Below are 72,089 nucleotides of genomic sequence, written 5' to 3'. Positions count from 1 at the left end.
TAAAGGGCATTAATCCTCAATAAGTAGGTGTGAAGGGCGTGAAGGCTTTTAACAGCCTCCTCAGAATGTCACAGCTTCCCCAGCCTCCAGCTTGCCTCAGGAGTTTTTAGTTCTTGTCCAACCACTCAACGTCATTTTTTCTTCTCATTGACACAAATTGGAATTCTCATCTCCCTCATAGCTGCTCTCCCACAATCCTCAGATCCCAGTTTTTCGATGCTCATGGACTTTAAGGGTTTTCTTCTGCCCTTTGCATGGAAGTGCTCTGAGGCTTAATACCCGCAGAACTGGCCAATCTCTTACCACAAATTCTCTTTTCACATAATTACTTTGCTGTGATTTCATATCAATTTCATTCCCCACTCATTCTTTATCTTTCCAAACTAGAGTTTTTTTTAATCCATTTCCATATGAAGCCTTGTTACTGTCATTCTCACTTTAGTTTTAACTCTTTGATCTTTAGCCAGTTTTTTTTTTAAGCTCAGTATCTAGAACTGCTTGCACATTCCAGGGAAAGGGACAGTAATCCCTTGCTATTTATATTTATATTTATTGGGGGAAACATATATATAATATATGTAAAATCATATTTCATCGTTACAATTGTCCATAGTCACAGGAAGGCATTATTCCCATTTTGTAACATCTTGTAGCATGTTTGACTTTGGCTCACTCTTTCATGCCCAGGCAATATTCTACTTTTTTCCTAGAATAATATCTTTTCCCTGCTTAGCTCTGTATTATATGAACAATTCACTAAAGATCCAAAATTTCTCTTGTCAGAGGGCATCTCCTACTAGGCAATTGGCACCTGGACCCAGGAGCTCCTGGCTTCTTGAATTACTAAGGTTGCTACCTCAGGATCACTGGTGGTCACACATGGTTAAAGAAACACAAAGTAGAAGATGTCTGTGGTCATATTCACCTAGATGAGCAGAAGCTCTTACATGCCCAAGCAGCCCCCATAGCTGCTAGCAGAGGTGGGGGTAGGAAACTTCTCTCCTTTTCTGCACAGAAGAATGAGAGAGGTGTCCCAATAACATTTTTAGAAAAGAAAAATTGGAAGTTGTTTCTTCTTTTAAACCAACTGAATGGGTCACTCTTTGTGGTAAGTGGCCAATCATCTCTGGCAGCCCTCACCTACTGACACCAAAGGGATACAGCAAACAGCCAGGATTTCTGCATCATCCCAAAGTGCAGGTGTGAATTGATGGGACTAGTTAAGGCTCGTTGGATCATCACTTCAGCACTAAGCCAGAATCTGTGAGATGGCTCCCCTGGGTCTATCCCCATTTACAAGTGTAGGATGCACTCCAATACAACCCTCATACTGATGGGAAAGATTACAAACTGAAATGGCTTACTTAATCTCATACAAAAATTAGTGGTACAAGGATCAGGGCACCTGCTCTCATCAAAAAACTCAAGGGAAGAAGGAAGGGAGAAAATAGGAAAGGAGAGCAGGAGAAAGGGAGGGAGGGAAGAAAGAAAAAGAAAGAAAGAAAGAAAGAAAGAAAGAAAGAAAGAAAGAAAGAAAGAAAGAAAGAAAGAAAGAAAGAAAGAAAGAAAAAGAAAGAAAGAAAGAAAGAAAGAAAAGAAAGAAAGAAAAGAAAGAAAGAAGGAAGGAAGGAAGAAGGAAGGAAGGAAGGAAGGAAGGAAGGAAGGAAGGAAGGAAGGAAGGAAGGAAGGAAGGAAGGAAGGAAGGAAAGAAGGAAGGAAGGAAGGAAGGAAGGAAGGAAGGAAGGAAGGAAGAAGGAAGGAAGGAAGGAAAGAAGGAAGGAAGGAAAGAAGGAAGGAAGGAAAAAGGCCTTTTTTTTTAGTAATCTTATGATATTATACTGGTCCTGCTAAACTGATGAATAATTGTAAGAATAAAAAAAGATAGTCCTAGCCAGTACTCTACAATAATCTGTTTAACAAAACTAAGACTATTTCTTAAATTTCTCTTATAGCAAACATTTCTTCCATAAATGTTAGCCACTGAATAATTATGAGAAACTACATGTAGTTTTTTTCTTTTAATATTTTATTATATATATATTTTTACCACAAGTTATCATGCTGCACAAGAAAAATCAGGTCAAAGAGGAAAAAATGAGAAAGAAAGCAAATGACAACAACAACAAAAAAAAAAAAGTGAGAATACACTATTAAAATGGACACTTTTTAAAAATGTAAAGTGCATGGATGTAGTAAAGGAGATTTTATGAGTATTTACAGAGTATGAAGAAGACAGACTCCTTATTTGGGGTATATTTGAAATGAAAAAGGAAAGAAAAGACACTTTAATATGGATACCACACATAGCCACACCTTGAGTGGAGATGGAAGGACAGTTGAAGGGCTGGCAGGAGGGAAGTCTGGAGTTAGGGGGAGGCAGCATAGAACTTGGGGGAAGTCCCTCCTTGCCCACACTCATCTAAAGATGAGCCAAAGGAATTACCTTAGTTTTTGGTTTTTCTCAAATTCGAAAAATCTAACATTTTAACTCTACCCAATCCCAAGGGGAAGAGGTCTGCTTATAGGAAGGTAGAGGTGACCTCAGAAGCCATCCAGTCCAATTCTATCATCATACAAAAGAGGGAAAGGAGGTTTGGGTAAATAACCTGCCCAAAGTCACACGAAGAAGAACCGGAGGCAGGTTTTGAGCTAGTTCCTTGCACTTCAGAGCTTTCCACTGGACCACATGCTCCTATATTTTGATATAAATAAACTGTCCCTATACAAACCCAAATGCCACCATTTTGTGCCCATCAAAATGGGGAGGGTGATTTAGTGGAAAATATTTTCATGTTTCAAAATGACTTTTCCCTCTGATGTTGTCCTTTGTTTTGCAAACTTAACAATGTAATATTAAAGATTAAATATATGATGATATTATGTTTAATATAATATCCTATATTATAGGTTTTTGTTTAGGGTCATCCCTTTACATGACTTTAAATTTCTTGAAGATGGGGACTGTGTCATCAAATCCCTATGTATCTTCCAAACCTTTTCTATTTTTCTGCACATGGTTATTCAGTAGCATCCGGCTCTTTGTGACTTTGGGGACCATACTATCTATGGGTTTTCTGGGCAAAGATACCAAAATAGTTTGTCATTTCCTTCTCTGGTGGATTAAAATAAACAGAGGTTAATTGACTTGCCCAGTGAGTGAATGAGAGAGTCTTCCTGACTCTGAGTTCAGTGCTCTATCCATGAGCCACATAATAAATGCTTTAAAAATGTTTGTTGAATGAATGAATGACTAGAACATTTGGAATAGTTTGATATCTAAAATGTAGCTTCTTTTAGCAAATCATCCTTAAGAAATAAGCAAGAGTAGAAAATGAAACTCTCCAAAGCAGCTGGAACCGTATTGTATACATAGATTTTGAAAGCTATTTCATCTATCAATGACTGAAATATGATACATCATCAATAAAAAGTAGAAGTCAGACTGTCTCACCTCTTAATCTTAAAGCCTTAGCATTCTCACTTTTTGTTGTTTGTTTGCATTTTATTTTGCTTCACTTTTTCTTTTCTTTACTGGTTTCATTTGATTTTTCTTGTGCAGCACAGTAATTATATAAATATGTATGCATATTTTGGATTTTACATATATTTCTACCATGTTTAACATGTATTGGACTACTTGCCATCTAGGGGAGGGAGTGGGAAAGGGGGGGGGATTGGAACATAAGGTTTTGCAAGGGCTAATATTGAAGAATTGTCCATGTGTATGTTTTGAAAAATAAAAAGCTTTAATTAAAAAAAAGAAATTAAAAAAAAAACCTTAAAGCCTTAAGGCTAGCTGGGACTGGATCTTGGACCTGGGTCCATCTACAAAGCAGTATTATGACATGATCCTTTAGATGGACTTAAATGAGAAAAGATTTGCTGAATTAATCCAGTCCATAGTTAAATAGAATTTGGAATGTTGCTTCTGATGGTATGGGGGCTTTAGTGGGGTTTCTTAACATTCTCCTCAAATTGGTGTGTTTTGCATTGGATTGAAGGGGGAAGGCACCCAGATTTTGGGTGGGAGAATACTGGCCACCCCAGGGCGGGGAGATGGAGCAGATGGACATCTCTCTGGGGATTCCTGCATGACCCTCCTTTTCTTCTTGATGAAGTGCAGTTTTCTACTTCAGATTAGGAAAGGAACAACAATATAAATGCTCTACAAAGTAAATTCTCTCTCCAGTTAGCAAATGTAATGGGAAAAAAGATTTCTTCATCTCATTTTTCAGTAGCAGATTCATTTTTCAAAGCATCCAATTGACCTTCTCATTATTTGAAAGGTGATTTGATAAAATTAAATGCCAGAAATGTCTGGTGACAGCTCCCTGATCTGACAAATATTAGAAATAAACAAGAGCATCTAGGTGCCCAGTGGATAGAGCACCTGAGTCAGGAGCTGAGTTCAAATATGGTCTCATATATTTCTGAGTTATGTGAGCCTGGGCAAGTCATTTAACCCAAAAAAAGAAAAAGAAAGAAAGAAAGAAAAGAACAATTGTATATCATTAGGAAGTTGAATGATATAATAAAAGAAAAAGGAGGAAAAATTAACCTTTCTAGGTCATCATAAAATTAAAAACTGCATATATCATGTTTTCTCCAAAGAAGGAAGTTAAGCATTTGGAGACTGTATAAGCCCCAGCTTCTTAAATTGTGGTTCGTGACCCTATATGGAATTGAATTATAATTGAATGTGGGAATCAAGAAATTATGTTTTATTACCAGTAAATATTGTTTTGTATACCTATTTATATGCCTAAATACCCAAGATCACGTAAAAATTTCTTGGCCAAAAAAAAGTTACAAATGAAAAAAGTTTAAGAAGCTCTGGTTTAATCTTTATCAGGCTTTAATTAAGCCAGAAAATAGTTCAGGCTTTGGGAATAACAATACTGAGAAGATCAGAGGATTTAAAGCTAGAAGAGACCTAGAAATCTTCTTGTCTAATTGTCTGATTGTTGCCCCCAGACCACCCCAAATCCGAGCCCTATAGTAATCAATATTCATGGGTCCCACTAGAACAGCAAGCAGGCCAGGATATTCTGTACCACATTACCAGGTAATCACATAGCGATTACCACAAAACACAACACAGAAATCAGCCAATAAGAAAGTAACCCCAATGGGATGCAGAGCAGGACACTGGACTGCAGCCCTCAAGAAAGCTTTCTCCCAAGATGGCTCCTGCCCAGTTCCCCTTCTTTGCCGTTCTTGGGTGAACCTATGCTGGTTAAAATATTGTGACCATAAATTAAGATTCCTCCAAGTGGGCTTTTCTGTATGCACAGTTCCCCCAAAATTTTAGGACCTCCTCCTGTTAGCAAACTCCTCCTTGAACCTCAGAAGTTACATATTTTGTGATATAATCCTATAATATCATGATATCTTGTGATATAATCTATCAAAATCCTTGTCTTGCTTTGCTGGACTGCTGACTCCTTCGGAGAGCTTGGTCGGTCCCCTGAGTACATAAATCTCATTAAAACACCTTTGCTTGGGTTGGAGACTGAGCCTACCTGATCATACCTGAACACACCTGATACCTCAATATTTCTGGAACCAATGTGGGGCAAAACCTGTGACTCATCTTCTCTCCAACCCAAAATAAGCATGTGACAAGGACTTTATTTAGGTTTCTAAGACCTTAAAAGGAGATGCCCTTCCCATCCCCCTTCCCTGATTACATCAGGATGGATAAATAAGAGAGAAAATACACTTTGTGCAATGAAGGTTATTTGAGCTATCATGGTAAAGGCATATTGCCTTGAAAGTTTTAAGAAACTTATTAAAAGAAAGTTACATTGAAAGATTTAAAGTGCAGTCACCCAGAAAAACTTGTAAGGGCTGTAGTTCGAGATTACACTCACTGGGAAAGATGTATTAATTTTACTAATTCCCATCTTAATGGCACTCATGAAAGATTATAAAAAAAGGAGAAAATTAAGATACATTTCTCAACACTGGCCAAGTTGGAGCTACAGAAATAAAGTTAGATAATTAAAGTTGTAGAACTGCTAAAAAACATTTTAACAGATGATGGAGGTTTTGAGATTAATCATTAAGGAATTTGGCAATTAATGATTATAAGATTGCAGAAGAAAGCTTCTGAGACATTGGAATGATTCTAGGAACTCATCCATTTCTAAAACATCTTTTTAAATTTTGAGTAACACTCTGCAGAATTTAAAGAAAAATCGGGATGAAATCATATAAACATTTTTTATGTTTCAAAAGTAATTAACAAGATTAACAACTTTATTATCTAGAGCAATGAAGAAAAAGTAGTTGGCAGACAACCCGGAAATGAAAAAAGTGAAGAAAAATTAGGTAAATACACTTTCTTGATTGCCCGTTTTGTCCATTTCTGCATCTTTAGGAGAGGAAACTACCATCCCCTTCAAATAAAGGTTAAGGTAGATGCTAAAAAAAAAAAAAAAAAAGGAAAGCACTCCAGAAAGTATTAAGAGACTGATGTCCCTTGCAATGCCCAGTATGATAATATGAGGTGGGGCAGCCAAATAATCTCTGTCCTTGGTAAATGCACTATTTTATGTTCCAGCTGCTTAAATGTATAGCTATGTAGCTTATGGCAAGTTATTTTATCTCTATTTTTTTTTCCATTTTCCTGATTTGTAAAGAAAAAAATAATAAGGGTGGTGGTTGTTGTGAGATCAAAATGATATAATGATTATAAAGTGCTTAATACAGTGAATAGCATATTATAAGTACTGCTTTATATTATTTCTCTAATTGAATGTATTTGTTCCATATTTAATAACTTTAAAGTGGCTTTAAAATGCCAAAGTTAATTTTACATGTGATAATTTGGAAATGCAATTGATGTCATCTGCAGTTTATTATATTATTATAAATTGTATTGTATTTCCAAAATTAATGTAAAATGTGAACAGAAATGCTATTAAAGCAATTTTTAATCTGAATGTTGTCACACAGTAATTGGCTTTTAAACAGATATGATTATTTGAAAATCTGACTATTATGAAAGTGTATTACGTGGTTTAAAGAGGTAGCTTCAACATAGTAATGATAAGTGAAACATCAGGTATTTGTTGTATGTCTGAAGTGCAGAACACGGGTAGTTTTAATTTATAAGTAAAGGACTAGTGCCATTTTAACTGTTAGGGAAGATCAGGAAGATATTCAAGCTTGAAGTTGTGGTGAGTGCAATTTTGCTACTTGAGGTAAAAATTTCTGGGATTGTAAATTTATTGCTCTTTGAGCTTTGATTATGAAGACAGTTATAAAGCCAATAGCAGAAAATGGCATGTCTGGAAGTCTGAGGACTGCTAAAGTAGATATTTGTGATTGGGAAATATTGTGAGGATGTCTAAGGACACAATCTCAGTAGGATCCTTTTGACTTTATTTCCTCATTGTGCTATTTCCTTGCTGAAAAGGAAAATTCCCATCTAGGTAATCTTAAGCTTTGCCTTTAACAATCTGTGACCATATGATTGGCTATCAGATGTGACTCATGCTTGGAATCAATATATTCCAATATATGCTTAAGCCCTGAATTTCTATCATTGATAAGTTTGGAAACCAATCGCATACATCTGAATATAGTTTTAGAGAAAATAGTCCAATCCTGTTGCCGTTTTTTAAATTTACTATTCCACTTAATTATGCCCCTCTTTTTCCTTTTATAGAAAAATTCTATAATCAAGAATTTGTATGTATAATCCTGAATCTATTAAATATTATTTTAATACTGGAACATCTCTGAGTTAATTATAATAGGATGCAAGTATGAATATCTTACAATTTTTAACCTATATTTCAAAGTATAATATAGGGATGATATCCTCCAAAGGAGGAAATGATTGAACAAGATAATAAGACAAAAATGTAATATAAAAGTTTTTAATTAAGTGGAATAGTAAATTTAGAAAATGGCAACAGAATTAGACTATTTTCTCTAAAAACTATAATCAGATGCGTGTGATTGGCTTCCATATTTATCAGTGATAGAAATTCAGGGCTTAAGTATATATTGGAATAAGTTCTAAGATTTTATTAATTAAGGATTACTTGGATTTTACACATAAATTGTATTGATAATGGTACATAAAACAAAATTATTTTCTCATTTTTAAATATCTGTCTGACAAATTGAAAAGGCAGAAGATCAGGCCATAAATGAACTTCTCTAGAAAAAGCATTAGACAGACAGATTTACAAGTGAATTCTATCAAATATGAAATCAGGTATAGGATTTATGTAAGGATAGAGACAGCAAATGATGTCTAAACTGAAATTCTCTGAAGTTTGAAATTGGGGAACCAAACTTAAGTGATTGTCTTAGATTAGGTCAGAACCTCTAGATTTTGAACTAGATAAACAGTGTAGAATAAAGCATATTGTCCAAGGAAAGAAATCCAGGACCCAAACAAATATATGAAACATCTAAGAATGTTTTAATTTTCTTGGTTACTTTGGTGATATGCAAATCTCTCTTCTCAGAAATTAGTCCAATGTGAATCCTCTGCATAATTTAATATGAACCCAACTTTATAGAATTATGCAATTATGGGAATTATGGAAAGAATTATTGCATTGTTTAAACCTGATCCTCTGAAGCAAGCCCCTGTTCCTGAATGGACAGACCCAGAAGAAGCCGACAAGAGGATGAGACAGAATGTCCCAAGATTCCAGATGAAGGCTGAGTCCACTGGCATAATTTATTTTTTCTCTCTCCCCTTTATTATGTAACCAACCACCAACGCCCTAATTCAGGTGTGTGCTGGCATTTTTCTCTCTCTCTACAGATGGGAAAACTGAGGCCAGAGGTGGGAAATTACTTGCCTAAGGTCACAAATAAAAAAAGCTTGGGCTTTAAAGATGTCAAGCCTTCCAGCTCTTAAGTCTAGTGCTCTTTCTTTTGGCTTTTCTTTTTTCCCCCTTTCTTTTTTTTCCCTTTTCCCTTTTCTCATCCTTCCTTTTCTTTATTTTTCCTTTTATTTCATTTTTTTCTTTGCATCTCTAGTGCTCTTTTTGACCTGGGTTGTTAGTTGTCTCTGTCCATAGTAGTCAGAGCAAGTCGAAATTGCCCAAGCTGCCAAAAAAAGGAAGAATGGAAGCTTGGTGGCTATTTAAAAGGGTCTGACTCCACCCTCAGCGCTCTCTTCCCTTCATGTTTCACATCCTGTCCGAATCCGCTTTCCATGAGGGACAGCGGAGGGGCAGCTTAAGTTACCTCCAGCTAGAAACCATAACTTAGTGCTCACATGCAGATAAAGCACATGTCCTGTCTAATCAAGCCTAAGTTTGGGTTTGCTTGAGCAAATGTGTGTTCTCCCCGGATCCTCAGTAAACAAATATTTATCCTGAGCCACATGCATTCAGGCTTGGATGATTTTTGAAGGTTCGGAGCTCCTGGATTGTTTCAGTTGTAGCTGACTGGAAGCGAGAGGAGGTGTCCCCAGGACGACGCTAGCACTCAGAGAAAATGGTAACCTTATTTTGCCAGATGAGGAAGGATTATTTGTACAGAATAGAACCAAGAGGAAATGTAAACCACCTAATTCATAGTCCCACAAACCCCTCCCCTCCATGTTTAGATGAGGTTTCCTCCTGGAAAAATGTAACAATGATTCTGAGTAAAATTACGGAGTCCTGTTTTAAGCCACTCTGTCGATGTGAGCCTTACAGTATTTCTTTTGAGAATAGGAAATAAATACCCATTGCATAGGAAATAGGGACTAAATTTGTGGCTACATTAATATGGGAAACTCCCCAATGAAGGAATCGTTTCTCGCAATGCAAGTCCACACACTGTCTGCAGCATAAAACCTTAAATAATAACCTGTTTTTACCCAAGGCTTATCCAGGATTTTTACCCAGGGTTCCCCAGTCAGGATGTGTCAAGTACTAGACTTAAACTCAGGTCTTTTTGGCATCAAATCTGACTCTCTGGTCACTATCCCACGCTGCCTTTCATCTGCTTCATACCTCAGTTATGTTGTGAATTGAGTACCTTTCTATTCTTCCCTTTGGGAAGACTCTAGACATGAATTACAACTTAAAGAATAAGTAAATTTGTCCCTAGTAGAGGACAAATTTCCTCCAAATTGGACATGTGGCAAATCACACATCTGGTCAATGTGTATGAGAGAGAGAAATCAGGGTAGTGCCCAGCCCTGGGTCCAGAATGGTGTCTAATATCACACACATTCTCTCTCTCTTTCTTTCTCTCTCTCTCTCTCTCTCTCTCTCTCTCCCTCTCTCTCTGTCTCCCCCTCTCTCTCGCTTACTCTCTCTCTCTCTGTCTCCTTCTTTCTCTCTCTATCTCTCTTTGTCTCCTTCTTTCTCTCTCTTTCTCTGTCTCCTTCTTTCTCTCTCTCTGTCTCCTCTCTCTCTCTCTTCTCTCTCTTCTCTCTCTCTCTCTCTCTCTCTTCTCTCTCTCTCTCTCTCTCTCTCTCTCTCTCTCTCTCTCTGTCTCCCTCTCTCTCTGTCTCCCCCTCTCTCTGTCTCTCTCTGTCTCTGTCTCTCCCCAATTTATCTCCTGAACTCCAGTTCTGCATTACTAACTGCTTGATGGGTTTCTCCACATGAATCTGCCATAAGCATCTCAAATTCAGTCTGTCTAAAAAGAAATCATTGTTTTTCTCTTTCCATTCCCACCTCCAGCTTTCCCTAATTCTGTTAATGTTAATATCACTTTTTAGTCAATCAATCAACAAGCATTTATTATTTACTATGTACTGAGCATTGTATAAGGTGTTCCAGATGCAAAGACAAAAAGGAAACATCCCTGTCCTCAAAGAGATTGTATTCTGTGAGTGGGGATAACATGGACCAATCTAAGTATATAACAAGTATGTGGGTTAATAGTAGCTGGGGAGATCAGATCAGTCAATAAGTTTTATTAAGCATTTACTACCTGCCAGGCAGCAGGCCAAATGTTGGGAATGCAAAGAAATTCAAAACTACTGGTGTGACCTTAAGGGGCTCACGTTGTGGGAGGGGTGGGACTATGTAGACTATTCCACACAAGAATAGATGGAGGCAATGCCAGAGGGAAGACTAGAAAGGCTTCGTGTAGAAGGTGGTTCTTGAGCTGTGTTTTGTAAGAAAGGAGGGATCCAAAAGGTACAGGGGAGAAGGGACTGCATGCAGCGATGGGCAGAGCCGGTGAAAAGGCACAAATGGAGCGCCCTATGGAAGGACAAAAGGACAAAGGGCTGGACCAGAGAATGTCTGAAAAGATGTTATTTAGCGTAAGATTGGAAAGGTAGATTGGGATCAGGCTTTAAGTACCAGAGGGAATTATATTTGATCCTAAAACCAATAGAGAGCCTTTGACATTTACTTAGTAAGGGGGTGATCCATCCTACTTGGGCTTTAGGATACTCCCTTTGGCAGTTGGTGGAAGATGGAAGGAAGACAGGATGGAGGCAGGGGAGCCAGGATGAAGCCCATTATAAGAATCTAGGAGAGCTGTGATGAGGAACTAAACTGGGCTGGTGAGCAAATAGAGCGAAGGGAATGACCACAGGGAAGTAGTGAAAAGTGAGAAAGTGAAAAGAGTTGGCATCTGGAAAGCTCTGTGAATGAGGGCAATTAAGGAGCTGAAGAAAATACCATATTGTGAGCCTGGGATAACGTTCCATTGAAGGCTGATTGTGCTCTTTCCAGAAACAGAGAAATGAAGAAGACGGATGGGTCTCATAGCTGGGGATGGATCTTGAATTGTCGAGTTTGAGGTGCCTCTATGAGCATCCAATTCAGAATGTCCCCTGGGCAATAACTGGACATACAGACCGGACACTAGCTGCACCGAGATGTTCATGGAAATCACAGGAATCGATGAGGTGATCCGATGAGATCAGGGTAGAGAATTGAGGTTTATCCACAGTTAAAGCCATGACATAGGCCACAAAGACCAAGAAAAAGCAGTTGGACGGAGAAGAAAAGCAGGAGAAAAGATCTCTGGTAATTTTGCAGAGTGATTTTAGTTCAGTGTTGAGGTCAGGAACTGGGTGACAAACAATTGAGAAACTAGAAAAAGGAGAAGTGTGGGCAGATTCTATTTCTGGGAGCTTGGCTATGAAAGCCCAGGACTTGGTACATAATAATCAGATAAATACTATTGACTGACTAAAGAGAGGAGAGATAGGGATTGATAGCGACTAAGAATAGTAAGGTCTATTGAGAGATTTTGTTTTGTTTTTGTTTACTCCTAAAACTCTAAATTTACTTCTGTACATCCAGGGTTTTAAACATGTTTGCTCATGGTACAATATGACTTGTTAAAAGGATTATGGTATCCTGCATGTCGAATTGGGTAGCACCACAGGACAGTCAGGCTACTCAAGCACACGCAGTTTTTTCTCAGTGAGAACTCTTTTTTTATTGAATTATTTCAGATATTCAATGTCTGCCATGTTTCAAAGTTGGTATGTATGTGCAATGGGCAAACATGGTTTATTTTATAAATAATATCTATAATTTTGCTAAATATAAATTTTCCTTTCACAGAAACATATATATGCATATATATGATCTTATATAAATGTGATCTTATAGTACATGTATAGTATATTATATATATATATATGATCTTATAGTTTCTGTGAAAGGAAAATTTGTATTTAGCAAAATTATTGATACATTTTCTTATCTAATAACATCAAATCCAGTTCCATGGAAGATCTCGTGAAACCCATGATGCCTTTTAGATCCAATGCTGTATTTGTTCTTTCTCTCTCCCCTTCCACCCCTACCAAGATTGCATGTTCTTTAAGGTCAGAGACTCTTTTTCCACTTTAGAGCCTTTGTAGCTCTAACATCTAGTCCAGTGCATTGAACATAGTAGGCACTTAATAAGTGCTTGTCAAACTGAATCGGACCAGAGGATGTCCAGTGTTCCTTTCTCCTCTGAAATTCTCGGATTCCACTCTCTCGCCTGCACCAAGAACATAACCACATTTTAGCCAAACCTAATCTAACAGAGTCAGCTTGAAAATCTCTTCTCCAGTCTTAGTGCAATCAAACAGTTCAGTTAGATTTCTGTCTCTCGGTAAGTCCTCAATCAGGTGGGGAAAGAAATGTCTCAGGATACAAAAACAGAACTAATGCCCTATGGGAACTTAGCACAGCGCTGAAGCGTACCTTCCTGTCAGATGACTTCTCAAATTCTGGGGCTGCTTGGTTCCTACTTCCTCCAAATTAAGCTCTCTTTAGAACCAGGGTTTTCTGCCCTTCAATAGAACCTTCAAAACATTTACACCTGGAATCCTCTGGTATTCAAACTCAAACATCATTTTTTGGATGAATTCTTAAGGGAGGTCTCTTTACTGGGTCTCCATTTTTAAAAAATACAATAGAATGAAAGGCACTGGTCCTCCCATCACCCTTTCAAGTAAGGGAGCCAAGGTCAAGAACATTCAGTGTTTAGAGTCAATTCTCAGAAATCAGAACCTCAAGAGAGCTGGAATATTCAGAGAAAATAAAGGCTGTTCCCAATTCTTTTTGTCTCCTTCATTCTTTCTACCAAGTTGGCATTAGCATTGGTTGGGAAGGGTGGGAATCCTATTTAATTCTGGCCTTTGGAGGCTGAAACAATGAGCTAAAATCTAAGCTTCTTCCAAGTTTCAGAAAAATAAATGAATTTGCATTTTATCCGCCCCAACCCCCAGCTTGCCTACAATTTGTGGGTCCTGAGTGCCATCTTGTGGCAGCTCTACTGACCAGCTTTTCTGAATAATTGTGGCCATCAAAAAGGAGCATAAAGCCAGATGGCCATTGTAGGGGCCTAAAAGTCCAGCTTAACCTTGCTGTCCTCCCAAAGGACCTAAATTTGGGAGCTACGGGCCCTCCCCCAAGGATACCTTCTTCCACTCCCCTGAAAGTCCCCGGATCGTCGTCATGGTCCAAAGGGACTTATTCATACTGTGTCCAAAGCAAGTCACCAAGGCCTATGCTCTGCAAGGATTGCAATTAAAGCGTTTGCATAGGTTGTAATAGAATGATAGTATCCGAGAGCCCCGGGGGGCTTACAGACTGCTCTAGCTTTGGCACTTTACTGATCTGGAAACTAAGGCTCAGAATTATCTGTTAGAAAAATAAAAAAAGGTAACTTGCTTAAACAAGGACATATCGAAGAAGAGCCAAATAATATGCAGGTTTTAGGAGTGTGGGAAAGTCCCTCTGCTAAAGAAGACAGGGGTCTGTCAATGACTTTATTAATTCTGGCTTATTTATATATAAATATATATTACACATAGAGTTGTTTATACATAAATATCTATTATATATACTTGTTTATATATGAATATACATTCTATTTATATGTAATATATAATAAATACATAAAAATTATATATCATATATAATTGTTTATATATGAATATATATTTATTCATATGTAAATATATATACTTTATATATAAAATTTTATACATATGAACTCAAATAGGAAAAAAAATTTCATTTTCCCTTAACTTCAGTTTCCTTTGTATTTAATTTCCCTATGTATTTTGTATCATGAATTTAAAAAACAAACACTATTCACAGAAGGGATCCATGGATTCTACCAGACTGGCAAAAATATCCATGATCGAAAAGAAAGTTAAGAAGTCCTATTCTGTGTATTATCAGTTATTCCAGCTGCTTCTACCAATTGTTTTCATCTCTGTGCTATATTACCAGCTATCTGCTAGTTTTAACCCCCTGGATGTAAGGACAGAAACAATTCATTGTGTCCTCTCCTAAAGTGCTCATCATCTCTATTTTCCTGTCTCTGTCAAACACAGCACTCTCATTTCAGTTTCCCCGGTTCAAAAGCAGAAAGATATCCTTGAATTCTTCCCCTGTCCACCCACCCGCTGCAATCTCCCATATTCCATCAGTTACCAAATATTTCCATTTTTCAATTTCTCCTGAAGTTGCTCTACTGTGTCTCTATGCCTACCTATTTTCCTCTTTTTCTGCTCCTTCCGTTTCCATCTTTAATCAAATCAATGCTCCCATTTTGGGAAAAAGAAGGTAAAAACAATTCTCTTGTGACTTCTCAGACCAAAACACTCCTCCCTGGCTAACAATCTTCTGCTTGTGTTGTCTTTTCATATTAAAATGAAAAAACCTGAGAACAAGAACTGTTTTCACATCAGCACAGTGCCTGATCCATGTTTAATAAGCATCTTTTTCATTCATTCATTCTCTCAAATAGCCAAACTTTAGTCAAGAAGCTTTCCTCTCTAACCCGGATGATTATTAATTTCCCTATGTCTAGGTTCTCCCTTTCTCCTTCTAGTTACCAAAGTAATCTTTGTAAAACAGATCTCACTCTTCCACTCTCCACCAAGCAAAAATATTCATTGGCTTCCTATTTCCTCAAACTCCTCAACCTGTCATTGAAAGCCCTCTACAATCTATCTCTAACTACTTTCAAAGACTTCTCTTATTTGTTATTGCTGTTCAATCATGTCTGATTCTTCTTGGCTCATTTGAAGTTTTCTTGGCAAAGATATTGGAGTTCACCATTTCCTTCTTCAGCTCATTTTTACAGATGAGGAAACTGAGGCACACAGGGGTAAGTGACTTGCCTGAGAACACACAGGTAGTAAGTGTCTGAAGTGAGATTTTAACTGGGGAAGATGTCTTCCTGACTCCATGCTCAATATTCTATCCAGTGTATCACAGCCAAATAGTAAGATGCACACAATGATTCCATTTACACATGGTCAGGCTGAACCTGTAAAGAGAAAAAATCTGGAGGTTAAAAGAAAGTACTTTTTAAAACCATTTTTATTGAGTTAAAAGTAATGAAGTTAATAAACATTTTGGTGTTTTTCAAGTTCATGATAATTTAAAAATTTGTTTTTTAATTCATTAAAGAGAGACTTGATTTAACTCCATCGCAGATCAACAAAAATAAATGCCCATTATGTCAATTCTCAAGGTGTGGTTTTGTTCTTTTTAACATTTTAACCATCCTCGTGAGGGGCTCTCAGAACATTCAACAATTATTTAAAACAACATTTATTAGCTTTATAAGCCCGAAAAACATAAATTATCATTTCAACAAATACTATTTTAAATTATTAACACCTCCCAACGAAGCCAACAACTATTAATTTAGTTAGCAAATAAGTAGCTTAAGAATAAATCATTGTACATTATGCAGCTGATGGACATTAACTGTAATTCAAATCAAGTGTGACTAGAAAGTAACATGACTGGTTTTTAAACAAACATACCAGAGATTAGGCTTCTAAATTAAGTGTTGAACCCCTTGAAATGACTGTAGTCACCCCAGGAGGCTTCATCCTTATTCAAACAAGACTGCTATCCCTCAGGACACCCAGGTGAAATGACTTTCCAGTTTCCTATAGCTAATGAGTGATAGAGACAGAACCAATTATGTTTTCTTGATTTTCAATCTAGAACTGTCACTTCAGTGTGGTTGCACTGCTTTAAAACACATTTAAAATATCCTCAGCAGAGACATATCTTCATCCTTTAAGATGAATTTGTTTGTTAGGTGTTAAGACCAGTTCCAATAACCTTTCCCACAGAGATTTTACACACACACACACACACACACACACACACACACACACACACAAACTATATTTTTAAAACAGATCTTTGAAGGAGAGGCATTTAACTATATTTGTAGAGTTAATGATTCTGGCCAGAGAGAGATTGTGAGAAAAAAATGAGAAAAAGTACAAAAAGAATTTCTTTCTTGAGAAGTTAAGTGAGTTAACTGTCAAGGAAAATGACATTTCTTGACAGAGTTGGTCCTGGCTTTTATTTGGTGGAGAAGATCTACCAAAAATAAATTTTAAGAGAATTTGACTATTATTCTGAGCATGCTGAATGATGGGACTATATTTCCAGAATGTATGAGAAGTCAATAGTCATAATTAATGGTTAGAGGGGAATGACTATAAGAGTTAACTTTCTCATTGTGATACATTATTGAAATGCTTTATGGGTTTTGTACTATTTGTAACATTATTAAGGAATTATTTTACTATTAACTATGATTTTTATTTGAATATAGGAGTCAATGGGGTTTGAGAAGAAGTGAGGAAAGACTGAACAGGTAGCAGGATCAAAAGAATTTCTTTGTTTATGTTTAGGATAAGGGAGATCTTAGTGTAGGCAAAGAGAGGGAATACTCAGTTTGAGGACCAGCTGGTAAACTGGTTTTATTAAATTATATATATACACATTCTACTTATATATACTTTGTATAATATTATATATGTCTGTTAGATAAGCATATTTATATTAAATATATAAGTATATTAAATAAATATTAAACAAGTAAATTAAATAAGGAAAAACAGATTATAATTAAATTGTAGCGATCTTTAAATATAATCAGAGTTTACATTTTCTTTTAAAAGGAACAGAGATTCAATGAAGATTTTTAACCAGGATAATGATATTCAGACCTGTATCTTAGGAAGAATATTTTGGCACTCTACTGAGGAGGATGAATTGGAGAAGAGAGAGCCTGAAAGCAGAAAAAAACAATTAGGAGGCTCTTATAATAGTCTTGAGATGATTATAGACTTTATAATAATTTAGATTTATAATAGTCTGGAGGTGATAAGTGCCCAACTAAGATAGGATCGTGTGAGATTATAAGATTAGAGCTGGAAGACATCTTACAGGTCAGTGAATCCAATCCCCTCACTTTAAAAATGAGACCAAGTCCCAGGAAAAGAAAGTGACTTTTTAAGATGAAAGAACCAGAAAATGAATCGAGGTTCTCCGTCTCTGAGCCCACGGCTCTTTCCTCTCTGGTGCACCAGCTAAGTGAAGACAGAGTCAAGAGGTATTAGAGCCATAAACTGACAAGACCCGGCAAGTGATTGGATGTTGGAGGGGTGGAGCCAGGAATAGGGATGAAGATCAGAGTGGATGGATGGATGTCAGAGCTCAAAGGGAAACAGGAAAGTTTGGGGGAAAGTTTAGAGGAGATGATCACCAGCTTTTCATGTTTCCTGGCCAAGTGTGTTGTTTGTTCATGGTCTCCCACTTATAGTATGGTAACCCATGGAAGAGAATATCCTATTTGTATATAGGGGAAGGGAAAACCTTTCCTTGCCATTTTTTGTTGGTATTTGCTGTTCATTTGTTTATTTATTTCTGAAGATGAGATTAAAGTAATTATTAGGAAGCATGTAGTTGAGGGAATATGTATTTATTCTATTTATTTCCTTCTCTCCTTCCTCTCTTTGTCTCTGTATCTGTGTCTCTCTCGGTATCTCTGTGCCTCTGTCTCTCTCTGTGTCTCTCTGTCTCTGTCTCTCTCTTCCTTCCCTCTCCAACTCTGCCCTGATGCCCACTGCAGACATCATCTCCACTAATTTCTACTGGAGAGAACTATTTTCAAAGTTTCCTGTGAATTTTCTTTCTTTCTTTTAAAACTTCAGTAACTTTTTAACTTATAAGACTTTTGATTGATTTTTCCTTCCTATGGATTAATGAGCCTTGATAGAAAAAAAAATTTCTCTATTATGAAATAAAAGCACATGAATTAAAGAACTTACAAGGACAAAAAAGTCAAGCTGGTCTTGGGGCTACGTGAAGATCAGCTCTGGTTTTCAAAATCTATCAACAGTATTTTCCTAGGAAATGAGATTTAGTGTTTGAATAATAAACTTTCTAATGTGGGGTAATGGCCAAACACAGCCCAGTGCCATTGGTTCTGGAGCCAAATGTACTGACCACTTATAAGACTTAAAAAATTCTTTCTGGTCGATAAACCAAGGTTATTCTAGACCTTGAACAAGAATAAATTCCAAAAACAAAACAAAAAAACCCAAAGCCCCCCAAAACCAACCAAACAAAAACCACTTTATCTTTTACAAACAATATTCCAAATGCTATATTCACTCTATTTTTCTTAATATTTTTAAAAGAAGCAATAGGGTATTAATTAAGGGTACTGGCAGGTCATTCACTTGTGACTTGTAAAAACACTAAGAGCCACACCCATTTCTGGTTGGACTGTTTGGCAGAGTTTCTCATATTCCCAAAGAGCCTGGTTCTCAAACCCAGGCAGTGGGTTACGGGCTTGTCTGAGCATGCAGTGGCTCTAAATAATCCAGAAAGGGGACAGCCTCAGGGCTTTGTCTTGTCATGTTCCAGCATACTCTCCAGAATACATCAGAGGGAAAAAAGAGCTTTCTGAATCTTCCCCTCTTTTTCATTTTAGAGTATTTCATACCTTCGTAAGATCTAAGAACTTATTGGCTCTGGTTTTCCCAAACCCCAAACCATCATTTTCAGGAAATCAGTTTTGAGGAGCATCACGTACAGATCAAGGCCTGGATTTTATGAGGAAATAAAGAGCTAAGCCCAAGGAGACAATGGAATTCAAAGTCTCTAAAGGATTTTTGAGCAGCAATTTCTTTGTTCCGAGTCTGCTTACTCCTTGGCAAATGATCTTCCATTATACTTTTATGATATTCAGGGAGTCCAGAATTACCTGAGCCCACATAATGAGAATTTAATGAGCTCCTTGTGTCCTTCCCTGTAATTCTAGCAATCTCAGCGGCCCTCTTTACTCTTTTCTTGGTTCTATATGTCTCCCCCTCATTTCTGCTAGATCTTTTGGTGTGAAAAATAATGAAAACACAATGTCAGAGATGGAGGGGACTTAAGGATCCCTTCTTTCGACCTTTTGTTTTCCAAATAAGGAAACCAAAGTCTAGCGAGGGGAAGTGATTTTTCTAAAGTTACAAAGTTAGTGCCAAAAGTAAACTCCTGGGTCAACGTTTTTTCCAACAAATTGAGCACAATATTGGATGAGAAGAGAGCAATATAAAATAACTCCAGCCTCCAGGGTACTGAGAATAGTTTAATTTCTGAGTTATCCTGAAAATGCACTCCACAGTCCAGGAAAGCACGTGGACATTATGGAAGAATTCAATTCAACAAGCATTTAAGTGGCAGACACTGTACTAGGTACTTGAGATAATGAAATCTGGAAATTAAATACAAAGCGACTTGTAACCTTTAACAATCCGGTCCAACCTTATATTTCCAGGCTTATTACACATCACCTGCCTTACCAACTCAACATTCTATTCCAACTGGCCTATTTGCTAGACCATTCACAGCACTTCATATCTCTCCCCTTCATGCCTTTGTAGGATGGTATCTTATACCTGGAATGCACTCCCTCCTTACCCCTACCCCTGCAAATCCCTAGCTTCTTTCAGAATTTCTTTCTACTCAAGAACTATCCCAGTTTCCCCCAGTTGAAAATGCCCTCCTCACATCCAAAAATATTTTGTATTTGCTTGTCTGTTTATATGTTGTTTCCTCCCAGATGATTATGAGGTCTCTGAAAACTGAGACTTTTGTTTTCTCTGTATCACTACCAGTTAGCTTAGTGACTGCCATTTGATGCTTTTTGGATGAATGAATGAATGAAAAGATGGATGGATGGATGAATGGATGGATGGATAGATGGATTAAGGCTGGATGTTTGGATGAATGAATGGATGGATAGATGGATGGATGGATGGACGTTTGGGTGAATGAATGGATGGATGTTTGGGTGAATGAATGGATGAATGAATGGATGGATACATGGATGGATGGATGGATGTTTGGATGAATGAATGGATGGGTGGATGGATGGATGGATGAGTGAAAATGACTACATGAATGATTGAATGAATATGCTACACACTGGATGAGATTCTTGGTAAAATTCTACTGGAAACCACAACTGTAAGAAAAAGTCAGCTAGAATCAGTAAGTAACAGTTTGTACTTCAAAAAGAGATTGCAATCCTGTTCCTCAGGATTGTCTCCTGGATAACTCTGATTCCTCAGTAACGAGGAGCATCTTAGATCTCAAAATCAGAAAACCCATATAAAAATAAAATCATCCCCCTTTTGAACAGTTATATCCAGTTGACATATAGAATTTCTCTGCCATCTTATTTTCATTTCTTTGTTATTTAGCATTTCAATTAACTGGTTATGAAGTAGAGGTCAAGTGGAGTTCATAAGTTCCTCCACTCTTAGTGACAACTTTATGATGTGCATGGATTTGTGGGCTATTTTCTCCCCGAATGTGCTCATCACCCAGGTCTCTGGGGATATGTACACAATGGTGCAACAATGGGGCCCTTTTCTCCTTGCTTACCTTTCCTGTAAAGTCAGGGTGTGGTAGGAATGTTTTCAGAGTGCAGGCGCAGACTGGGCTCCAGGAAAGCCGACCTGGGAACGATTCTCTGAGCTCTGACTGTGAAGGACAAAAATAACTGAATGGCTAAGGCAGAATGGGCTGGAAACGAGTGCAGGGGGATGACAGAAGAAAGGGGCCTGAATCCCACTCTGCCATTTCCCAGCAATGGGCAGTACTTACCTCTGCACACTGTGAGCTGAGGCTTTTTAAATTTTGTTCAGTCCTTTTAGTCAAGTCTGACTCTTTGTGACCCCATTTTGGAGTTTTCTTGACAAAGATAATGGAATGGTTGGCTATTTCCTTCTCTGGCCCATTTGACAGATGAGGAAACTGAGGCAAGCGGAGAAGTGGCTTGCCTAGGGTCACACAGCTGGTGTGTGCTGAGATTGGATTTAAATCCAGGTCTTCCTGAGGTGAGAGCTGGCACTCTGCCCATGCACCCCTGGCTGCCCCTCAATCGAGGGCAGGAGCCCTCGATAACTTGTCCCCCTGCACTTCCTTCCCCCACTTCGTGCTCTGAGGAGCAAAGCCCTCATACACCTATATGGAGAGCAATCCAGGGGAGGAGATCTCTGAACAGGATGTTGGAAGGACCTGGCTGGAATACCGCCTCTAACCCTTATTTGCTATGAGAACTTAGATGAGCCTCAGTTTTCCTTCCTGTAAGTGCCACAGCAGTCCTCCTGTCCGGCTCCAGTGATCAGCTGCTCTGCGATAATGAGCAGAGAGCTGGAGACGGGGAAATTCTGGTCTGCATTTCGCCTTGTAGGCTGGCAAAGCCAGCCTTGGCTCCTGTGAAAAATGAGAAAATAATATTATATTAATTCTAATATAAAATTAATATATTATTTGAAAATAAGGAATATTAAGATATAACATTTTATTTTATTTATTTTTGCTGAGGCAATTGAAGTTAAGTGACTTGCCCAGGGCCACACAATATTCTATTTTATGTAAAATGAAGATGATAATATTGACTTCCCAGGATTGTTGTAAGGATCACTGACATAATATTCACAAAATACTCCGCAAACCAAAGAGCCTGAAATAGGTCTGGAAGATAGCGGCTAAAAGATCTGGAATTACTGTCTGGAAAGGTCATTCCTTCTACCCAGGAGAAGCAGCTGACTTACTTAGCAGAGCCCTCACTCGCTTCACATGGGAGACGTCACCCCCCTGATGTCATGGCCAAACAACAATGCTGTAGAAAGCATTGATTTGGCTCTAGGGGCAGCCAGGTCACGCCCTAGGGCAAAGAGCGTGGAGCACGAAACCGGGAACTCTTCCCGAGTTAAAATCTGGCCTCAGGCACTTAGTCACCGTGTGATTCTAGGTAAAGTCACTTAATTCTGCCTCAGTTTCCTCATCTGTAAAATGAACCAGAAAAGGAAACCGCAAAACCAGGCCAGGAAAACCCCAAATGGGCTCACAAAGAACTGGACACAACCAGCGGCCACAAAGGAAACCCTCTGGCCCTAGCACGTTGGACTAGAGGGCATGGGACCGGAGGGATCTCTGAAGCCCCTGATCAATGCCTTCCTTTCAGGTGGATGACACGCCCAAGATCACAGAGATAATAAGCCCCAGGAGCTTACTACTGGGAGGAAAGCCATTAGCTTTCCAATGGACCAGATTCTTCCAACCATTTTTTTTTTTTTTTTTTTTTGAGACTGGGATTCTAGATAAATAATAAACAAACATCTATGGATAGATTCATTGATTTGGTAGGAACTGGGATTTCAGAGGCTGGTTTTTTCCTGAGCAGTCTCAGCAAGGACTAATGAATTGCATCTAATTTTTACTTCTAAATCGTTCTTCATTTCCCCATTTTTGACTCTGAATGGGTCCAGATAAAGTGGACTTGCTTTCCAATGAAGAAGTGCATTCTTTGTGTGTCTGGCCTTTGACACCCCTAAAAAAATGAATAAAGATAATTCAGTTCTAAAAAGAATTCCTATTTTGTTTGGCTAAATTGATTTCCCTTTCTAGGTAACTTTCAAAAACAAGATGGAGGGAAGCTGGAGTGAAAAGAAAAAAATAGGTGTTATGTCAAAGGGGAGGGATAAGGGTTAGACCTGTGATTTCATTGATTTTGGAGTCATTCCGGGGCTAATTTTTTATTTTTAAAGGAAAATAATCCACTTTTAGAGAGCTTCTGAGGAGCTCAAAGTACAATTCATTTTATTATTTATCTATACCAAACTTTTGATGAGGAACCAAGGAATACCTTTCACAGCCATGAGAGATAACCCAAAGCTAGATAGCTAGTCAATGACCAAGGGGACAAATCCTTATCCGGAACTTTTAGAACTTTCCTCGGCATAATTACAACTTGTAGGGATGGGGGAAAGGCAGAGAGATGCCCTTTATCTCGAATGCAGTTTGGTCTAGCAAGGAGGCAGAAGAGGATTTCCTAACTTAATTTGCCAGGAGTATACTTGCTGAGAAGCTATGAAATGATAGAAAGATGCAGTTAGGAACACCTGGATTCAAATCCTACCTCTGACATGGATTAGCTGCGTCTCTGGTCACTTCATTTTTGTCTGCCTTGGTGTTCTCTGTAAAATGGGAATTATAGCTTTCCAGGATTGTTTGAGGATCAAATGTAGTAATTTTTGTAAAGTGCATCGCAAATCTTAAATGAATGTTAGCTTTATTATCCTATCTTATGTTGTGAAATATTATTGTTATATTGAGCCAAAACGTCAATATGAATCATGTACTTCCATAATAAATTCCAGTAATGTACTTCTAAGTATTTCTAGAAGTCCTTCAGGATCCCCTTCTAGTTTCCCTCTCCCCACTCCAAGCTTTCTCCGATAATTACAGCATGGCTTCTTTCCACTTGATTACACTGCTTTCTCTGAGATTTAATTAATCCATAACTTACTGCCTCCCTTCCTCCTTCCTTCTCTCCCTTTCTGTCATTCCAAGGTCACATCAGATATTACTTAGCTTCCATCATTTGGAGGACCGTATATAGTTAGGGATTAAAGATGCCATTTCTACTCTAGACTTCATCCCCACTGGAAATTTGGCCTCTCCCTCCTTTCCTTGCCCCGAGGGAACCGTTGTACTCCTCATATTGACTCCCTCAGCCCCATCCTGCTCTTCTTTATTACATTTAACTTATTTATGATGTTTAACTTAATTATGTATTTATTACATAGCTAGAAAGTAAGCTGCTCTAGGGGCAGGATCTATTTTGTTTATATTTGTATTCTAGAGATTTTGGCAATAATGAGCATGTAGTGCATGCTTTGGCTATCAAAAACAAAAATAAAGAACCTCCATGAGAAAGAACTTGTTTTCCGTTGACCATTATTCTTAATTTTTGATAGGTTCTACTGGTAATTTGCAATTTATAGAATATACCCACATCTGTCTGTTAAAATAACACTCAATGATGACATAAACCGCATCCCTACCAAGAAACACTGTGAGCAGGAATCCACTCTACCCACTCACCTTTCCTTCCTACCCTAGTATAAAAACAGATTCACAATGATGCTCACCTGGATTGTGTAAGCATCCCTCCCTCACGCCTTCCCAGCATCCTTTTTCTCTTGACCCCTATTGGTTCTGACTCATTTGTCTGATTTTTCTGCCTCCCATCTACTTTTAAGGTATGGCTAGAGCAAAAATTTCAATGAGTTTTTTTATTTTAAATCCTATTTCTGCTTCCCAGAAATATGGCTTCAATTGAAGTAGATTAAGGGAACAAAATCTTAATTCCACTAAGATTAAAAATAATAAAGTTACTCAGCTAAGGAAGCAGGCTCAAAAGCAGACCGGAGTTAGAGAGCACATGGATACAATATCCAGTTTAGGCAGAAAAAACCAAAGTTCAGACACACAGGTTGTTACAAATCACAGGTGGTCAGGTAACGGGACTATGGACCCGGATCCCCTACTCCAAGGCAGCCAATGGAACAGCGGTCACTCCAAGTCCAGATCCAGCCTCAGATACTCCCTGGTATAACTCTAGGCAAGTCACTTAAACCCATTTCCTCAACTCTAAAATGGGAATAGCACCTACCTTTTAGGGTGATGAGAACCAAATGAGGTTTCTATAAAATACCTGACACAATAATGTCATATTAATGATAGCTATTTATCACTTGTAAAACGCATTGCTCATTATCATATTATTACTTATAAAACTACTTTATCTTACCATTTTGTTGCCTTTCCCTGCTATATTAATAGCTATTTACCATTTATAAAATGTATTACTTAAAACCCCATTACTTATAAAACTACTTTTATTTTACCATTTTGTTGCCTTTCCCTGTTAATAGCTATTTATCATTCACAAACTGCATTAAGATCTCATTACTTATAGAACTCTATCTTACCATTGTTACCTTTCCATTATATTGATAGTTATTTATCATTTATAAAATATATTAAAACCTCATTACTTATAAAACTCTTCTATTTTATCTTAACATTTTTCCTTGCTACATCGATAGCCTTAATTTATAAAATGTATTACTTAAAACTTCATTATTACTTATAAAACTCTTTTCAACTTTTAATCTTACCATTTTATCTTTCCCTGCTATATCGATATTGTACTGTTCATGCCTGAATTATTACTTATAAAAATCCTATCAACCTCATCACCATTTTACCTCTCCCTTCCTATCTAACGAATTACGTGGGCAAGGGAAGGTCTCCTCTGGCAGTGGACCAGATTTTTTTCTTCGAGGAAACGTCTTTCATCCCCTCTGATGTAAAAATCATGTGATCACATTTAATATTCAGATGGTTTTATTAACAAGTTTATAATACATATATTGCATATGGTATATAGTATATGAGGACTGTACAGTACAAATTTATGTTCACAGTTTGACATGACAAAATGTCATTACTGAATTCCCATTGGACTACCAAAGTAGAAACAGTGAAGGTACATTAAACATTCACATCTTTAGTAAGAAAGATTACCAAAATGTTTCAGTATTTGCAAGTTATACTAATGCATGCTAAAAACCTCTTACCCATTCAGTCTTATTAGCTTATAAAATATATTACACTTTATTAAAAATTTCTGCATAGTTTACACGAGTATTAAAGTACTGTAAATGTAATATCCCGCTATACTGGCAGGTATGGTTTAAGAGATGCTAAGCAGAAAGATTATTTTGACCCTCTAACATTAAGTACATAAATAGCAAAAAAAAAAAAAAAAAAAAAAAAGTGCTAGTATCTGTAAGACATAAGATTGGCGTAGCCCTCATGTAATGTGTGTAAAATGGCTTAATTTTAGAAAGAATTTTCAGTCGTTTTAGAAGTTGTTAACCTGACTGAAGAGAAAGAGAACATATTCTGACCAACTTTTATGTACTCTGGGGATTAATCAAGAACTATGGTATATTTTTTAAACAAATCAAATCACTGCCAAAACCTGCTTTCCTCGAAGAGATTGTCGAAAAATAAACTGATCACAAATGACACACAGGGCTATACGTTATCAGCAAAATCACCTAGAATCCTTTATTAGTGCAATACTGATAGTGCAGTTGAGTGTTCCATTTTAAAAAATATCCGTCTAGTTCTCCTATGAACCTTCTGCTAATTTAGCATCTCCTTAGTTGTATGTAGTAGCTATTCTGCTAATACATCCCCCAGCCCCAAAGTCCATTAGAAAGTTAATGCCCATTGAAGATGTAGATTCACATTTTAAAACTCTAATAAGACAGATTGTTATTTCCCGACTTCTTCCCCATAACACTTAATTTGAGAAATCCTTTAGCAAATGGAATTAAGAAAAAAAATTCCACGTGTACAATTATAATCGATTAAGGATGTTGTTACTAAAAACCACATCGAGAATGATAGGGTATAGAACCAAGGGCATTTCGAGATTACGCTGTATTTGACTCCTTCCACAATAAACAGCTACAAACTGCTAAGACACTAGTGTCTTATTTTATCTATAAGAGTAAAATACAATATTTATAAAGGAAGATTTGAGAGAAGGCCAAATATTAAACTAAAGATAGAGTAACATGGGAACGCGTAATCAGGTCTCGGGATTGTTTTCTTTTTGAAGTTGATTGTTGATAGTTTTCTTACCAAAACAAACCAATAGGAAACAAGTTAAAAGCACTGACAAATCACCTCTGAAAACTCGTTTGCTATTTCTAATGTAAATATGCAAACCTCAAATTTCAGGGCACCCCATCTCTTCCACAGATTCCATACAAGTTGAGAAAAATTTTTTGGGGGGTAGAACAGCACAAACTACATTTATTGGATCAGACACGCCCTTCTTATTTTCATTCCATCTCGATTCTTGAGGACATTAACTGAAATTCAAGTTGGTGCTCTGGCCCTGAATGATACCTCTTCGTGTTATTTTTTTTTTTTTTTGGGGGGGGGGGGAGAAGGGGTGGGAGAGAAGGGAAGGAGGAATCAAATTGTGAATCCATTTTTTAATCCATAAAATTAATCAATTCTGGACTAAAGAAAAAAAAACCAAATAATTCAGATAAGCCAAGATAATACATTCATTCCCAATACATCTTAACCAAAATAGTCATTTTAATGTGGGTCATCGATGCTGGAGAAACAGAATAGGTTTGGAAAATGCACAACTGTTCCACATTTGAATTTCCTGATGCTTAGTTTATTGCCATAGCAACTGGCTGTCCCACATAACTCTCGCAGGATTCAAAAGGTGATGGAATCTTCAAGATGGTGAAACGCACCGGCTCCCTCTCGGTCGTTACTGAAGCCACGTTCTTTTCCTTAGAAGTTGAGTGGTCCCAGGGGTACAATTCTCACTCGCGCCTCTCCTCTCCCTACTTCTGCAAGGCCACACCTCAGATCCTAGATGCCCCCTTTTAGTCCTGGGTGCCCCATCTGCTAATTGAGAACAGAAAATCGGGCCCCCCAATATCCCAGATTGACAGTACTGCTCAAAAGCCAGCTTTTGAGGAAGACCTTCCTCAGGGATTCCAGTTCCAACAGGGTTCTGACCGCTCTGCTCGTCCCACGGCCGGGACCCCGCCATGCTGATCTCACCAGTCCCGAGCAGGAGGATGCTTGGGATCTCCGGGGCGCTGCTCGCTGAGGGGAGGGACTGAGTGGATACACGTGGATCCCTGAATGGTGGGCGCGTTTGGAAATCTGCGCAGCGTGTCTGCGTGTGTGCTCTGTGCTCGCTAGCTCTATTTATAGAGAGGGACGGATCTAGGAAAGCATTAACAGCTGTTTCTCAAAGACACCCCGAGAGTGCGTGAGACCCATTAGGTTATGGGAATGGACACGGTGCCCTGTGGGACCCCAAAGCTAAGGAAGGTGCTTTCGTGATCTCCCCAGTCACCTCCTCAGCTCTTCATCCCTCTGGCTGCAGAGCACCCAGGGTGGAGAACTTAAAGATTGTGCTTTCTCATGGTACGAATCTGTAGACGCGGATGGAACATGGACCGGAGAAGTGGGAAGACCTGAAGTGAGAGTTCAGGAAGGGGCTGATGGAAATGCTCCCAGGACCCCGGCCCCCCAGCATGCTCGTGCTGGGGGGAGGGGGGGAGCAGCTATCCGGCCTCCCCCCGAACCCCCTCCTGCTCCCCACTTTATAGTGGACACCATAGGAGGAGTCGCGCTGACCGCCCGGTCCCGAACGTGATCTGCTGGCTGAACGCAGGAGGCCGAGACAACAAATACCGCTTCTAACTTAGGTGGGAAACAAATGCGATTTCTGACAAGTGACGACAAGGAAGAGCTGACCGATCGGGTCTCATCCCGCCACAGTTCTGGTTAAGCCCGTGGGGAACGTTCCACTCTTTCCAACCAGATTCTAGGGCCCATAAGCATGGGGTTCTGGCAAGAACTAGCAGTCTGGATACTGGATTTCTAATACATTTACTGGTTTGTCAATATATGATGAGCAAATACATGGAGACGCTGACAAACGGCTAGGTTAGTTTACACGTTCCCTTATGCAGTACATTAAACATGTCTAGGAGGGTTTGCTTAGCATCCCCAGAAACAACAAGTGTTCACATTCTTTAGGTCTGACCCGTGGCAAGGAGAAAGGAGGGTTAGATACCATCTATTACTGACCATATGGAAGTTTTTAATGGTATAAACTCAGCGATTCAGACCAGCTGAATCCAAATTAAAATGTACATGTAAAAAAATGAGTTAGAGAAAGGGAGGGAGGCGGCGAGAGAAGGGCGGATACGGAGGCTGGCGGACTTCAGACTAGCATGTGGCGTTTCCTATGTAGAGCAAGGTGGTCGGAACGCGAAAAGCTCCGGTCACAGTCTGGGCACTGGAAGGGTTTAATCCCAGTGTGTTTGCGGAAATGCCTTGTGAGTTCATCAGACCGAGCAAATTTCCACGTGCAGCCTTCCCATGTGCACTTGTAGGGCTTTTCTCCTGCAAAAGAGAAGAAAAAGGATTGACTCCACAGCCGGACGATTTAACATTTTCTGTTCTTAGAAGGATGGGCAATAGCGTCATTGTCTGACATTTCACTGAATCCCTGCCGAGTTGGAATCTTAGAAGTAACTGCTGAAGCAGAGGGCAGGACTGAGCGTGTCGCCTGGGGCCCCCACAAGCCACGGCAGGTCTGGGGCTGTCTTCCCTCGGGAGGCGACCAGGGCCAGCCCCCTGGTCTAGACTCGGGGCTTCCCCGAGGAGGCCGGGGTCCTGCCTTTAGTCGTCCAGGCCCAGGTCGAGCAGCCAGACCTGCTCGAAAGCCAGCATCACAATGGGGGTTCACTGAACCCCATCACACCCAAAGCCCACCTACGGCTCACGCTCCAAGCAGCCCTTGGAATGTGCAAACAGGGCAGACAAGGCCCTGCCCCCCGAGCCCCAGGGCAAGGGACCGGACATGGCCACAGTTACTGGGACCTTTCCTGGCTGGCCATGGCTCCAAGACACAGACACAGGTTAGGGCTCTAATTATCTGGGTCACTCTGGGCCCACTGGCAGTCGTACCTGTGTGGGTTCTTCTGTGGGCCTTCAAGTGGGAGCTCTTGGTGTAGACCTTGTTGCAGCCCTCATAGTCACACCTGTGGATCCTGCGTTTTCTTTGCGTATCTGGAGACTCCACAGGTAGAGGTCTCTTTCCAGGCTGGACTATGACTGAAGGGTGGTTTCTGTTAAAATTAAAAAAAAAAAAACCTTAAAATGGCAAACAGAAAGTCTACCTCACGTTCTTCAAGAAGTCTAAGCCGATTAATTTATCTTACTCATAAGCACCAGCCATCATCACCTTTGTTTTTTATTTAGTTCTGTCCGCTTAAGAGCATTTTATCCCAGAAGCAAAATGATTTAAGCCGTCCTGAGCTTGTAGATAATAACACCATAAGCCAAGACTCCCGTGAGTCAGGCAACGACCACTTTTTGTCTTGTAGAGGGGTCTCTCGTAATAGAAAATTTGCTTTTAATTTTTAAATAACAGCTTTTCTATATCTTAGGAGCAATGGTTCCTTTGTCTGCATCGAGACTTTAAGGCCGCTCCTAGCAGAGAACTTCCTGTTTGGTGGCGGGCGTGTCTCCTTCACCCCAGGCTGGGAAGCAGGGTTCAGGCGGCCATCCCCCCACAGGATGTCTGAAGCTGGCTCTCTACCTTCCCAGCTGCCCTACCTGGCTCTTAACCCCAGGGGTACACTGATTCCTGGGAGGACTTCTCTCTCTCAGATGGGACTTTGAATTAATATCAGGAATCAGATTCCTAAAGGCTGATCAGCTATATTTTGGTTTTTGACTCTGCACACAGTAAGTGCTTTTAAGTAAGTGCTCCATGTTTAACATATATTGGATTACTTGTTAAGGGAGGGGAGGGAAAAATGTAGAACACAAGATTTTGTAAGGGTGAATGGTGAAAATTATCCCCATTTTGAAAATAAAATGCTTTAATTTTAAAAAAATAACTAAATGCTCAAATGAGATCCTGAGTGAAGTATTTTAAAACACTTTATAAACAGCAAGTATTATTCTTCAATAGGAAGATCAAGTGAAATTTCCCTGCTACTTAAAAGTTGAAACCCAGCCCAGCAGCTTAGCCAATTTTGAAAAATGTTTTTTTCCTAAGGACCAAGCATTCTCCCAGATTCACATGTCTACTTGATATTTTTAATTAAAAGATCACATGCTAATACAGCAACTGGCTCCAATTTCAATGAAAAACATTTTTTGGTTTTCATAGCCGATGACACAGACATTGAAAATGGCAACAAATCTCAACTTGTCCCTAATAAATTAATTTTTATGCCTTTGGGTTTACAGAATGGCAAAGAGATACAAAAGGGAAGGAGAAGGGGATGTCCCTGAGTATACTGAAGTATAGACCCCTTGGAATAAGCTTGGATGTTCTTTTTTTAAGTCTTCCTCCAGCCCCCCTTGGAACCTGTCAATCACATTCTCCATTACTGTGTTCTCCATCTGATTTCTCCTACTAGACTATCCATCTTCCTTGCTCCTACAGTAAGGAGATGTTTAATCAAAGAAATGAATCAAGGGCTCAGGAATAAAACTGGAAAGAGTTGTAACTGCAGGTAAGATATTCTACAAGAAAAGATGGGAGTGTATCTAAGGTATCTAAGAATTACCTAAAGAAAAATGAAGGAGAATGGTTGAATTTCAAATCAGCATTTATTAAGCTTCTACTACAAGGTGGCTAAAATGCAATTATTGTTCATTAATATGGAGAGGAGAAATCCAGATATAAAAAATCCCAGAAACAATTCCTCTCCATAGCATAATTTTTCCTCCACATTGACTTAGACCAAGACTTTAGAGAGAAATATGTCACCGCTTAAAAATTAATAGAGGGACGATGCCGTCTTGGGAGGAAATTACCTAAAAAAACTCTCCTCTAATTGTGTTCAACTGTAATGATACAGTTAATATCACTGATAATCAATTGTGATGATTAAAATAAAAAATGATTTTTAATCTAGCTAACACTGATAAAACTACTGTGCAAAGTGCTTTCCAATTATTATCTCATTTGATTCTCACAACTCTTGAGAGGCAGGTGCCATTATCACCCTCTTTTTACAAATAAACTGGAGAAAACAAATTAAGTGACCTTCCCAGGGTCACATAATGAATGGCTCAGGCCAATCTAAACTTCCTGACTCCAGATTATTGCACCAGTTAGCCATCCTACATACATTATCCTTGTGATTCAGCTTGAAAATCAAACATTTTCTCTTTAAAAAAAAAAAAGTGAACAAGTTAAAGTGTGTGTGTATGTGCATCTATGGTATAAAAAATGACAGGCAGGTTGATTTTAGAAAATCATGAAAAAATTTTCATGAAATAGTGAATTGAAACAAGAGGAACCAAGAGAACACTGTATACACTGACAGCAATATTGTTATCCCATCTCTAAGGAAATAAGTGTTAAGATATGTGTGGTGGGCAGCGAGACAATTTGGAACTTAATGTAATAAGATAAGTTAATTTTTTTTAAAAAGTGTACTTTGTCTATATTTTGTTTATATTTTGATTATATTTCATCTATATTTTATTTCTAAATTTAACTTTCATTTAGAGGAACTCGTATAAATCATATATGTACTTGTTTATGAAAAAATACTCCAACAATTATAATCTATGTTTGTGAATCATAATGGATTATGATCCTTAAAAAAAGTACTATGATTGATATGTATAATAATTTAACCAGGGGACTGATGGGTGAACTAGTATGGCCAACTGAGGTAGGGGAAGGAGGCGGCAATAAAAGGGGAAACTTTTGGCGGGTGAGGAGACTTCATTCTTTATGTTTTATATTTGAAGACAATACTTCACTTTTCATTAAGACAAAAACCAAAGCAACATGTGTCTTTAATTTCATAAACCAATATTTAAATATTTCACACCTATAAGCTACTTTTTGACTACTATTAACAATATTACTTTTGCCCCACGTTTTAGTAGCTAATATTATGCTTTGACAGTAGCAAAATATTCCTACCACTTTTTTTAAAAGCTATTCATAGGCCCATTAATGTTAAATTCTAAAAACTGTTTTGAGAATTATAAACAAGCAAAAAGCTCTCGAGGATATTGGAAATAAGAGGGTATGCCAGAACCTCTTTAAAAGCCAAAAAGGAGAGCCTGCTTAATGGTGAGAAGCTCCTCCTCCAAATCCCCCAAGCCCCCCAGAGTCCAAACTTCTGAGGTGAGTGAGGAGGCTGGGTGCTCTCATTTATGGGACTTTGGGGTAGTTAGTGGAAAAGGTGGCGATCTTCAAGCTGTTTCAGTCTTAAACCAACTTTTTAAAGCTGGTTTCCCTCAAGTTGGCTAGAGTAAAAAATAAAAAATTCAACTTAAAAAAAAAAGACCAGACATTCCATCCCCTAGAACTTTTCCTTCCAAATATGGCTGCAATTGTATAAAACTGAACTCTCTCACAAAAACTGCCTTCCTGAAGCCTTCGAAAGTATGCCGTGTCAGCATGCCATGCTTCAAAGAAATTAGTTCTGAAGCCTTATTCGATGCCTCCAGAGTAAGGAATACATAATGGAAACATCCTGGAGCGGGCTGAAGCGGGGCTGTGAAACTATAGGCTGAGGGCTACAAGTGATTCTTTCCTGGCCCGCCGACTGACTGTGTGGGACACCACTGGGGATGGTCCAAGACATGACTTAATCACATCTGTGTGTGAACAGCATTCATCCAGGAGCGCACTGTCCAAACGGTGGAAAACTTACTGGTGAAGATTCAATACCTCGCTTAACAACCACTCATTTAAAGAGTGACTTAGCCGGTGTCTAAGTTTTTGGTAGTGTTAAAAACCAGCATTTTACCACTCGGAATTAATATGAAATATAACAATCACTCAATTATATGGCAACGTAAGGTTTCTTCGTAAAGAGATCACCGAAACACACTAAAGTTTTCGCTATCAGTTACAATAATAAAAATTAGCACAGAAATGTTAAAGAACAGAAATGACAGTTGATTTACAAGTTGTGGTGTAATTGGAGTTAGAGACCTCAGTAAGAATCCAGCGCTGCTATTTGCTTCCTGAGTGATGAGATCATTCAAAACAAAATGAATTTTCTGGCTCTCCTCAATAAAATGAAGACTTTTCATCCAATTTTAAATGAGATTCTGAAAGTAATGGGGTGGTATTTTCAAAATAACCTTTTAAAATTAAAATCCATAACAACTAATATTTAGGAATATCATAGCCCTTGCTTTTGATCATCATGGATTACTTTGGCATCTTGGTGAAACATATGAACTCTTTCTCATTAAAAAAGAATAAAGTCTTTGTGTAAAATAAATTAAGGCAAAAATTTGTTCCCTCCTCTTAACTAATGGGAGTTCACATTCCTACTACCAAAATGAGAGAGTCATAATGATCAAAGAATAACCTAATGTGAACAGGATTGAATGTGAATGCTACTAGGGTCCAGCTTCTTAAAACTGTCTTGTACCTAAATGTGGGGTCATGAAATTGATTTTTTAAATCAGTAAATGTTTGATTTGCATATCTATTTTTTAACCTGTATATCTGGTATGTATGTATGTTATATGCAGGGTCATGTAAAAATTTCTTGGGTGAAAAGGGGTCAGGAAAAGGGGTGGAAAAAGTTCAAAAGCTACTAAACTGTAATTCTAGGACATATTGGTCTTTTGAATCTGAAAAATTCTAGTGTTATAAAAATGGAAAATAAGGATCACTTTGGTCTGAAAAATGGCTTAATAAAAGAGAATGAAATTGAAAAGAGGATGCAAGGAGTGTGGGAAGTGGATCAGAGGCTGCAGTTTTGGTCCCCAGTATCAAACTGCATGCTGAACTTAATAATTCCAGATGGCCCAAAGAGTGGGGCTCCAAGGACAAAAGATGGGACCTCTCTAGTGGAAGTCCCTCCAGGTTCTTTGATTTGTAACTGTAGCCATTATTTACTCAGCCTCTCTGGTATTCCTTTAATTTGTCATTAGGCACAAAATCCCAATTTCTGGCTCACATAACAGCCGATGGCTGATCCTGCCGCCGCCATGTCCTCAGCCACCTGATGGCAAACGATTCTGTACGAATGACAGGTAGATCCAAATATACTTACTCTTGCAACATTGCAACTTGTGGAGGGGATACTGAGTTCATTAGTGGGGGTGACATTTCTTCAGGATAATAATCTGTCCTCTGTGGTTCAATCCCAGGCTCTACTTTGATTTTTTTCTGCAAAATAGGCTTCTCGTAGGATTCGATTACAGGTACTGGATGGGGACAAAAGAGAAAGGGAAATAAGTTTAAGGGCCCTTGTTGAGAAATGCCAGGATTCTACCAGTCTCGGTGGGAAAACACCATTTGGACAGCCCCTATCTCCAACCAATGCTCTCCTTTCCTCTCACAAAAATGATAAAGTTCTGGGTATAATCTCACTAGAACTTTTGTTTTAGTGACTAATTATCGTGCCACAAAGAAGCAAGGGAAAAGTAGAAATTCATGCTTTTCAACCTTGATTTTGAAAATTTCCCATCTACAGTCAAGCTTCCTGCACTCTACCAGCTGAAGAATAAAGGCTGTAAACATGACCACACAGTTCCCAACTTTTAAAAAAAAGATATTTAGTAAATGACCATTGGTTTTATCTTAAATGCCTGTAAGCCCAGGGAGCTGCCCTCTAAGTTTCTAGAGAGCATGGTCCCCAATAATCTCAGCAATGACATCTCCTAGGGTGTCCGAGGCCACAGATGCATCGTACTGGTGCAATCTTAAATTGCATCTTAAGTTGAGTCTACCATTAACATCTTTTAACACTTCACTGGCTCCTTTCCTTTCTTACCCAGAATTTCTCTCTCAGATGTGTACCTCAATTCTACAAATTATTTAATTTAATAATTTAAATTATTGCCCATTATGGCCATAATAATGGGCAATAATAATTTAAATTATTGGCTAAAATAGTATCATTATTATGACCATGATAATGGCCAATGATAATAAAAAATAATAATAACTTAAATTATTGGCTAAAATAATATTATTATTATGGCCACAATAATGGCCGATGATAATAAAAAATAACAATAACTTAAATTATTGGCCAAAATAATATGATTAGTATGGCCACAATAATGGCCGATGATAATAAAAAATAATAACTTAAAATTATTGGCCAAAATAATGATTAGTATGGCCACTATAATGGCTGATGATAATAAAAAATAATAATTTAAATTACTGGCCAAAATATTATTATTATGGCCACAATAATGGCCAATAATAATAAAAGAGAGCGTGTCTTACCTTGCATGCTACTTGTATTTTCCAATTCATCTGCTAGGACAGTAGAAACCATTATAGGCTGCTGAAGGTGACTTGCGTACATGAAAGGTACAGGTTGCACAACAACCGGCTGTATAACTGGAAGGATTCCAGGGCTGCGAATTCCGTGTCGAGAAAGAGCTGCCATCACCGGTGGGATCGGCAATGGCACACTGAAGGGCTGGACGCCCGGTGGGGGCGGCGTGAATTTTTTCATAGGTGGGCTAGGCGAGGGCATAGTTAATCCAGGTGAGGCTCGCCTGTGAGAAGTCTGAAATTTCAGTGGGGAAGGTGAACTTCCGGCCGAAGGTGGGGAACTCCGCTTGTTCACCGTGAGATCGACGGGTTCCATCTGGATTCCATTAGAACTAAGGCCTTCTGGGGTCGGATAGAATTTATTGTGTAACATGTTCGGTGTAGAATAAATGACACTGTACTTGTTTGACTTCATATGTTCCATGAAATTAGATGGATAGGACTATTTGAGGAAAAAAAAAAAAAGAATTGTGTAAGCAAAAAACATGTATATCGGAAAACCTATTAGGAAGAAAAATACTGATTAAAAAAAACAAGTTTGATGGTTTTAAATGTGGTCTTATATCCCAGTAATCCAAAACCGTTGACCCAGCCACTACTACACTCCCAAAGTTCAAAGAAGAAAAGGACCCATTTACAGCAACATGTTTGTAAGATCCCAAAAATGGAAACCGAGGCAGTGAAAAAATCTACTAAACTACCACTAAAAATTGTGGAATACAAATGTAAAAGATTATTTATTATTCTGTCCTAAGTCACGATGAAACGAACAGTCTTGGAAGAAAGTGGGAAGACAGTTATGAGCTGATGCAGATGAAGAGAGCAGGGCTGGAAGAACAATTTGTATTACAACATTTTCAAGAAAAACAGCTTTGAAGGACTTTAGAACTGATGGCTGCAACGATAAAGCAGGAGTTCAGCTCTGGAGATGAATCACACCACCCACCTCCTGCAGACTTAAAATCCGGCTCGCAGCCGGCCCACAGCAGAATGTGCTTTGCTGGACTATCCCTATTAGTGGGTTTCTGACTTGTCCCATGGGGCTGGAGGGAAAGCAGTGAGAGGGAGAGAACTTTAACCCCACAAAGAACATGTACAAAGCGTCCTAAGAAGGAGAACAGGATTCTAAAAAGCCAGAGAACTCCAATAGAATCCTTTCCCCCATTTATAATTAAATTGAGCAGTGAGATGCTGAAGAAGCAGTTGGATGTCACTGAGACTGGAAAGATCTGAGTTCAAATCCAGCTTTATTTTTTAAAATTTATTTATAAATAAATACACTTTATTAATTAAGTGTATTTAATAAATACCCTACAAATACACTTATTTATAAATCAGGCTTGTTAATAGTACTTTCCTCCCAGAGTTATTGTGAGGATCAAACGAGAGAATATTTGTAAAGCAGTCTTGACTTTTTAGCATTTGACAAAAATGACTCAGTCTATTTTGTGGATGAAATGGAAACATGTGGGCTGCATTTAAATAAATTCTGAGTGGGATAAAGAAATGTACTCAAAGGGAATGAGGAATCTCAGGAGGCCACAGAAAGTAGATTCAACATTTTTAACCATCACCAGGATCAAGATATGGATGCTCCGCTTATTAAATATGGAAATGACACAAGACTGGACATGATAGCTCAACGTGGAGCAATAGCACAGCACCTACTTAAAGAAAAAAAAAGCTAATGCAATCACCGGCTACGTGAATGCTGGTGGGGTGTCCAAACCACCGATACCCAGAGTGCTATAATTAATTCTGGGTGCAAGAATACTGACAAACTGGATAGTGAATTGTTTGGATTATGATCCATATTAGATGAGGGAAGAAGGAAATGAAATAAGCATTTATTAAGCACCTACTATGTACCGGGTACCATTCTATGACTTCATTTGATCCTTAAAACCACCTGGGGAGGCAGGTGCTATGATTACCTCCATTTTCCATTTGGGAAACTGAGGCACCAAATGTCACCTGTGTGTCATACAGGTCACAGGAAAGCAAGGTCTGTTTCCTCCCAAGTTAAGAAGGCTCCAATAAGGAGAGACCAACCACAGAACCACCATGAGAGGGGCACTGTAAAAACCAGACCCAACTTCCAGTTTTACAGAAAAAGTCTCGGCGCAGTCACCAGCTCAGGCTCCCCCCTAATATCCGACTGCCTCCCTGCCCCTAGAAATAGCTGACCATGGCTACATATAATGGGTGTATCCACTCCATCCCAACCAGTCTCCAGAAACACCATTATACTTGTCGTACTAAGGTCACTAGTAACAAAAGCTAGCCTTTACTTTGGCTTTTTAAGGTTTGCCAAGTGTTGTCTCACTTAACCATCGATAGCTGTTCCCAAAGACTTTGTATGTGTAGCATACATAAATGATGATTGCTTTACACTGTGGTATCTGTCACAGAAAATCACACCATAAAAATGACAAATGTGTGTGCCTTTCGTTCAAAATACACACTTCTCCCTCAAAACTCACACAAATCCACCCTACCAATCTGTCATCCAGACTTGAGTAAGACCCGTATCATTCTGATATTAATTCTTCATTTCTAATTTACTGCTTTTATGTCTCATTGTCCATATCAACAAGATCCGCCTTATACTGTAAGCTTCCAAAGAGCAGGAGGGACTGTCTACAATCTGAATTGGAGTTTCACACTAAAAAACATACACATTATAAACATTTTTTGATGGCAGTGAAAGAACCTACTCCTCCATTCCCAATACATCAATGGATTATATATATAATTCCATATATAATTGGATATCCAATGGAAATCCACATATTGGATATATAAAATATATCTAAATACTGTCTAGAATGAGGTTTAACATTATGTTAACTGTTTAGTTGCAATCATCAGAGGGAGATTTAAAGAATATCAAAAATGGAATCCCTCAAAATAATTTCTATTTGGTCTTGGAATGAATGAAATCCACTCTATCCTTATTCCCCCCACCCCTTTCTACTCCAGACTTGGGCTCTCAGGTGAATGATCTAGTTTCAGGGGATACCCAGGTCAGGGCTGATAATCTACTCATAAGATAAACGTGCTTAACAACTGACTGCAAGGGCATATAAAGCTAGAAGTTAGTTCTCCCAGCCTAAAGCAGCTGCCACACCCATAGCACAGCCAAATTCCTTAATTATAGACCTGATCTTAATAGTTTCAGAGTAATCTAATTTTAGTGTAGTTTAAACTTTTTGGAAACGCAAAGTCCAGATGTTTAAGTGTATCCTGTCTCTTCCACTTACTAGTTGTTTTAACTTGCTTGGATCCCAATCTTCTCATCTATACTAATGAGGCCCCTAGGCCTTCTAAATAGATGATCTTGTGAAATATAAGTTCCTCACTGATTTAAGTGATAAGGAAATTCTCATTGCAATGAAGTTGGATATTCTTACGAGAGAGGAAAAAAAGTAAACTTTAAACAATTAAAAGAAGGCAAACTTTCAAAATCTCCTTGTTGGTCTATAGCATTAATTCTTATCCCTCCCAAATATTGGACAAGTCGTTGCCTTTCAAGACTTTGGACAATTTCTCCAAGTTGCAAAAAAGGCACCTAATTGAACTGGTGGAGGGAGTCCAATGAAATAAGTCATAGGTGCAGTTAATTGACACTATTCCCACTTTGAAAAACAGGGGATGTGGAAAAGCAACCTTAAAATGCATGCAAAATGGATATTCTAAAAATCAGTCATGGGCTGTTCCAATAGTCAAGGGGCTATGATTTGGCAGACATGGATGCTCCCTCCACCTCATAAACCTCTGCAACTGGGGAGGTCATTTTCAAGAACGTGCATGTTGGTCTGTGGCTAGGCCGGTCCTTAAACGGCAGACACGTGGCCTGTAATGTTCCCTTCTCCAGCTTGGCAGGGCCTGCCAGAGCTTGCCCTTGGATGGCAAATGTTGGGAACATGGGTCGCCTCCGGGTCACGAGGAGGCATCTGAGCAGGGGTTCTGTGGCGGCTGCTGATTTATGGAGAACACATACAACCCCCCCCAAACCCCAAAGATGTCCCAGGACCATGTCCTAGAACATGTAGCAGGCGAGAAGCCAAAATGGCACCAGGTTCACTGCAGAGTCAACAAAGGACCATAATAAGGAATGTATAGTGAGGGCTGAAGTTTACGACACTGCAATTAAATACAGCACAATGAAAACCAAAACAAGTTTCCATCAATCTCAAGTCTCACTCAAGACAAAAGGTCTTAACTTGGATCATAAACTGTACAAAAATGAAGAATGATTTCTAATTGTTTTGATTCAGCAAAGAGCAACTTTCCTCTTCCATTTTCACCTCCTTTTCTCTCTAATAAATTTTCTTCCTAATAAAACCGCAAATAACTAGAACTTCAAAACTAAGTGGAATTTCCCCCTTTTATATTGCTTTAAGGAAAAGCAATAGATCTGAATAAAAAACCTCAAAAACCAAGAGCTCAAAACAGATTTTCAGAGCCTATCCTGAAATCAGAACACAAAATCTACTCATTTACATATTTAGAAATGCACCTTTTACACCTAAGAAGCCTAGATCTATCTCCAAGATCTATAAATACATATACACAATATATCCCCTATGCATTTATATGTGTGTGTGTATGTGCATATATATATATATATATATATATGCATACACACTGCTAAAGCACCAAACATGAACAAGTCTCTAATTTATTGGAATAACTTTCCTACTTGAGACCGTGCAGAAGTCTCAGAATGACAGAAGCAGAAGGACCTGCCCACCTGCCTGTCTGCAGCCAGTCTGGGAGGCCCAGAAGCCTGGGAGAAACTCTGGGTCCCAGGAGAAGCTCTGGTCCCTGGAGAGCTGGGAGAACTCCGGTCCTGCGGAGCACCCCAAGTCTGAGGACTTCCCCTGGCCCCGAACATCACGGTCGGCATCCTAGGTTGGTGCAGTTGCTGGCTTCCAATGTGGCCAGTCTCGGGGAGCTAGGAATTTAGTCAGGGGAGGATTTTCTAACTTCATAACATTCTCAAGTGTTTCAAACCATAAACTCGGGGAGGAAAAAAAAAAAACACAAATAAGACGTAGTTTCATAAACACCATGGGCAGTCTTGGCTTGGGCCTTGGTTTTCAAATGAATCCCCTTCTCTTATAACAACTCATTTTCTCCTTTGAATAAAGGAAACCATTTAGGGATAGAGGGGTCACAAGGACAAATCACTAAGCTTAAGACTTCTGTCTTATTTTACAGGCCTGATGACTAATTATATCAAGTCTTATTGCACCACAAAAGACAGACAATTGTCATTAATAAAACCTACTTGCTAAAGAATTTTGCTGAGATGTTTACCTGGACTTATAAAAGATGCATTTATTTTAATTATTTAGGTGGAGCTAATAAGCAATTATAATTAGCTTGGTTTTACACCACCACTTAGTATTATCTTAACACAGTGGAGAATTCTGTGTGCAATACAGTTCTCCCTACTGTATGACTGATAAAAGGTTCATAGTGGGGTGTGCCCTGGGTGTGTGCCCCAGATCACCTGAGAAGCGTAGTTATTGTTCATCACCTCCCCATACTGAAACACTCCCTTTATAACAAAGTCATGCAAGCTACCAAGAGAGCAGCAAGAAAGCAAATCCAAAGCAGGATTATTACTTTAGGGAGAAAAAGAACCAGCATTTCTCCCTGACTACTGATGGCCAGAAAAATGTAGCTCTGAAATGTGATCTGAATGTGAAGGGCAAAGTTTTTTTTAAAAAATACCAGGCCTTCCTTTTAAAAAAAAGAAGTTTGCACAAATATAATTGCCTCCCCTCCCCCTTTAAAGGAACCCTCTTTTCAGGCCATCCTCAAAAGGAACTGATATTAAGAAAAAAATATCTTCACTTTAGTTACATGCATCCAAATAGTGGTTTTAGGTTTAACTTAAAAAACAAAACAAAACAATAAAGGTCAAAAATCCATTTTCTCCCAATTCCTATGCATGTCTAACAAAGAATCCCTTAAGAAGGGGAGGGCACAGAAGATTTTAAGATGACTGGATGCTCCTTTCCTTACAGTGCTGCTACATAACAAAGATTTCCTATCCTTCTTTTTCTTCAGTAATAGTTTAGAAATCCACACATTCAATTGCCAGAATTCCATTTTTATGAATAAATGGAGCTGATCAAGTGATGCTTATGCTCCAATAGTTTTCAGTGGCTCCCAAATTTCTTAGAGAAGCAAGGAGCTCAAGAATCCCCAAGCTGGCATCTCTCCTGATACCTCCCCAGCCTTTTCTCAGGTTACTCCATGCAACACTCCAAGCTAGAGCCAAAAGGAAAAACATCCTGAGAAGGGACTCATGGACTTTACTGCACTGCCAAAGGGCACCCACAAAACTGATCCACAAAGCCCTGATCCACGAGCTCACCTTCAGCTAGCTCTAAGGTTACCTGTGCCGAGGTGCGGGATCCTCAGGGGGCTCCCATGCCCCTCACTCGGGCCCCGAGTGCTGACGGCAGCACTGGGAGCACCCATATCTGCGTCCCAGCCCGGGGATTCAACTTTCTCCTCCACCCCCCTTTTTATGGGGCTCTGGGGACCTAACTGTGTGGGGAAGAGCCCTGCAGCCCATGGGGAGAAAAGGAAACTTAGTGCTTCTCATGGATGAATCAGGCTCAGTGACTTTGCCCAAGACATTTTAAAATATTTTTGTATTTAAGAAAATTATGTGATGCCTATATTGCATTTAACACTTTTATGTTTAACATATATTGGATTATTTGCCATCTAGGGGAGGGGATGGGGGAAGGGAGGAAAATGGGAACACAAGGTTTTTCAAGGGTCAGTGCTGAAAAAATTATCCTTGCACGCTTTGAAAATAAACTTCAATAAAAGAAAATTACGTGTATTTAAATACAAAAATAAAATATTGGCTTATTTATAATATTAGTTGTATTTAAACTAATTTTTTTAATTAACAAGTTTATGGTCCTCAACTTAAGAACCTCTGGTCAACCCCCATATTTTATAGGTGAAAGAACCAAGGTGCAGAATTGGGAGCTCAATATTTTGATTCTAATGCTCTTCCTCCCATTACCAAGGAGGCAGTTTCACTAGTTCTTTCAGAAGCAAATATCCTACACAGGAAAGGGATGGATTTAGGAAGGAAGGAATCCAATGGACTTCTTCCATAGAACCGCTTGCAAATGAGAATGGTAAAGAAGCTTTACTTAAAAACAGACTCAAAATGTGCTGTAATAGTAAAGTACCATTTCCATTCTTTTTGACATAGATCTAAGAAAAAGACTTAACCCAGAACCACCAAAATTATGATTTTATTAACACCCTACCCAGGAGCCTGCCAAAGCAATTCTTTGGGATTTTTTAAAAAACCAAAACATCCATACTTTAAAATCTCCTAGTAAATGCTATTCTTCCTCCTCAGCTTTTTACTAGTAAAAGTACACTTTAAAAATTCATTAATAAGAAGGGAGTGCTCCTCCACAGCCCAAGACTGGGCTCAATTTATCCAAAGGCTCTCCGAGGCCAGGGTGGAGTCCCAGGGCCAGGAAGGTGTGGTTTATTTATAAACAAACAGAAGGTAGGAAGAGCAGGATCCACACCCTTCAGGGTAAACACAAGGGGAGAAAGGGCTCCTTCAACCAGACTACCAATTTCATATAAAATTTCCCTTCAAGAAAAAGAGTCTCCAATAGCCATAAATATAATTTTAGCTCCTTTGCTGGTTGAGAGGGATTCCTTACTTTTAAAATCATAAAAGAAATAAGCCTTTTGGTGAAATCTCCAGGAGAATTCTATAAAGAGAACTTATTTAATACTTTCTCCCCCTTTTCTATCTCCTTCAGCTGAATTGCAATGGAATCCCAGGAGTGGCCACTCTCAATTTGGCTTTAAACTTTAAAGGTGGCATAAAAGGACATTCCTATATTCTATTATAGTCAGAAACTGTATTTTTCTCTCCTAACTCTAAAGGTGGAACTACAAGAAAACCTCAATAAACCCAAGTCAAATCAATAAGCATTTATTGAATCCCTACTGGAACAAGTCTCCCCCCCCCCCCCCATTCTGCTCCTAAGAATCCAGAGTCAAATCAAAGAAAACAGAGTTGAAGTTGGGGATAAAAAGCCATTCTGGGCACATATCGAGTGCTCAGCTTCAGCACAAGCTTCCTAAATTAATATTTCTGTATGAATAAGAATTAGCATTTAGAACTGTTAAGGTCATAGAAAGCAGAGTTAAAGTCTGCTACTATCTTCTGCCTATAAAGGGAATATACCTATTTTAGAAATATATTGAACCACAGAAATACCCTCTCTTCCCTAATATACCAGATTCTGATTATATCTAAACTAAGGGTTCCCCCAATTTTAAGGATTTCAATCTATTTCTAGGTGAAAGAAAAGTACATTTAGAAAGGAACCATTAGTTGCGAAGAGAGTCTATGTATTTTGATTTCATTTAAGAGTACAAGTTAGGATGTTACATCACAATTTACTGGGTGAATTTCCTTGCTGGCAATTATCATATTAACTCAGCAATACAGGTTTTTGTTTTTCTTTTAAATCAGACTCCTGGGATCTATTTCCAAGTCAAATTCAAAGTCCTAGAATCACACTGGATAAAATGCATCATTTGAGAGTTCTGTATCATTTACGAAATTAATCATATTTTCTGGTTATTTCTATTTTAATGTATTGCCTTACTGATGTAACTGTCAGCTCATCTGGGGAAAGTTTATACCCTGATTTTCTCTAGTGTTATTCAGAAGCCCAGTGAGAGAATCCTTCAAGAGTTGAGGAAAAGAACAATTTAAGTTTTTACATTATTATTACTTTTCATCGCTAGTTTTCCTGAACCTGTCCAAACACACAATTATTCTATGCTCAATATTAAAGTATTATTTCCTTTTAAGACAAGTCTTGCTTTATGCTTAATTGTAGGCAATTGTGTTTAAATTTCACTGGGCCACTTGAAGATTTTCTACCCAAAATTACAAATAGTCATAACCATGGAAACTCCATTTCTGCAGCCTCAGAGTGACCTCTATGTGTCTTGTATAATAAACACTTTTAGCAGGAACAGCCACAGCCAATACATAAAGATGATCTAATTTTCAAAGCTTCTCATTACCAGCCTAGGTCCAAGTTTTTCCCCTTGTGAATATTTTCCAAGTCCATGGAAGTAAAGGAAGGAGTGAGAATAAGAGAGAGAGTTGTTATTGAATATTGACTAAGCGGGATCCTCCCAAAGTTCAACTACTCCCCCTCCTTTGAAGTCCAGGACTTTTGGCTTGCTACTCTCAAGGCCGAATAAGTGAAGAAACAAATGACTGGCAGCCCAAACTGACCGAAATTTCCTGAAGATGTCCACGAAAGATGGCTAAGGCAACATGGCGACCAGTTCTAAGTGTAATCGGGAACGAGTGATTAGTAACGATAGCTCGGATCAATCTAGCACTTTGTGGTTAGCAAAGTCCTTTTTTCACAACAACAATCAACACTCCAGGTAGAGAGCTGAAGGACCTAGCTGCAGGACCTCTCCTGGCCAAGGCCCTTAGGTCTCCAGGCAACCAATTATCAATGACCCAGAAGGTGACTTACCTGTCTCAGCAGAGGGACTTTGCTCACCTGGGAGGTCACAGGGCCAGTCACATTACCAGTTATTTATGTGACTTAGCCCTGGTGGCTTTGGGAAACCTACTCAGAAAAACTTCTCAGAGAGCTACCAGTCACTTCAGGCAGGAACAAAATACAGAGAAAAAAGAAAGCAAATCTTTCCTCTTTGAAGACCTTACCACGGAGACAGGATCCATTGCCTCTTGCTTAACAGGGACAGGGTCAAACATCAGCATTCTTTTAGTTAAATCCTCCAAGATGCTCTTGTGTTTTGTCTAGAAAACAAAAACAAAAAAAAGAAACAGATGAAACTAAATTGATTTCAAACATAAACCGCTACTCCCCCCCCCCCAATATACACTAAGAATATCTGCCTTTGTTTCCCCAAAACCAGCCCGGTACCCTGGCTCACAGGGGGGATAAATGGGAAGGATTAAATCAGCTAATGGGTATAAGAACACACATTTAAATCATTCGCTGCTTAAGCCAGCCACCTTCTATTCTATACTCTGATTAACTTTCTAACTTTAGTGTTAATATAGCAGAAATTAAGTACCTTTAGGGAATAAATACACAATAAAGCGCAGTGGCTTCATGACGCTGATTGTCAATAATAATACTTATTATTATATAAGTATATACCATCCCAGCTGAATGCTTGATGTCCAAGAGCCTGGTGCTGAAGCATTATTCCAATACCATATTTAGCAAAAAGGCCGTGGGTAGTAACTTCATTCACAAGCCTAGCAACATTTTGTCAGAAATAAAAGTATTATTCTAAGAACACCGGCCTTGAAGTCAGAAGGACCCGAGTTCAAATCTGGTCTCAGACACTGGCTGTGTGACCCTGGGCAAGTCACTTAACCCCCATTGCCTCAGCCAAAAAAAAAAAAAGTATTACTATATTTTAGATATTGATGGAGTGTTAGTCCTGGAGAGAAATCAATCAATTGACAACAAGTCAATATCATTAAAAAAAAAAAAAAAAGAATATGAAAATGACTAACATTTAAAAAATCGAACACTCTCTGCTTGGAACTTTCCGTCTCAATCCTTAACTCTGCTTCCCGCGGCCCGAAGGGTTCGGGACTTCTCCCCCGGAGTCTGGCCTGTGTCTCGAGATAATTGAGGCACTGGGAGTCTGGGGTGTTTATGGAGCCGGTTTTAAGCAAGGCCTCTGGGAGCTTTCCCGCGCCTGTCCGCTAGATGGCAGGCTGCGCCCACGCATCCGCCACGGCCAGGAAGGCGATTTATGTAGGGGAATTTTCAATCACTTCCTTGAGTTGTTACTCTTATTAAAGAGGTCCAGAGCTCTGCAAGGTTTCCCCCTTACGAAAGCTTCCTAATCAGTCACACTCGGACTTTAACTTTAATTTTTAATCAATTTATCCCCAACCAAAGCACAAAACCTGAATTATTGATAACAAAGCCACCTTTCTGACTGACAAAAGCCTCCCCTAATTCACAAGTTGAATAAACAGATCTCAAACATATCTTTTAGTATTAATTTATCTCATACTACTCTTACCCCTTGTCACTCATTCCATCTAAATAAATGACTTGCTGTTCCAAAAAAAATAAAATAAAATAAAGTTGAATAGAAATTACACTTCAAGCTTTCCAAGAGAAAGGGAGTTTAAATTTTGGCCAAGCCACAGCCAGGTAACACAATCTGAGGAAGCAGGGGGAGAAGGGGGGGACTATCAAAGAATCCAGGCATTTTTCCTCCAAAGCAGAAGGTAGATTTGCAAATCCCCTTTATCTTATCAGGCTCTTATCTGGCCAAGCTGTCAAGGCAAGGGCCAGTGTTTGGCTAAAAACTCAGTAAATGTTTCCCATTCAATGAACTTTGGGAACTGGTACCGTTCACCCAGTCTGCTCTGGGCTCCCTGAAAGGCCCCAAAGCCAGGGCCCAAGTTCCCGGCACAAGGCAGCGCCAGGCCCCGATTTAGGAAAGGTTGTGCTCAAGTTGTCCGAGTCAGCTTTTTGGAAGTCAAAAAAAATGCTAGGATGTTCCCATTAGGCCTGGGCCCCAGGAGCGGGGCCATTTGGTGAAGGCGAGGGGGTGGGATTTCACATTTCTCTGCCTCCCGGTGCCCTCCCACCGTCCCCTGCGGCAGACCCCCCCCCCAAGCCCACACCCCTGTGCTACAGAATTACTGCTCCCCTTCTCCCTCCAGTGCAGCTGGGCTTCTTAGGTAGCAGGAAGAAAGCAAGTTGAATGAATATGTAAATGGAGAGCCTTTAACTTATAAATATAAATATTTATAAATATAAAAAAATCATGTCATTTTGAAAAGAAGATGTTAATGGAACAAGTTAAAAAAAACAAATTCTGGCCGAGGAGGGGGAACAAGAAGATCCCAATCTTCGCCTGCCAAAGACTCTCAAGTTCTCGGGAGAGGAGGAGCAGGATTCCCCCACCCCAAACATCATCTGGATGGGTCCCACCTTACCAATATTACAATGGAAAAAAGAGCCGAGTTGCTGGGAAATTCACTTTGTTTCTCTTAGTATCTCCAGAAACCACAAGCAGCAAACTAAAAACCATATGGAACGGGCCGGGAGGCTTTGCAACTTAAACCAGTTCCGTTTGCATGAAAATGTCTTAAATAGTTAATTATTTCGTTTCAGAGCCGGGCCGGAGAGCCGCCGAGCAAACTTGGCCATCCCTTCCCTTTCTGCTGCCCTCTCTCCTTTCCAGCGAGCCACCCAACTCTGCTTTCTGGGCTCCCACCCATTCTGCTACACCCAATGGACCGCCGCCAAGGCCCGGCCAACTTGTCCAAACAGGACATGGCTTTTGATAAGATTCTGCCCACACCCTGTACTTCGGAAAGACAAGTGAAGCAATTGATTTTGCATGTAAATAAGGACAGGTGCAAAGGTAAAGTCCAAGCACACTCCCTCCCCATTTCGGGTCTTAAGCTTCGGAAAAGAAAAAAATCCCTCGTCAGAGGTCGACAAAGCGTCCGACTATGGGGGCCCCCTCACCCCGCTTCCCGGAGCCCTTCCCCTGCACGTCCCAGACCTCGAGGAGGGTTATATAAGCAGCTGGAGAAGGCCGCAGGGAGCACATCATCCCTCCTTTCCCGGCGCTTTTCTCTCTCATCTGGGCCTACCACATCTCCCTGGAACGGCGGTCCCACCCTGCTCCACCCAGCGGGGGACCCCACCCAGAGTCCCACCCAGCTGGGTGTGGGAGGATGGGAGGGCCCCTTGGCTTCAGTCAGTAGCCAGTTCCTGGAAATTCCGGCCTGAACAGGGAGAGCTGGCAACCTTGTAAATAACCAAATGTATCAGCCATGACTGGGGTAATTTATGGAAGGCTCTTGAAAAAAAAAGTTCCCCACACATCCAATGGACTAAGTTTATGAGACTCGGGACCCAAAGCGAGGGAATATTTTCATAATCTCCCTTACCCTCCGAGAAACATCGTAAAGCGTAAAACAAAAACATCTGATATAAAAATAAAAAATAAAATCCAGTATGTCTATACAGAAAGCCCTTATAGAGCTCCCTTCTTCCCCACCTCCCTCTTCAGCTTCCCTATTTTTTCCCCATCAATAGCACACTATGCTCCAATTACCCATAATCTTCCCCTTGGGATCCCCCCTCTTTCCTTCCACCCCAAAAGGAAGCATCAGGCCTTCCCATCTTCTCAGTTCTTCCTTGGCCTAATCCAAGCGAGATCAGTGAACGAGCCGGCCACCTATTACAGCCTCTCCCACCTGGCAGCCGGTTTGCCCTAATCATATACCACAGAACACGATCAAAGTTCGTGTTCAAAAATCTTTGACCGATTTAGCTCCTCTGCCTTCCTCCCACAAATATTTATGAAGCCCCCTGAGGGTGCACGGCGATGCACGAGTCTCAGATATCAGGAAAAACCAGAAAAGCTGAAATATTTGGATATCTGGAAAAAACTGAATTTTCAAGCACGGGAGTGACACAATCAGCTCTATATACACAGTGATGTCAATGGAAGTCAGAACTGAAAGAGAACTTCAATCATGGTTTCCTCCACCATCCATCCCTCTTTCACACTTAGCTGGTGTTTGAAGGTTCACAAAATGCTTTCCTTGCAAACACCTTGTGAGGTAGATAGACTGTTTAGTAGTTGTGGCTGTTTTTTCTGTCAATAAGTCAGTCAGTAAGCCAAGGAGCCAAGGAGCTCCAAGGATTTCTAGTGTAATCACCTTACAAGAAATGGGTCAAGCCCAGAACCCAAAGAAAGATAATGGGGAAAAGACCTGTTGGATGAGTCAGTCATTCAGAAGCTGCTTTAGAGACTTCAAAGTTCACAAAATGTGAATCATTATTCAGAAATAATTAGAGTAGTCCAGAGAAAGCTCCACAAATACCAAGTAAGCATCTCCTAAATAGACTGATGTGCTCAAGCGGCAAAGAATGGGGTGGGGGACAGGTAAACAGGTAAGTCTATTAGCCAGAAAGCCCAGCCCCCTAGAGGGCTTACAGCCTTGTATCACTTGCTTAACATCCTCCAAGGGTATGAGATCTGTAAGGAGTTAGTGGGAAAAAACCAAGGGCCAATGGAAGAACAACAACCCACAGTGGAAGGAAGGAAGGAAGGAAAGGCTGCAACTGTGACTTCCACGGGTTCTTCAGGTCAACTGAGTGAGTGGTCCATTGCTCTTCTCCAAGGAGTGTCCACAACACTGAACATGGAGGAATTAAAGGAGCCCCTAAAATCATTCCAGGCAGCCTGCACACACACATGGACAGGGAGACCCAAACGGGGCACCCTTCCCCCAAAGCAGGTAATTATAGCCCAGTCAGGCCCCCAAACTTAAAGCTATTATTCTGCCTCTCTGACACACCTGTACTTTTGTCCATAAAAATCCAAAGGAAAAATTGGCAGCTTTATCTAAGTCAATACGGAAATCCTCACTGTAATTCTATGAAGCTGCGAGGGTCAGGCACTTTCATCCCCATTTTAGAAATGAGGAAATAAGAGGGACAGAGGTGCCCAAGATCAAACAGTTCGTCTGAATTGTAGCCAGGACCAGAAATAGGCCTCCTAATTATTTCAGATCCTTCCATGTAATGAGGACTTTGCATCCCATGCTGAGGGCCTGGTCTTTTAGGTGAAATCACCCTCCAAAGAGGCTCTCTGGGGGCAGTGTGGTGGGGGTACCTCCCTGGATGGCGTCCAAGAAAAACCCGCCTTCCGGTGAACTGTTCTCATCACAGCAGAGTTCCAGGGCAAGAAATCAGATTGTACATGTTTTTTTTCCCAGGTTTGCTCCCCAAAGAATTTCATACCCCTTTCACATAAGTGCAAGATATCATGACTGACCGACATGAACCTCAAAATAGACCCCCCAAAATCAGGTGATAAAGGGGTGTCACTTGATGAAGAAAGCCTCCTAGTGTCTATTTGTAGCTCTAAAATGACCAAAATTCAAATTTTATTTAATTAATAATTATTACTAATTGCTAAAAAAAAAATGACCCTCAGCAATTTACAGGAAGAAAGTTAGAGAAAAACTGATCTTGTTGAGTAGATAGCAGATGGCCTTCCCTTTTTAAGGACATTTTCCCAAGGTGGTACTGGAAAGAGGAGCTTTGGGGAGTGTCAGGATGCAAACTACAGAAAGAGATAAGGGAGCTGAGTTAGGTGATTAAGCTCAAAGGACAGTGGTTGGGGAAAAAAATAAAGAATAGGAGCAGGGAGGGGGGAAAACCCTTTTTTGTGTGTAGAATGTACTGAGCTAAATGACTGTTTGACTCATGGATGTTCTGAGGTCAGCCTGGTTCTGGCAAAATTCCTTGGAGTGAGGTCTAGACGGGCCCCAAGTCATCCCGGGGGACATCTCGGGCCCGACACAGATTGTCAACAATCTCGAGGGTGTCCCAGAACCAGCGGAGGTCCCCCTCCATCCTCCAGATGAAGAGGCTCATTCACTCCCCACACATACACTGGACCAGACCCAGGGATTTGGCCGGAATGGGCCAGCCCCAAGCATGTAAATGGTCTGATGCTCAATTAATTTACTACATTTTACTACTGTGTGTTTCACCCTTTCTTTATCTTGGGGGGTGAGAGAGATGACTTTGCTCTAATAGGCAATAGGGGGCAAAAAAGCTTCCCCACCTTGTTTTGTGTTTTTTAAATAGCAGTTTATTCTGAGGCTAAAACACTGCACCTCATTTGTAAGGACACCGATAACTTCAGGACTGCACAGAAATGGCACATTTTCCAGGGTTTATGTAAGACTGGTTGGAAATCAATACATTCTCATATAGAGGTATTTATAGCTCGCCCAGACTTTGGACTCAGAAATAGTAGATTTGTACAGCACTGTGTCTCCTTTATTTTAATAACCACTAGACTCCAAGGAAGGAGGAGAATGGAGGGGGGGAAAGCAGTGGCTACGTCCCTTAGACAATGCCCGGCCTTATCAGGGCAGACTGCTGTCTGGTTTCCTGTCTCCGCAATGGAGAGGAGAAATAAAGTCTAGGAAAGTGAACAGATCATTCTTCTAAAAACAAGTATGCTGAGTAGTCTCCTAATCCTCTCTGCACATGACTTTAAAATTAATTTGGATTGGAATCACATAGATAAATAAACTAGGCCCTCCGTTTTAAGGAAGAAATCTTGGGAAATAAAAGAGCTGAATGTTTAGGCTAATCCCAATTCCCTTCTTTAAAGAAAAATGCCCCAATAATGCCATTTCCTAGTTTTTTAAGGATGAATTTGCTTTTTTACTTGCTCAAACAAAAGTGGGTCACCCATGAATAGATCTGACAACAGGGTATGAAGTTAGCATCAAGGAAAGCTGAAGAACAAACAATTCAGTTTGGCAATTTTATAGAAAAATGGGGGATAAGTAAACAGGAGGATTTCACTGAGGAAGAACAAAGATGAATGGAAAATTGATTAAATAAATGTGGATTTTCTCAAGAGATGAGGAGAGATGAGGTTGTCGTTCCCCAGCATACCAATGTTTGTTAGTAATTAGAATGACTGTGCACCAGACATCACTAAAATTTCCCATTATTTCTGAGTTTATCATTTAAAAGTTTGCTAAAGTTTTATCTTGCTGGCTAGGTATCATATTCCCTCTGAAACCAAGGATCATTATTAGATTCCCCCAAAGGAAAACCTATTCAGAAAGGGTTAAACTTCTGTCTGAAAGCATGTCTGCCAAATACCATATTTTGGACTGGAAGCAGCTTTAGAATGAAAACACAGAAGTTTCGATTTTAAGGAGTCACTGCCCAAAGGGAAGGCTTTCCTTTTCCCAAAAAGAAAGCACAATTTTAAACACTTTCTAAAAATCTCATCTTCTGCTAAAGCAAAGTTTATCTCTTAACCTATTAGTTCCCAACATTTTTCTCACAGAGTGCAGAAGAGGTTAAAACTGTGCTGTTTAAAAGCAGCTCCTAGGATGTCAAAGTAAGTATTAATGAGATTTTTCAGATACCGAAGATAAATTATAGAAAATGATTTTCTATAAAACTTTATGGATGAATACTACCACACAGAAGGAACTAATCTCCTCTAATTCTCTCCTACTGAAAGAAAATTTAAAACCCACTAGAGGTTAACAAAGGCATAAAAACTCACCGAAAATTAAATTATTTCTCTTCCAACTAAAATCGTTCCTTGAAAATTAGTTTCTGGAGAGACAACAGGAAAATAACTTGTAAATGTGATTTTTCTTAAAAAGCCAAACCGAAATAGCATAGAAAAAAGAAAAACCCTATCAAGACATGGAATGACATAGAAAGGTGGTCAATGCTGCAAATGCTAAAATTCTCCTTAAGTTCTTAAAGGACTTATGAGCTCGCAAAGCATCCTGAATAAGTTTCCCTGTGGGCAGATCTCCTTTTCTTCTCTTTTTTCATTTTTAATCCTTTTTTAGAGTCAGATCCAGAATAATAATAAAATTTTTAATATTCCCTTAAAAATGCATTCCCTCCTCCCCCCTTCAATCATGCAATGCAATTTTTTTAAAAAACGTGTTCTTCAAAATATCAGCAGAGAATTCAAGATGGCCCAGAATACCTAAATCCTCCAATTACAGAGCAATGAAGAGTATCTGCTGTTCCAACTGAACAGAATAAACCATCTTTTTCCCGATGAAGCTCTCCCACACAAAACTATACATAGTGAACAGAAGCAAACCTTCAGAGACCTTCTCTCATCGCAGTGAACAGGTATCAAAAAGCATGATTTGGGATGAAAATAAAAAATGCATTCGCCCGATAAACACACCGAAGTGCAGGGGTGTGTGTAAAAAGGGTAACTGCCTTCTCATTATGACATAACCCAGGCATCTTAAGCAATCCTGAGTGTGTGGAGACATGATAACTCCCTGGGTGGGGATTGGGAGTTCAGGGGCAGGGACCGGGGGCCTGGTCTGGGCTACTGCTCGACCAGAAAACAGCCTGAAACAGGAAAGAGCACACACATATGCCACTAGGAATGTATGACGCAAACGCCAGCCTTGAAACAAAGAACAGGAAACGGCTCTGCTGGCTGAGCTGGAGAGAAAGCACAGAGCTCCACTGAGCCGGCCCTCCCTGACCCTATATTCATGAGCAGCTGGAGTTTTTAAAACAACAACAGGGGGTGGAGGTGTTTGTTCCATGGGTGTGAACACCACCACCAGCCTCGACGTGGACCTACCCTATTTACAAATAGAAGCCACCGCCAACAGTCACCATCCCAAGTGAACTGGGGAGCCCACCGTAATTAACACCAGCCTTCCCTTTTGTTCCTCTCCCCTTCCTCGCTAAGACTGAGGGGGGCCCAGCCTCTCACTTTTATTATTATGGCTCCAAACAGGTTTGTTTGGGGAGAAGGAGCTGATGACGGAATAAAATCAGTGAAGAACACAGATTCTAGATCCATCCCCAGCATTCCTAGGAGCACAATGGGATCACAGTTACTAAAACACTCATCAAATCGGGTTCATTCATTCATTCATTCATTCATGATTCTGAATTGCCAGAGCCAAAAAACGTAGGGAGCTCAGAAGAAGCCTAAATTTCACTAGTATGACTGGCACACACACGGATACCTGAGATGATTAGTACAGATGTTATGTAATTTTGTTACAGGATACTAGATTTATTACTGGAAAAATGAGGATGGTAGGAAGCTCAGAATAACCCTAAATTTCACTATAATGATTGTCGGATACTTGTGATTTCATTAGTAGAGATGTTATGTAATTTTGCTACATGATACTAAATTTATCCCTGGAAAAATGGCAATGAGAAAAATTCTTAACTAAATGACTCTCCACCTTCATTACCTTTTAAAATTAAATTATTTCTTGGCTGCCTCTTAGAAAGGTCTCACTCTGCTTTCTTTAGACATTTAGGAAGCCACGTGTGGAGAACACAGCTAAAAGTTAAAAAAAAAAAATGGCATCACTGTGACCATAGTAACCAAAAACATTGATCCAGATTTAGAAACTTGCCAAAAGATATATGAAATAGATGTATTTCTATAAAGACAGCCATATTAGTATTTTGCTACTTACCCCAATATCTGGATTTTTTGCTATTCTCTTACTGTTTTTTTTTTTTTTAATACTTGTTTTCCTCTATTCATAGTAAAGCATACACAAAATGACTTTCACATTAGACTTACATCTTCAGGGACCCCGGTACAGAAGAAGACATTTGATGTACAAATATTTTGCAGGATGATAACCTCCTGACTTGTGACCTCAGTAGTCACCAAGTTGAAGGGAATAAAAAAGCCCTTTAGATTTTTACAACAGCTAAAGTCAGTGTTACTTATGTTCCAAGTATTCATCCCCAAAACCTGTCCCTCCAAAAACTAAAATAAAGACAGAACCTCCTGCTCCCTGCAAATAACCTAGGGAACTGAACTCCCAAGACTTGAGGGATGTTATTGCTTTCAGACTAAAAAACCCCCAAATCTTCCTTAGGGGTAGCCGAATTATTAAATCCAGATGTTACTCACTAAAATGCAAAACACTAACAACATGTCACAGCTATTTTGTGCAAAAAATTTTAGGAGCAGCAATTCTATCCACTTAATAATGCACAAAACACTCAGCAACTAAACCTAAGTGAAATCTCAGTACCTCTTATCTATTTTTCAACAAGATCAAAAAAAAATAAAAAGGGGCAGACAAAAACCTTTAGGCAAGTAATGAATACCCTCCAAAGTACAAGTGGAGAGTCCAAGTTAACATCTGAATTCCCAAGGAATTCCATCCAAAGGGACCAGTGGAGTCGAAGGTATGGTAATGCTGTTCAATGCTCTAGCCAACCCAAAGCAAGGTTTTTTTCCCAGTTGCCCTCCCTGTAAGCACTTCTCAAAACTAATTCTCTTTCTCATTTCCCCAGCTAATCGTCATTTTTTAAAAATGGAAGTAGCGATTGGAGACAAATCCCATTTTTCCAGTTCTATGGGGGGGGGGTGTCCCTCTACAGGATCTGCACTGACATCACAGCTCACAAGTTGATAGCTCCACAGCAAGGGCCATACACATGCAGCGCACACAAGCCCCGGGGGGAGTGGGGGGGGCAATCTCCTAGGAGCGGTGGGGCCCCCACGAGGAGTGTCCAGAAAGCACGCGGGGCGAAGGTAGGCACTGCGGCAGCTTCCCCACGCAGGACACTCTGCACGCCCCACGGCAGACAATCCCAAGATCATCCCGGTGTAGACAACCTTCCCGAGGAGTCTCTGGGTTGGGGTACGGGGTGAGCCCCCCGGGGTCCGTCTCCGGGAAAAGTGCTCCCGAGTCCCCCAAGTTCCTCCTGGGCGGAGCAGCAGAGCCCCGAGGAAAACTTCCGACCCCGGGCCAGGGAGGGGGCTGGGGGAGGAGCAGAAGGGGGAAGAGGGTGGGGGAGGGGGCTCGCGTCCCAGTGTGTCCAGTCCACCTTCCTTGAAACAAGGTTGCAACACAGCGAGCTCACAGATTTCTGCTGGGGAGGGAGGAGGAAAGGAGGAAGGCCGGGCCGGGAAGGGGGGAGGGGAGTTAAAGACCACACAGGTGTAAGAAAGGCGTTTCAGGCTCCCTCCTCGCCGCCTTTCCAGCTGCGCCCCCCCACCTCCCTGCCAACCTAAGCCGGGTGCCCCGCATTCACTCCAGCCCCGGGTCCTTCTGGCCCTCAGCCCCCGCGCAGAACCCCGGATTTGCAGTCTCTCCCCGATGCCACCCGGGCCCTGCCAGTTGTCCCCCCCTCCGCTTACGCTTATCTGTTGCACTTTCTATTAGGGTTTTAAAAAAGAAGCTGCCTCCCCCCCTACATCACACACAAGACAGGACGGGGGGATGCACGGAGAGCGGCGAGAGCAGCCCCGCGGGCCGGTCCGGAGCTCTCCGGACGGTCTCGATTCCACCAGCAGAGCTGCAAACATACCTAGCTAGACGTACGTTTGTCGGGGAAAACTTACTTGGAGCGCCGTGGTGCTGAGCGCAGCAGACAGGAAATAAAAGCCCAGGATCAGGGTTTCCTTTAATCCCCCGAATGCAACAGTGTCAGCGGAAAAGTGGTGCGCCCATGCCGGGCCGGTCGGGCCGTCGGGGGGTGAGGGGGGGGTTGCCGCACAGCGGGGGGCGCACAGCGGGGGGCGGCGATGGCGGGGATGCGCGGCTCGCGCTGCTCCGGCTCCGGCTCGCGCCGCTCCGGCGGCTCCGGTTCGGGCTCGCGCCGCTCTGGCTCCTCTCGCTGCTGCCGGTTCCGCTCGCTGCTCCCGGGCTCCGGCTCGCGCTCCTCACTCCCTCCCCGCCGCGCTCCTTGCTCGCTCTCACTCTCCCAGGCTCCTGGCACCAAGTCCGGGGCCGTCACATGACGCCGGCGCCGCTCGCTCTGCGAGCCTCCCAGGGCTGGCCGGGTAAGTAGAGGCTGGGACCTCGGGTGGGAGGGTCAGGGAGGGGGAGCGGGAGCCGCCGCCGCAGCCCGGGCAGGGCGGGGCGGGGTCCCCACCCACTAGGGTGGAGGCATCGGCGGCGGCCGAGTCACCCCGCCCCCCCGCCCCTCCCCCGCTCCCCGCCGCCCCGCCCCCTCGCAGTCACCCAGGGACAGACTGACAGACAGTCATTATTATCCGGAGCCGGCTCCGCCCCGCATGCCGAGCGGGCCCAGCCCGGGGCCGCCGCTGCCGCCGGGGGCCGCGGGGCATTGGGCGTGCGTCCGGCCCCGCGCGCCCCACCGCCCCCTCCCTGCGCGCACACACCCACGCCCCCACCCCACCCCGCCTCCCAAACCTGCTGCTGCAGCCCCGCCCCGCGCCCGAGGGGAAGGAAGGGCGGGGCCGCCCGCGCCAAGCTGCTGCCGCCGCCGCTGCTGCATCGCTCCCCGGGAGCCCGAGTCACCGGACCCCCTCCTCTGAGGTGCGGAGCCCCGGAGGCGCTGCGCAGCGCCGCGGGGAGAGATTAACCCGAATTAAACCCCTGCACCCGGAGCCGGGGGTGCGCGAGTGCAGAGGGCAGAATGCATCTGCAGGAGGAAGGAGGTCGGGATGAGGCTGGGCTGGAGGGGAGCCTAAGGGAGCCCGGGACTTTCGGGTTCCTACAACATCCTGTTTGCTAGCTGCCCCTTTGTGCGCTGAGCTCTGGGAAAGCTGCTCCGTCCCGGGGAAGGAGGAAGGGATGGGGGAGGGGAGCCCTCCAGCCCCCGCTCTGCGCTCCCTTCCCCCACCTCGCCCTGGAGACCCCTGGGCCAAGCATCCTCCAGCAGAGCCTGCACCCCAAAGGGCAAAAAGGCCTCCGGGCCACCGCATCTGCCCCCTTTTCTTCCGTTCGCCCCAAACTTTGCCCATAGTGGGCTCGGGTTCCCCCCTGCGCGAGGCGAGCTCCTGGCAGTTTGCTCCGCCGGCCCGGGGGCGGGCGCCTGCATTTCATCTCGTGCCCTTCCAGCGGGGAGGGACCATCCCCGGGCTGCACTTTATTCGGCTTGCTTCAGCATGTGTGTTCCAAGGGGGCTGCGGATCGTGGTCCACTTTATTTGGAGGCAAGAGCCTGGAGAGGAGCTCGCTTGTATAGTTCATGCCTTCGGATTTTCTTTTAAAACAGCATTAGTGCAATAAAGAAGGCAATAAAAAGAACAAAGGACAAATTGGTTCGATTGTTTTAGCGCTGTGTAATATTCGAAAACACCCCTGCTTCCATCTATGATTTTTTATTGATTCAAGATGTTTCCAAAGGCCTTTAAGCTCACCCTTCTGTTGCTCCTTCCTCTAGGCCCGGTACAGCCTAATAATGTGCCCAAATACCCAGAACTCTGAGGCAGTCTAACAATGCCGGATAATCGGAACGAGGAAGCTTCCAAGTTTCTTGTCCGTGCTAACAATTGTACCTGAAGACACAAAACACTTGTAGCGGGGAAGAGATGGACACCCACCTCTGAATTAGCCTGCCCATCACTCACATTTTTGAAACATGTCTATAAACTACGTGTAACCTACATTTTTAAACTTAAATCGTGAGGTTGGCGAAAGACAAATCCAAAGTACAAAAAAAAATCTTCCACAAAAATACATGCAGTTGGTTTGCAAACTTGTAAACTTGACTCAGAAAATTTGGGGTCTGGTCATTAAGTAAGTAATTTAGGGCAAGTCAATTACCTTTCCTAAGCCCAAATTTCCTAATCTATAAAAGGAGGATAATAATATTTACCCTATTTACCTAACCAGGATTAAAAGCAATCCACTTTATAAAATGTCAAGTGCTGTGTAAATGCAGGTAATAAATATTATTTTAATACTGGGCATTATTATTACTAGCTCAAGTCCATTGAATTCTGGTGACTTGGGAGTTTATTTGCATTAGGTGTTGACTCTCTGGAATAATTCAAAGTAGGTTTAGAATCGGAAATTTTTGTCTATTAAAAAAAAAATCTCTTTTCTTTTGTTCTTGTGGGTGAAGGAGCCAGAATCAATCCATAGACATTTATTAAATGACTTTTGTTTGCCTGATTCTGTGCTGAGTTTGAAGATTTGATGATTGTGTGATCTAGAAAAAGTGGAGATGAGATTCCACTAAGAAAGGATGATTTGGAAACTGACCTTTGAAAATGAATTCATGATTCATCGTGGAGTATTTATTTAGGATCTGCTCCATCATTCAAGGTAGTATGGAAATAAAAGAAATAGAAGCCTAACTTCAAGAAGCTTACAATGTAGTTGATCCAACAAGGAAGCTGCTGAGGGAGGACTCTAGGAGGCTTAAAGCTATGATTCTGTGACCTTTGTACAAGGCAGTATATGAGTGATAGGGGCAATGAAGGTGGAAAAAGTTCTAAAAGGGGAAAGCTCACTGTGGGCTTGGATGGATAGGAAAGGCTTCCTAGACTGGAGGTAGGCTTTGGAGGATGGATACAACTTGGGCTTGCAAAGAAATGGGAAAGGAAGTGGGGGCCAATCGTAGTAGGAGAGGAGATGATACAGCCAATTCAAAATTGTCGAAATAAATAAAAGAATAGTGCCAAATTATTTTGTATCTTCTTCTCAGTGTAACTGTGGTGAATGCAAGTCAACTCTTGAAAAAAAGCTGCTTTTTTTGGCTTGGTATCCCCAGGGCTTAAGGGTGTCTTGCATTGCACATATTAGGAATTTAATTAACAAACGGTTGAATTTAATTGAATTGAAAGTTTATGAAGTGTCTGCTGGACCTGGGGGAGGGGGGAGCCATTAATAGAAGGGCTTATGAGACACCCCTGGCCCTCAAGGACCTTACCGTCTTGTAAAAAATTTGAACACTTGAAACGTGGAATAAAATAGCGTATAATAAGGTGCTAAATTAACTACAATGCAAGTTTGCAAGGCGGGGTCCTCATGGGCCCAGACAGGCCATCTTGATCACATTTGGGAGGGCTGGCCCACCCTGCTTGCACTCAGGGGACCTGAGTGGGAGCTGGGGACTTTTGTCTCAGAGGACCCAGAGGACTCTGGGCCAGGCCGAGGCAGACAAAGGAGTTTCCAGGCAGTAAGGTGGCAGCAGCCCCGCCTTCTCTTTCCCTCCTTTTCCCCTCTGACCTCCACCCTACCCCACCCAGCTTAATGAGGGAGGGAGGGAGGGGAGAGAGGGAAGGACTCCTTTGGACTGCTGACTTCACTCTCTAGAAGAGATAATAAATACTGTTGGAGTATCTCTGTGTGCACACAACAGCACAAACAATTGCTTTTGACCTGTCCCCCCAAAATTCAGGGGGAGAGGGAAAGAGCACACTGCCAGTGGATCTGGGTTCCTCTACTTTCAGTAAATAAAAATGTGTTTACTTTAAAGCACTCTTAAAAAAAAAAAAAAAGAAAAATGCAAACCACTGTAGACAAAGCTTTAGTTCCTTCTTCTCAAGAAGCAGAAATGCACTTCCTTGAGCCAAGGTCCATTTCTGCCTCTTTGTTTGGCCTTTCACCAGGAGCTGGCAATTACCCATAAGACAGGACTGGAGCCGGGGCTGGGGACTGACCCATGGCCTTTCAGTGGACACAGCCAGCTTGTGGACAGTCCTTCAGGAACTCAAGTTCTGGATTCCTTTCTGTTTCCCAGAATCCCTCCACAGCAGGGCCAGTGGTTTGGAAGAGGGCCTATCACTTTGCACCTTCATTTCCCTGGGGTACCCTGCTTTTTCTCCCCAGCCACACCCATTCCGCACTCCCTTTTCAGTCCTTTTCAGTATGTTTTGTTTGTTTCTCATGATGATCTAAATTAAAACTTGCTTTATTTAGGGATAAAATCATTGCAATAATCATGATCTAATCAATTTATTTATCAATCTCTCCAAATACCTTTTAATGTATATTCCATATATGCACATATTTCTGTTTTAACTATGGTTAAGTGTAGTCATTGGAAGGCAAGTGTTGGAGGCAGGAAGATCTGAGTCCAAATCCTTCCTGCTCAGCCTGTTTTCCCATCTGTAAAATGGGAATAAATGATACCATTATTCCACTGTTGTTGAGAAGTTTAAATGAGATGATATATGGAAGCATTTTACAAACTTGAAGATATGGCTATTATTGTCCTAGAAGTATAAAATTTCTGGAAATTTTGAAACTGTAGAGAAGCTTTTTTCCCCCGCTGTGGGATTAAAACAGAAACCTGACTTCCCCTTTCCCTAGGGATCTGTTCTGAGCTAACATTCCTAGCTAAGGTCACGGCTGTCCCCAAAGGGAATTTTGTGTTGCTAGAGAGCCAGCCCCTTCTGATCAAAGGTTGTAGAGGTTCTTCTCAGGTACAGCGTCATGCTCTGCTCCTCAACAGAAACAAACCACATTTGGGGATGGTCAGGGTGAAAGAAGAGAGAGTGGAATAAATGGGGGGGAAGGGATGGAAGAAAATACACAGTAATCTTAACTGAAAAAAACTGTAGTAAGTCTTTTTTCATAAAGGCCTCATTTCTCAAATATTTAGAGAATTGAGTCAAATGTATAAAATATGAGCCATTCTTACTAAATAGCCAAAGGATAGGAACAGATGGTTTTCAGCTGAAAAAATCAAAGTTATCTACAGCCATATGAAAAAATGTTCTAAATCACTATTGATTAGAAAAATACAAATTAAAAAACTCTCAGATACGATCCTATACCCATCAGACTGGCTAATAAGACAGTAAAGGAAAGTGACAAATGTTGGAGGGGATGTGGAGAAAGTGGGACTGCACTATTGGTGGAATTCTGAACTAATCTAAACCATTCTGGAGAGCAATTTGGATCTATGCCTAAAGAGCATACCCTTTGATCCAGCAATATTACTACTAAGTCTGTGTCTTAAAGACATTAAAAAAAGTCTGTGTCTTTAATGTCTAAAGACATTAAAAAGAAAAAGAGTAGACCTATATTTCAAAAAATATTTAAAGTAACTTTTTTTTTTTTTTTGTGGCGGCAAAGAATTAGAAATTGAAGAGATGCCCATCAGTTGGAGAATGGCTGAACAAGTTGTGATATGTTATTATGATGGAATTGTGCTATAAGAAATGACAAGCAGGATGCTTTCAGAAAAACCTGGAAAGACCTACCTGAACTGAAGCTAAGTGAAATGAGCAGAACCAGGAGAATGTTGAATACAGATACTGTGAATGACTGATTCTCAGCAATACAATGATCTGATACAATTCTGAAGGATTTGTGGTGAAAAATGCTATCCACCTCAAAAGAAAAATTGATGGAGTCTTAATGCAGTCAAAGTATATTTTTTAAACTTTTATTATTTTTTCTTCTTTTTGGAGGGGGCTATTATGAAACAAGGCACTAAATGGAATTGAGGAGACAATGGTTAAATCTAGTTTAGCATTGATTTAATTCTACAACAAATAATGGTTTCTTAGTGATATAATGATTGGTGTGTACTCAGTGTAGAGCATATATAAGGGAGAAGCTCTCAGGGCCAGAAAAGACAAGCGCACTAGAAGCTCTCGGAGGCTGAGACAGATTCATCCCATTGTCCACCTTTGTGGTGGCTGGAGGCTGAAGCTGGCACAGGCAAAGGACTGACAGTGGGAGCTCAAGCTCTCGGAACCAAGGAGAGAGATAGGTCTCTAAGAAAGCTAACTGGGCCCCAGGAAAGGAGATAAGACTTGGACAGAGACAATAAAGGATTTGTACTTTAACCCCTGGCTGCACTTGTGGTGGTTACAGAACTGAAATGAAGGCTGCCTCCAGAGACTCCAAGAAAACCTTAACAGAGAATTTTAGAGAGAACATTACAGGGGGCCGTTTTCTTTTTCAACATGACTAATATGGAAATAAATTTTCCATGACTGACCATGTATAACTATCAAAATGCTTGTCTTTTTGAGGAAGGGGAAGGAGAGTGAGGGTGGAGGAGAATCTGGGACTCAGATTTTTAAAAAAAATTAAAAATTGTTTTTACATATATAATTGGGGAAAATAAAATATTAAATTAAAAAAATTTAAAAGTAAAAAAAATTCCCCCCACCTCCTCCCCTATTTGGCAAGTAATCCAATGTATGTTAAACATGGTAAAATATATATGTTAAATCCAATATATACATATATATTTATATAATTATCTTGCTACACAAGAAAAATCAGATAAAAAAATGAGAAAAAATAAAATGCAAGCAAACAACAAAAAGAATGAAAATGCTATACTGTTGATCCATACTTGGTTCCCATGGACCTCTCTCTGGGTATAGCCTGCTTTCTCCATCAGAAGACCTGGAGCTGGTTTGAATCATCTCCTTGCTGGAGATGGCCACTTCCATCAGAATTGATCATCATACAGTATTGTTGTTGAAGTATATAATGATCTCCTGGTCCTGCTCATTTCACTCAGCATCAGTTCATGTAAGTCTCTCCAGGCCTTTCTGAAATCATCCTGTTGGTTATTTCTTACAGAACAATAATATTCTGTAACATTCATAGACTTATTCACACTTATTCAGCCATTCTCCAATTGATGGGCATCCTTTCATTTTCCAGTTTCTCACCACTACAAAGAGACCTGCCATAAACACTTTTGCACATGTGGATCCCTTTCCCTCCTTTAAGATCTCTTTGGGATATAAGCCTAGTAGAAACACTGCTGGATCAAAGGGTATACACATTTTGATAACTTTTTGAGCATAGTTCCAAATTGCTCTCCACAATGGCTGGATGTATTCACAACAATGTATCAGTGTCCCAGTTTTCCCGTGTCCCCTCCAACATTCATCATTATCTTTTTCTGTCATCCTAGTCAATCTGACAGATGTATAATGGTATCTCAGAGGTGTCTTAATTTCCATTTCTTTGATCAATAGTGATTTAAAGCACTTTTTCATATATCTAAAGATGGTTTCCATTTCTTCATCTGAAAATTGGCTGTTCATATCCTTTATCCTTTTATTAATTGGAGAATGGCTTGAATTCCTATAAATTTGAGTCAATTCCCTATATATTTTAGAAATGAGGCCTTTATCAGAACCCTTGAATGTAAAAAATGTTTTCCCAATTTATTGCTTCCCTTCTAATTCTGTCTGCATTAGTTTTATTTGTACAAAAAATTTTAACTTAATATAATCAAAATTATCTATTTTGTGATCAATAATGGTCTTTAGTTCTTCTTTGGTCACAAATTCCTTCCTCCTCCACAAATCTGAGAGGTAAACTATCCTATGTTCTTCTAGTTTGTTTATAGTATCATTCTTTATGTCTAGATCATGAACCCATTTTGACCTTATCTTGGTATATACAGTGTTAGGTATGGGTCAATGCCTAGTTTCTGCCATATAGTTTCCAATTTTCCCAGAAGTTTTTGTCAAATAGTGCATTCTTATCCCAAAAGCTGGGGTCTTTGGGTTTGTCAAACACTAGATGGCTATAGTCATTGACTATTTTGTCCTGTGAACCTAACCTATTCCACTCATCAACTAGTCTATTTCTTAGCCAATACCAAACGGTTTTGGTGACTGCTGCTTTATAATATAGTTTCAGATCTGGTACAGCTAGGCCACCTTCATTTGCATTTTTTCCATTAATTCCCTTGAAATTCTTGACCTTTTGTTCTTCCAGATGAACTTTGTTATTATTTTTCCTAGATCTGTAAAATAATTTCTTGAGAGTTTCATTGGCATGGCACTAAATAAGTAGATTAATTTAGGTAGTATTGTAATTATTATATTCGCTCAGCCTATCCAAGAGCACTTAATATTTTTCTAGTTGCTTAGATCTGACTTTATTTGTGTGGAAAGTATTTTGTAGTTTTGCTCATATAGTTCCTGACCTTTCCTTGGCAGAAGAGTCACAAATATTTTATATTATCAACTGTTGTTTTAAATGGAATTTCTCTTTGTATCTCTTGCTGTTGGATTTTGTTAGTGATGTATGAGAATGCTAATGATTTTTGTGAATTTATTTGGTATCCAGTAACTTTGCTAAAGTTGTGAATTATTTCTACTAGTTTTTTAGTTGATTCTCTGGGGTTCTCTAAGTATACCATCATATCATCTGCAAAGAATGATAATTTGCTTTCTTCATTACCTACTCTAATTCCTTTAATCTCTTTTTCTTCTTTTATTGCCAAGGCTAGCATTTCTAATACAATATTGAATATTAATGGTGATAGTGGGCAACCTTGTTTCTCCCCTGATCTTATCGGGAATGGTTCTAATTTATCTTCGTAGCATACAATGCTTGCTGATAGTTTTAAATAGATGCTACTGATCATTTTAAGGAAAAGTTCATTTATTCCTATATTTTCTAGCATTTTATCAAATGCTTTTTCTGCATCTATTGAGATAATCATATGATTTTTATTAATTTGGTTATTGATATAGTCAATTATGGTAATAGTTTTCCTAATATGGAACCAACCCTCTATTCCTGTTATAAATCCTACTTGGTCATGATGTATTATCCTGCGGATGACTTTCTGTAATCTCTTTGCTGATATTTTATTTGATATTTGCATCAATATTCATTAGGAAGATTGGTCTATAATTTTCTTTCTAGACATAAAGAATGATACTATAAACAAACTAGAAGACCATAGGATAGTTTACCTCTCAGATTTGTGGAGGAGGAAGGAATTTGTGACCAAAGAAGAACTAGACCATATCTATGTCATAAAAGAAATTGTGTAGCACTTCTTATTTTTTTCAAATAGTTTGCATAATATTGGAATTAATTGTTCTTTAAATGTTTGGTAAAATTCACATGTAAATCCATCTGGCCCTGGAGATTTTTTCTTAGGGAGTTGACTAAAAGCTTGTTCTATTTCTTTTTCTAAAATAGGACTATTTAAATAAATTATTTTCTCTTCTGTTTTCCTGGGCAATTCCTCCATTTCATTTAAATTATCAAATTTATTGACCTATAGTTGGGCAACATAACTCCTAATTAGTGCTCTAATTTCCTCTTCATTGGTGGAAAGTTCTCCTTTTTCATTTTTGAAACTAACAATGTGATTTTCTTCTTTCTTTTTTCTAATCAAATTAACGAAAGATTTATCAATTTTGTTGTTTTTATTTTTCATAAAATCAACTCAATTTTATTTATTCAATGGTTTTCTTACTTTCAATTTTATTAATCTCTCCTTTTATTTTTAGAATTTCAAGTTTAGTATTTGGAGTTTTTTAATTTGTTCTTTTTTTAGCTTTTTTACTTGCAAGCCCAATTCATTGATCTTCTGCTTTCTCTATTTTATGCAAGTAAGCATCTAGAGATATAAAACTTCCCCTAAGTATTTATTGCTTTGGCTGCATCCCACAAATTTTGGTATGTTGTCTCATTGTAGTCATTCTCTTGGATGAAACCATTGATTGTGTCTGTGATTTGTTGTTTCACCCTGTCATTCTTTAGGATGAGATTATTTAGTTTCCAATTAATTTTTGGTCTATTTTCCCCTGCACTTTGTTATTTGTGATTTTCATTGCATCATGATCTGAAAAAGATGTATTTATTATTTCTGCCTTTCTGCATTTGATTTTGAGGGTTTTATATCCTAACACATGGTCGGTTTTTGTTTGGGTTCCATGAACTGCCTTTCCTCCTTACTTTGGTCTCCACACTGTGTTAACCATTTTGGTTCTGTCATTTTTGTACAAAGGTTATTCTTGTTGACAGAGAAAACAGAATCAACATAAGAATTAAGCAATTCTGTTTTCTCTTTGTTATCAGTCATTACCATCCCTCAGCCAGACACCAATCCTTTCTATTATGCTCTTTCTCTCCCTGATATAGATTAAAAAACAAAAGAAAAGAAAACAAAAATACTTTTGTTGTTGTCCTTGGTTTTTCTTGACAGCTTCACAGCTCCTCAGTTTTAATATAAGTGTCTCCTGGAGCTATTTTCACAGGTCTATGTCTTATTCCTCTCTTCATAATCTGTCCCCTACTCTTGCTTCCATCTTTTGACTTCCCTGGGAGAAAGGGTCCTATCTACTTTCTCAGAATCTGGTATTCATGAAAACTGACTTCTGACTTTTCCCACCTTCCCTATTACTCTCTAGGTCTAGGAGAAGGAAATCCATCACTGCTTCAAAATTCCCATCGTTTATATGGAACAACCAGGTCTAGAAAAAAAAAAAATATATATATATATATATATATATATATATATATATATATATAGAGAGAGAGAGAGAGAGAGAGAGAGAGAGAGAGAGAGAGAGAGAGAGAGAGAGAGAGAGAGAGAGAGAGATGGTTCTTTCACCTTTTAAAGATGGAATTATCAGTAAGGCAAGGCACTAAGTTGGTAGCTGCTCTGCTTTTGGCAAAGGAAGCGAGCTCCAGATGTCTAGAGAATTGAAGTCTCCTTTCACTACTTCATCGTGCCTCTTGGCTTGTAATCTATTTCCCCAACTTACCTGCTTCCTCTTATTGTCCAGGTGGTCCATAATATATCCCAATGAAAAAATCGCTTCTGTTTCTCCATCTTTTATCTTCATCTAATTTCTTCTCATCCCTATTTCCCTTGCTGTCTGGATTTATGCACATTGAATTTCTCTTCTTAATATACTACTGTATTGTACCCCTCTTTTTGCCCATCTTAGTTCTTTTGAATAACGTTTACCCATATCATAAGGTATACCTATGTATCGCATACAGACTATTGTCTCGTTGTGGCTTTTACTCCATCAATAACACATTTATCTTCTTGTGTTAGGACCGCTGATTCATCTTCCTTGTTCTCTAAATTTAGATTTGTGCCTTGACTTTGGCTTATAAAAGTGGAGATAAGAGAAAATTGAATTGAGCCTTAGCTAGCAAGAGACCAGAGCTGAAAGAGAGGTTCCTACAAAGTAGACTTGCTTATGTGGCAATAAGTAGAAGCTACAGTGAAGAGGTGAAAACTACTGAATTGAGCCTTCTGTGTTGTGAAGGGAGAGGGAAGAAGAGGAGGGGAAATATCATTGATAATACTGAATTCTTGGATCCTCTGTCCTCCCTCCGTTGCATAGTGTTGCTCCTTAAAATTTCCTGTTTTGTATATTAAATTTAAGAGCATGGCTTATTCATATAATTATTTCACATTTACTAATTGAAGTTATTGTAAATGTTTTTAATTTTATGGTCATAGTATCCAGTTCATTTCAAACTGTACAGAAAGCATTCATTTTCTGAAAAAGAGCTAAGGAACAAAAGTAAGGAAAATCAAAATTCATTAAGTTAAACTTTAGCCACATGAAACTTCACCTAATATCACATTTAGCCTGAGTTTTCTCTTTTTGTAAAATGGCGATAATGATGCATTTACCTCATAGTATTGTTATAAGGACCAAAAGATAGAACATAAGTAAAGTGCCTTGGCCCTTAAAGCAATCCCTTAATGCTAACCGTATTGTTTTTGTTGTTGATGCTGTTTTTTAATGATATCTTTGAATTTAGGAAGTGAAGAGACCTTAGTGGTACAACTTCCCCGTTTTACAGATGAACAAAAGTGAGGGTGCAGAGTAATTTGCCCCAGGATGCAAAGGTGATAAGTTAGAGCTGAGTTGCTGAGCTGATGATAAAAAGGAAGAGTCACAAGAAATAGAAACCATTTAGAATCTTGGAAACCAGCAGTCAGAAACCAAATAGAGAGCCCAGGACCATTTCTTTCACACGCTCTAGGTAGAAAATAGAGAAATTTGAAGTTGAGGAAGAAACAAAATGACTCAGAAGTTAAGTTGAACACAGTCCTTGCCATTAGGCTATGGGGGAGATAGATATGGCACCCCTAAACCCAGTCTCAGGACATATTCTTTACCCTACATGATTCCGAAGTTACTTCTTTGTAATCCAATGGAGTCCCCATGATTAATTTCTGCCTTTGAATTCATGAAAGTTGACTGACAAAAAAATCTTTCTGTTTCTTAATAATGCCTTTAATTTTCTTTCCTTTGGTACTTGTGAAGGGAAATACAATTGGATTCTCAAAAGCAGTTGTTTTAATGTGAATCATTTGATTAGGAATATCTGGAAAAAAATTTTGAGTCATCGTTTTGAAACTTATAGAAGAGAGGGAGAGGAGAGAGAGAGAGGAGTTCCATTTAATCTAATCAAACTACTCCTTTTACCGATGAGGAAATGAAAGCTCAGAAAAATGACTTCCCAGTATCACACAGTAGCAATTACTATAATTTTACTTAAATATCCCCCTACTGCATTGTTTAGAAATCATTCATCATACTTCCCCCCTCCAAATTTTTCCAATATAAACCAAAGAAGTCCATGAGAGAACAAAAGGAAAACAGTTCTTTGCCCCATTTTAAAAAAAAAAAAAATTTTTTTTGGAATATTGTACTTTGTCTCTTACTATCTTTTTATAATTACTATTGCTAACTGTACTTTCCCTTGTTATTCTCACTCTCCTTTCACCCTGTCTGTTTGTATTTTGTTACTGACCACTCCTCTCTCCCCCAATAAAACCTCTCTTTTATCATCTTCCCTCCCTTCCTGTATCCCATTCTCTTCCTATTTTCTTGCAGGGTAATATAGATTTCTCTACCTATATTGAATGTGGATGTTATTTCCTCTTTGAGCCAGCTCTGATGAGAGTAAAGTTCACTCCTCTCTTCCTCTCCACTATAAAAGATTTTTCTTGCCTTTTTTTACACCAGTCCATTTCTCCCTTTCCCTTTCTCCCAGGACTTCTTCTCTCACCCCTTAATTTCATCTTTTCTTTTAGATATTATCTCTTCATATTCAACTCATACCTGTAGCCTCTATCTATATTCCTTCTGACATAATAATGAGAAAGATCTAATGAGTGATAGATATCATGATCAAGTGATCATATGATAACACTTTTTCTGATTACTTTGTTATGATTCCCAAGAATCCTGTATTTGAAAATTAAATTTTCCATTCAGCTCTGATCTTTTCACAATGTGTAAAATAGAGGATTTTCTTTCATTGAATGTCTATCTTTTTTATTGAAGGATTATACTCAGTTTTGCTAATTAAGTCATTCTTGATTGCATTCCTAGCTCCATTGCTCTTCTGAATATCATATTCCAAACCCTCTGGTCCTTTACTATAGAAGCTATTAAATCCTGACTGTGGGCTTCACTATACTTGAATTGTTTCTTTCTGGATGCTTACAGTATTTTCTTCTTGGTTTGGGAGTTCCCAAATTTGGCTGTAATATTCCTGGGAGTTTTCATCTTGGGATTTATTTCAGGAAGTAATTGGTAGAGTCAGTTTCTATTTTACTCTCTGATGGTAAAATATCAGGACAATTTTCCTTGATAATTTCTTGAAAGATGATGTTCAGGCTCATTTTTTTTTTTTTTTTGATCATGACTTTCAGGTAGAACAATAATTTTAAAAAATATCTCTCCTAGGTCTATTTTCTAGTTTTTTTTTCAGGGAGATATTTAACTTTTTTCTCCCTATTTTTTTTTGTTTGTTTGTTTTACTTAATCATATCTTAATTTCTCATAAAGTCATTAGCTTTCATTTGCTCAATCTAATGTTTAAGGAATTATTTTCCTCAGTGAGCTTTTGTACATCCTTTCCTATTTGGCCAATTCTGCTTTTTTAAGATATGCTTCTCTTCATTTTTTAAAAATTTCCTTTGCACCACTCTCAATTCTTTCCCCAATTTTTCTTCTATTTCTCCCAGTTGATTTTCAGAATCATTTTTGAGCTCTTCCACAGCCTTAGCCCAATTCTTATTTTTCTTGGAGGCTTTGGAGGTAGGAGCTTTGATTTTGTTATCTTCTGAGTGTGTGTTTTGATCTTCCTTGTCACCATAGTAAGTTTCTATGGTCAGAAACTTTTTCTGCTGTCTGCTCATTTTCCTAACCTATAACTGAGCTATTAACTCTTTGTTAAAGTAGAGCTCTGTGTCCAGCTGCACAAACCCCCTGAAGCTTGGGATGGTGCATCCTCCATCGTGGCTCCCTCCCTTTGGTGCTTTATTATCTCACTAGTTTTTTGAGCAGAGAGACATGATCTTGTTGTTGTTCCATATAACTGTTGTCCGGTCACAAGTGAAGTGACTCTGTTTGATGTTTTCTTGATTAAAAAAAGAAAAGAGGGGTTTGCACTTCCTTCTCCACTTCATTTTGCAGATGAGGAAACTGAGACAAAAAGGGCTAAAT

The 72,089-nt window shown here is 39.8% G+C and overlaps 1 protein-coding gene across 2 annotated transcripts; it reads right to left on the bottom strand.

Annotated features, from left to right (window-relative positions):
* Nucleotides 1-25,955: 25,955 nt before the first annotated feature.
* Nucleotides 25,956-58,063, bottom strand: KLF3 (KLF transcription factor 3). 2 transcript variants are annotated; one of them, XM_051967401.1, is made up of 6 exons: nt 57,511-58,063; nt 46,277-46,372; nt 36,442-36,937; nt 35,255-35,408; nt 30,162-30,322; nt 25,956-29,594 (listed from the first exon to the last, which is right to left on the bottom strand). In XM_051967401.1, exons 2-6 carry the CDS (start codon nt 46,331-46,333, stop codon nt 29,413-29,415), a joined length of 1,050 nt encoding a protein of 349 aa, XP_051823361.1. In that variant the 5' UTR covers nt 46,334-46,372; nt 57,511-58,063; the 3' UTR covers nt 25,956-29,412. The 2 variants fall into 2 exon arrangements, with proteins under 2 accessions (XP_051823361.1, XP_051823362.1); XM_051967402.1 differs by lacking the exon at nt 57,511-58,063 and adding an exon at nt 48,554-48,683.
* Nucleotides 58,064-72,089: the final 14,026 nt, after the last annotated feature.

This window comes from Antechinus flavipes, chromosome 6, assembly GCF_016432865.1.
Source record: "Antechinus flavipes isolate AdamAnt ecotype Samford, QLD, Australia chromosome 6, AdamAnt_v2, whole genome shotgun sequence".
Taxonomy (NCBI): Eukaryota; Metazoa; Chordata; class Mammalia; order Dasyuromorphia; family Dasyuridae; genus Antechinus; species Antechinus flavipes.
The sequence above is the reverse complement of the archived record's forward strand: the minus strand, read 5'-3'. Positions and strand labels throughout refer to the sequence as shown.

Excerpts from the sequence above, each read along its gene's own strand:
- KLF3 (XM_051967401.1), bottom strand. The coding sequence starts at position 46,333 with ATGCTGATGTTTGACCCTGTCCCTGTTAAGCAAGAGGCAATGGATCCT. Across the intron at positions 36,938-46,276 it reads CAATGGATCCTGTCTCCGTG|TCCTATCCATCTAATTTCAT; the intron begins GTAAGGTCTTCA and ends TTCCTCAAATAG. Across the intron at positions 35,409-36,441 it reads AAATACAAGTAGCATGCAAG|TACCTGTAATCGAATCCTAC; the intron begins GTAAGACACGCT and ends GTCCCCATCCAG.